This window comes from Anolis sagrei, chromosome 1 (assembly GCF_037176765.1).
Source record: "Anolis sagrei isolate rAnoSag1 chromosome 1, rAnoSag1.mat, whole genome shotgun sequence".
In the NCBI taxonomy this organism is placed as follows: Eukaryota; Metazoa; Chordata; class Lepidosauria; order Squamata; family Dactyloidae; genus Anolis; species Anolis sagrei.
The window spans coordinates 314,865,280-314,937,368 of record NC_090021.1 but is presented as its reverse complement, the minus strand read 5'-3'; the positions used below and the strand labels follow the sequence as shown (position 1 = coordinate 314,937,368).

The following is a 72,089-nucleotide window of genomic DNA, read 5'->3' as shown; positions in this document are numbered from 1 at the left end:
TCACGAGACTCATTCGTGGAACAAATTCATCACATGTGTGTTCAGTCGGTTCTTCTTATTCAACTGGAAAAGGAAAGAGATTGTTGCAAAGGAATGGAATGGAAGGATTGGGTCTCTTTTTTCCTCCTATATAACCTTCTTATTATTTTGCTGTCCAGAGACTCACCCAGGTCTCAGCTTGGGAGCTTTGATCCGTAGTCACCATCAAAGAGAAAGATTAAATCAGATCAGCATGAGCTTGGGTTAAGCAAAGGACAGCAGAAGAAAACACAAGTCAAACCAATCCATTCCTACAAGCAAATAAGTACATCTCTCCTTCAAGGTTGACCTCTACTGCTAGATACGAACACTGCCAAATGGCTCAAACTGTATATTGCAATGAGAACCAAAATGGTCTGATGGTTTGAGTGCTGGACTATAGCTCTGGAGTCCAGGGTTTAAGTCTCTGTTTGTCCATGGGAACTTGCTGGGTCACACCCATTTGGCCTCAAAAAAAGGCAGACCCCCCCTCTGAACAAATTTTGACCTCACAACCTCTGACGATGCTTGCCATAGATGCAGGCAAAATGTCAGGGGAGAATGCTTCTAGAACATAGCCATACAGCCCGAAAAACCTACAACAACCCTGTGGAGGAGTGGGTGTGTTGTTGTGATGTGTGCTGGGGAAAGCGTTTCATTTCATTGTATAGTGTACAATGACAAGAAAGCTATTCTATTCTATTCTGAAATCCTGTGACAGGTCCATTTTAAGGGCTCCATAAATCAGAAACTACTTGAAGGCACATAACAACAAATGCAATATAATCCAGCATCCAGAATGCAGTAGTGAGCAACAGATACCTCTCGTGTTTACCAACCAGATATAAAGCAAGAGTGGTGTAGACATTTGAGTGTTGGATTAGGAGTTTGGGATTCAAATCCCTGCTCAACCTAGAAACTTCCTATGTAACCTTGGGTAAGTCACATTTTTTCAATTTTGCCCCTCTGAACAAATGCCTTAAGGCACATGTGCCAAGTCCTGCAGGCCAAATCCAGCCCTCTGTGTCATATTACATGACCCTCCAGATGCATGACAACACCTGTATTCCCCATAATTAGACATCATGAATAGAGCTGATGGGAGTTGTGACACAGTAACATCTGGGAGGCTGCAGTTTGTTCTGTTTAGTCAGGTTAGTGGGGTTTGAATTAGATACAAGGCTTGAGAATATGATGTCCGACTTTAAAATGTCCTTCAGTCTTTCCCCAACCTTGGAACCACAAGTGCTATTGGGTTACCATTCCCATTATTCCCAGTCTGCCTGGCGGATAATCAAAAGTGATGGGAATTGTCATTCAATAACATATGGGGGCCCAAACTGGGGCAAAACCAAAGAGCACTGGACACTGTGTAAAATGTATATAGTTGGCCCTCTGTATCCATAGATTCTCCATCCATAGATTCATTGGCCCTTTTAAGACAACCATAAGGCTGATGTGGCTCTTGATACAAATGTGTTTGACCCTCCTGTCTTAGGGTCACTGTAAGTCAGAAATGACTTGAATGCACACAACAGAAAGAAGAACATGTTGATTTTTCGTTCAATAATTCATTAAATGTTCCCTTTCTAGGTAGGACTGATTAAGATTCAAGGTAAGTAGAACTCTGCTAAATGAGACCCAAGCTGTATCTGCTCCAGCATTTGTTTCGCATAGTAGACACAGAGGGTGCATCTGCAATGCCAGAAACACAGCTTAATGGTGTAACGTTAGAAAATGTTTATTGGGCGAGTGGGCTTATTAGCAAAAGACCCTCTCCATAAATGCACAGCAGAATAACTTATTAGCAGCAGTGTGACCCAGCACCAGGGATAAAAAGTGATAAAAAGAACAAAAACGCAAAGACCAATGTTATCTCTCCCATCAGAGGCATTTCTTCATAGAAAAATAATATGGTTGCACTGTTTACAAGGTTTCCATAACACAAATAAAGTTCTTTGTACTTTCTTCTTTGCTTCCATGCTGGGCTTCTGTCTTACGCAGATAAACAGCTTCGCTCTCACAGAGCCTCTTCTCACACTGAAGTTACACAGGAGATTCACACAGTAGCTTTTCACACAGCAGCCGTCACACTGGAACTTCACACACTGAGGCTTACTCACACTGAGGCCTCCTCATATTGAGTGCTTTCTTCCACTGAGGCCTTTTCACACTGAGGACTCTCTCAGACACCTGCTTATATTGAGCTACAGCTACAGCTTTTGCTGAGTCATTGTATCCACTTTTTTATACTCACATTAGTGAAATTAAAAATACCTACTTAATTTTTAATATTTCTAACAATGTTGACAATTTCCGCTACTTTGGCAGCCACCTCTCCACAAAAGTTAACATTGACACTGAATTACAACATCGTCTGAGCTCTGCGAGTGCAGCATTTTTCCGAATGAAGCAGAGAGTGTTTGAGGACCGGGACATCCATAGGGAGACCAAGGTGCTTGTTTATAAAGCTATTGTCCTCCCAACCTTGTTATACACCTGCAAAATGTGGACTGTTGACAGAAGTCACACTCAACTCCTGGAACAATTCCATTAGTGTTACCTCCGAAAAATCCTGAACATGTCTTGGGAAGACAGGCTGACAAAGGAAGCAGGAACCCATTTTGTTTCCTTCTGCTTCAAGGTAAGCTTTGTTTGAATTTAACAGCTTTCAGGGCTGCTTTCTTTGAGAGGCGGGGCTTCCTGAGTTTAAAAACTAACTGCTAAGAGGCGGGGCTTCCTGGTTATCCTATATAAACCAGTGTCTGAACCCAAGGGGCAGCTGGGCTTTCCACAGAAGTTGAGGAAGCAGGAACCCATTTTGTTTCCTTCTGCTTCAAGGTAAGCTTTGTTTGAATTTAACAGCTTTCAGGGCTGCTTTCTTTGAGAGGCGGGGCTTCCTGAGTTTAAAAACTAACTGCTAAGAGGCGGGGCTTCCTGGTTATCCTATATAAACCAGTGTCGCGCGCGCCGTTAGGCGCGCGCGAACTCATACACTCAGTAACCTATACTTTCACCCCTGCATACAGACAACAACATCAAACACACACCAAGAGCATTAGCAACCTCCAGATGGAACAAACACGGAAACTTCCCATCTCATGCACAAGCTGTGGCATGTTCAGCTTTTTCACACTACAATTACTCAATTACATCTGCCCCAAGTGTACACAGATCACTCGCATGGAACACAGGATACGACAACTCGAGGACCGTATTAAGACCCTTAAGGACATTCAGGAACTTGAGCTCTTCTTAGACACCACTCACCACACTGGCCTAGACGCGCAGCCCATATCACACCAACATTACGGGGAGGCTCAACAGAACAGCACCTCAGATGTGGACAACCCTCAGGCTTGGAGAAATGTCACCCTTAGAAGGACACATAGGACCCAGAAGCCTCCTCAGAATACCTCCGCTCAGCTGCAGTTACACAATAGATTCCAAATTCTCACACAACTAGCACCTGACCAAGAAACACAACATATTGGGGAAGACCAGAATGGCTTAGATACTGATCAGTGGCTCATCCTTGATCAGTGTGCGGGGGATAGCCCTGACAGGGACAACACTTCACAACATTCACACTTGCACAATCCTGCAGGTGTACCATCCCCAACCATAGACCAGGAGCAACAGGAACACATACAGGAGAACCATAGGCTCTCGGACGAATCTCAATGGATTGTCCTTGACGAATGCACCGGGGATGTCGAGGAGGAGGACAACACTTTTCACCTACACAATTCACACCAACATGATCACTTTTCTGGAGACCTACACACTACATTGCACAAAAGGGGCGCTGTCATTCCTGAAAGTAAACAGGTCTTGGTAGTAGGCGACTCCCTCCTTAGAGGAACGGAAGCTGTCATTTCCAGACCAGATGGGATGGCTCGAGAAATATGCTGCCTACCGGGGGCAAAAATACACCATATCACTCAGAGGCTCACCAGGCTCCTCAAGCCCTATCACCGTCCTCCCCTCATGTTGATTCATGTAGGAACCAATGATACTGCAAGGCATACGTTTCAAAAGATCACAAATGATTTTCAAGCTCTAGGAGCAATACTAAAAGAATGTAATGTACAGGTGGTCTTTTCATCCCTCCTCCCTGTTGTAAGACACGGACCCACAAGAGCCAGAAAAATAGTACAGGTCAATGACTGGCTTAGAAAATGGTGTCAGGAGGAACGCTTTGGCTTCCTCGACCATGGCCTGCTATTCCAGGAGGATGGCCTACTGGCAAGGGATGGGGTGCATCTCACACAAGTAGGAAAACACTTTTTTGCTCACAGACTCGCAAACCTCATTAGACGCACTTTAAACTAGGTCCACCGGGGGAGGGGGACAACAGCCTTGCGAACGCTACTTTACCCATAATGTCTGGGAATCGCCAGAAGGCTAAACGGAGGGCTGCACAAACACAACAAGGACCACGTACCAAAAGCACAATAATCCCAATTAAACAGCTCAAGGGAAGATCCCAGGGGCTCACATGTCTTTACACTAATGCACAGAGCATGGGAAATAAACAAGACGAACTCCAGCTTCTAGCACAACACCACAAATATGATATCATAGCCATCACTGAAACCTGGTGGGATGACTCCTATCGCTGGAATGTAGATATCGAGGGGTATAACCTCTTTCACAGAAACCGAACAAAGGGGAGAGGAGGCGGAGTAGCCTTATATGTCAAAAACTCTTATGCTGCAGAAGAAATTCAAGACAGCAATCTGGGAAACCAGCTTGAAATCATCTGGATAAGAATCAAGGGAACTGGGACTCAAAAAGATGTCGTTGTAGGCGTCTACTACAGACCCCCAAGCCAGGAGGAAGATCTTGATGAAGTCTTCTGCCAACAGTTGACCAAACAGGCACAGAAAAGAGATGTAGTAGTCATGGGCGATTTCAACTATCCCGATATTTGCTGGAAAACAAACTCGGCCAAGAGTACAAGGTCCAACAAATTTCTCGCTTGCCTTGCAGACAATTTCATGGTCCAGAAGGTAGAAGAGGCAACAAGGGGATTGGCTACTCTTGATCTCATCCTAACAAATGTGGAGGACCTGATCGATGCGGTCGAAGTGGTAGGATCCTTAGGGGCAAGTGACCATGTGCTCCTGCAATTTGAGGTACAAAGGAAGGCCGAAACTAAGACAAGTCAAACCCGCATTTTGGACTTTAGGAGAGCTGATTTCCAAAAAATGAAGGAAACGCTGAGCAGCATTCCGTGGACACAGATACTAAAAGACAAGGGAGCTACGGATGGATGGGAACTTCTCAAGAGTGAAATACTCAAGGCGCAATTGCAAACCGTGCCAACAAAGAGAAAAAATAGGACAAGTGCAAAGAGGCCAGAATGGATGTCCAAAGAACTTCTAACTGTGCTAAGACACAAAAGAGACATGCACAAGAAGTGGAAAAAGGGAGAAATCACCAAAGAAGAATTCAAACAAATAGCCAACACCTGTAGGGAAAAGGTCCGCAAAGCTAAAGCAAAAAACGAGCTCAGACTTGCCAGGGACATTAAAAACAATAAAAAGGGCTTCTATTCTTATGTCAGTAGAAAAAGGAAAAACAAGGAGGCGATAGGACCTCTTCGAGGAGAAGATGGGGCAATGCTGACAGGGGATAGGGAAAAGGCAGAACTACTTAATGCCTTCTTTGCCTCGGTCTTCTCACAAAAAGAGAGTCTTCAACCTCAGCAAGATGGAGTGGATGAGGGATTGGAGGACATCCAACCCCAAATTGGGAAAGAAGTCGTCCAGGAATACCTGGCCGCTCTTAATGAGTTCAAGTCCCCAGGGCCAGATCAACTACACCCAAGAGTATTGAAGGAACTAGCGGAAGTCATTTCGGAACCATTGGCAACCATCTTTGAGAGTTCTTGGAGAACGGGAGAAGTTCCAGCAGATTGGAGGAGGGCCAATGTGGTCCCAATCTTCAAGAAGGGAAAAAAGGATGACCCAAACAACTACCGTCCGGTCAGCCTCACGTCGATACCGGGCAAGATTCTGGAAAAGATTGTTAAGGAAGCGGTCTGCAAACACTTAGAAACAAATGCAGTCATCGCAAATAGTCAACATGGATTTATCAAAAACAAGTCATGCCAGACTAATCTGATCTCTTTCTTCGATAGAGCTACAAGCTGGGTAGATGCGGGGAATGCCGTGGATGTAGCGTACCTGGATTTCAGTAAGGCCTTCGACAAGGTCCCCCATGACCTTCTGGCAAGGAAACTAGTCCAATGTGGGCTAGGCAAAACTACGGTGAGGTGGATCTGTAATTGGTTAAGTGGACGAACACAGAGAGTGCTCACTAATGCTTCCTCTTCATCTTGGAAAGAAGTGACGAGCGGAGTGCCGCAGGGTTCCGTCCTGGGCCCGGTCCTGTTCAACATCTTTATTAATGACTTAGATGAAGGGCTAGAAGGCATGATCATCAAGTTTGCAGACGACACCAAATTGGGAGGGATAGCCAATAGTCCAGAGGACAGGAGCAGAATTCAAAACGATCTTGACAGATTAGAGAGATGGGCCAAAACTAACAAAATGAAGTTCAACAGTGACAAATGCAAGATACTCCACTTTGGCAGAAAAAATGAGATGCAAAGATACAGAATGGGGGACGCCTGGCTCGAGAGCAGTACGTGTGAAAAAGATCTTGGAGTCCTCGTGGACAACAAGTTAAACATGAGCCAACAATGTGATGTGGCGGCAAAAAAAGCCAATGGGATTTTGGCCTGCATCAATAGGAGCATAGTGTCTAGATCTAAGGAAGTAATGCTACCCCTCTATTCTGCTTTGGTTAGACCACATCTGGAATATTGTGTCCAATTCTGGGCACCACAATTCAAGAGAGATATTGACAAGCTGGAAAGTGTCCAGAGGAGGGCGACTAAAATGATCAAGGGTCTGGAGAACAAGCCCTATGAGGAGCGGCTTAGGGAACTGGGCATGTTTAGCCTGAAGAAGAGAAGGCTGAGAGGAGATATGATAGCCATGTATAAATATGTGAGAGGAAGCCACAGGGAGGAGGGAGCAAGCTTGTTTTCTGCTTCCTTGGAGACTAGGACACGGAACAATGGCTTCAAACTACAAGAAAGGAGATTCCATCTGAACATTAGGAAGAACTTCCTGACTGTGAGAGCCGTTCAGCAGTGGAACTCTCTGCCCCGGAGTGTGGTGGAGGCTCCTTCCTTGGAAGCTTTTAAACAGAGGCTGGATGGCCATCTGTCAGGGGTGATTTGAATGCAATATTCCTGCTTCTTGGCAGGGGGTTGGACTGGATGGCCCATGAGGTCTCTTCCAACTCTTTGATTCTATGATTCTATGATTCTATGAAATGTCAGTGTGTTGGAAGGTGCAAAGACCACCACCATTGAAGCAATGCTCCTATGTCATCAACTGTGCTGCACTGGCCACATTGTCCAAATGCCCATTCACTGTCTCCCAAAGGAGTTACTATACTCCCAACTCAAGAATGGAAAATGGAATGTTGGTGGACAGGAAAAGAGATTTAAAGATGGATTTAAGCTAACCTTAAAAACTGTAGCATAGAGACTGAGAACTGGGAAGCCCTGGCCCTTGAGTGCTCTAGCTGGAGGTCAGCTGTGACCAGCAGTGCTGTGGAATTTGAAGAGGCACAAATGGAGGGCAAAAGGGAGAAATGTACAAAGAGGACGGCGCATCAAGCCAACCCTGACCAGGACCATTTTCCACCTGGAAACCAATGTCCTCACTGCAGAAAAAAATGCGGGTCAAGAATAGGGCTCCATAGTCACCTATGTAAGACACTGCACTTGGAAGGCCATCATACTCAGACAATGAGGGATCACCTAAGTAAGTAAGTAAATACTTGTTAATTACTTTCATCGCCGGAATCACTGGGTTGTTGTGAGTTTTGCAGGCTGCCTGGCCATGTTCCAGAAGCATTCTCCCCTGATGTTTCGCCTGCATCTATGGCAGGCATCCTCAGAGGTTGAGGTATGTTGGAAACTAGGAAAATGGGGTCTATATATACATGGATATTTATTTATTTATTAACCTCCCCGCTTTAAGCGGTCCCTAATTTCTCAACTCACAGCAAAGCTGTTTTCGAACTGCTTAGGTGAACAGTAAGCTGGGCTATTTAACAGTCAGGAGCTCAACCCCGACTTGGGATTTGAATTTGCCACCTTTCGTTCGGCAGTGATTTATTGCTGCTAGTGATTAACCAGCTGTGCTACCAGCCTGGCCCTATATATCCAGTCCGGATATATAGTAAGTAAGTAAGCACTGTAGAATTACTACACTTTGACACCACTCGAACTGCCACGGATCAATGCTATGGAGTCACAGGAGTTGCAGCTTCATAAGGTCCACCTTTAGGTCGGTAGTGATTTATTGCTGATAGCGATTAACCAGCTGTGCTACCAGCCCAGCCCTATAGATCCAGTCTGGATATATAGTAAGCAAGTAAGCACTGTAGAATTAATGCACTTTGACACCACTTGATCTGCCACGGATCAATGCTACGGAGTCACAAGAGTTGTAGTTTCATAAGCTCCACCTTTCGGTCGGCAGTGATTTATTGTTGATAGCGATTAACCAACTGTGCTACCTGCCTGGCCCTATAGATCCAGTCTGGATATATAGTAAATAAGTAAGCACTGTAGAATTAATGCACTTGAACTGCCACAGATCAATGCTATGGAGTCACAAGAGTTGTAGTTTCATAAGGCCCACTTTTCAGTCAGCAGTGATTGATTGTTGATAGCGATTAACCAACTGTGCTACCAGCCTAGCCCTACATATCCAATCTGGATATATAGTAAGTAAGTAATCACTGTAGAATTAATGCACTTGAACTGCCATGGCTCAATCCTATGGAGTCACAGAAGTTGTAGTTCCATAAGGTCCACCGTTTGGTCGGCAGTGATTTATTGCTGCTAGCGATTAACCAGCTGTGCTACCAGTCTGGCCCTATATATCCAGTCTAGATATCTAGTAAGTAAGCAAGCAATGTAGAATTAATGCACTTTGACACCACTTGAACTGACACGGCTCAATGCTATGGAGTCATAAGAGTTGTAGTTTCATAAGGTCCTTAACCTTCTCTGCCAAAGAGCGCTGGCGCTTCAGCAAATTAGAAATCCATTCTATAGTATGGAGTCATGGAGGTTAAACTGCTCATAGAATCATAGAATCATAGAGTTTGAAGAAACTTCATGGGCCATCCAGTCCAACCCCCTGCCAAGAAGCAAGAAAATTGCATTTAAAGCACCCCCGACAGATGTCCAACCAGCCTCTATTTAAAAGCCTCCAAAGAAGGAGCATCCACCACACTCTAGAGCAGAGAGTTCCACTGCTGAATGGCTCTCACAGTCAGGAAGTTCTTCCTAATTAATTCATTTATTTACTACATTTATATACCGCCCCTCTCAGCCTGCAGGCGACTCAGGGCGGTTAACAAAGGCAACAGTTTAATGCTAACAACAGCACACAACATTTTAAAACATTGACATATTATATAATATCTTTAAAAAATCAAATAAAAACTTGTATCATAAATATCTCTCAATTAAAAACATTGTCCAAAATCATCATCCGGTCATTTCATATTCCTATGTCTGTTACACTGCATTGTCAAATGCTTTCTCAGACAGCAAAATCTTAACCTTCTTCCAGAATACTAAAAGGGAGGGGGCCGATTTAATGTCCCTAGGAAGTGCGTTCCATAGCCGAGGGGCCACCACTGTGAAGGCCTGTCTCTTGTCCCCGCCAGACGTGTTTGTGATCCCAGATGATCTTGAATTCCTAGCTGGTTCATAAGGAGAGATGCATTCGGACAGGTAAGTTGGGCCAGAATATAATAAATAATAATAATAATAATAATAATAATAAACATTATTTATACCCCGCTACCCCCGGTGGCGCAGTGGGTTAAAGCACTGAGCTGCTGAGCTTGTTGATCGAAAGGTCGCAGGTTCGATTCCGGGGAGTGGCGTGAGCTTCTGCTGTCAGCCCTAGCTTCTGCCAACCTAGCAGTTCGAAAACATGCAAATGTGAGTAGATCAATAGGTACCGCTCCGGCGGGAAGGTAATGGCGCTCCATGCAGTCATGCCGGCCACATGACCTTGGAGGTGTCTACAGACAAGGCTAGCTCTTCGGCTTAGAAATGGAGATGAGCACCACACCCCAGAGTCAGACATGACTGGACTTAATGTCAGGGGACTACCTTTACCTTTACTTACCATCTCCCCAGGGGACTTGGTGCGGCTTTCATGAGGCTGAGCCCATAATACAACAATACAAGCAATAACAACAACAATACAAGCAATTAAAATCAAACAAGACAGTAAAACAATAACATAAGCATTAACAACAAGACAGCACACTTTAAAATCTATGGGTAGGCCAAATGTAATTAAAATTTAAAAATAATGCTGGACATGGGCGAAAAAGTGATGGGGCGTTTGTGGAAACATACCAGCAGACCTAAAGTGCTTTGGAGGACAAAGTGGTATGGGATCATTACTCTGGGAAGGCACACTGGAACAACCACGTCTTCAAGCTCCTCCTAAAAACCGCCAGAGTTGAGACATGCCTGATGTCCTTAGGAAGTGAGTTCCAGAGTCGAGGGGCCACCATCGAAAAGGCTCTCTCTCGTCCCCACCAATCGCGTTTTGTAGGTGAGACCCTGTACCTTAAATTGGGTCCAGAAAATGAATGGCAGCCAGTGGAGCTCCTTAAACAGGAGGGTTGAATGTTCAGAAGGTATCGATCTGCCCCCACAGAGGCCCATTGAGAAACTTGCAATCGGAACATGAGCACAACAGCAATCTCCTACTCATGTTTAGAAGCAGTAGTGTTAGAAAATATTTTGATAGCTCTATGTTTCTCTGCAGAAATCTTGCCAAGGAACCCGGCCGCCTAAGTCAAGACTGAATGGGGGTTATTCATTCAACGGGCACGTCCCTTCTGAACAAGCCGTGCCAAGAAAGCCCTGTGATAGGATCTCCTTAAGTAGGGAAACAGCTCGAAGGAACACACAAGAAAAGCAACAGCCTTTCGCCATGTTGTCCATCCAAATATATCGTTTTGGAACAGGCTCGGGCCAACTTGGGCCCTCCAGGTGTTTTGGACTCCAACTCCCACAATTCCTAACAGCTGGTAGGCTGTTAGGAATTGTGGGAGTTGGAGTCCAAAACACCTGGAGGGCCCAAGTTGGCCCGAGCCTGTTCCAAAACGATATATTTGGATGGAGAATCAAAAGTGGTACCAAACTGTTTCAATTTCAGACTGTAGATGCACATATAGTTCAAAATATGGGGAATTTATTGGTGCAGAAGCAAATTTGCAAAATAATTATATGTAATTGCAATTTAAATAAATGATTGTGAGCACATATTTGCACATTTTCTCAGTGTATTGCAAGTATTTATCTCTCCAGCTCTTGGAAGAGAGAAAGATGCTGAATCTGGAAGGAAACAGCAGGCAAACCGTGGCTTGCATTCTCTATACAAAAAAATACAAGGGTGGCACCAAAGCCTCTCTTCCCGCGAATTAATCGGCGGGAAGGGACTATATCTCCTCGCGGAAGGATTCTCAGTGTGTGTTGCTTTTCCTTGCGCTTTCACTCTGAGGCCCAACCCAGCAACGCTCCCCGGGCTTCTTCGTCTTCTTTTTGTGACGCGTCTCCTGATTGGTCGAGAGGACCCTGCAATGGTTGGCAGGAGAAGAGCCGAGCGCCCTGATTGGAGGGGGCGTCCCTGCAATGCGTCAAGTCATGAGTGGAGAGGGAGAGAAAGTGCTGGAGAAGGGTGTTTTGTGTGAATGAATGGGAGGAAAGGAAGGCCCTTTTGGCCCGGTTTTTGGGCGGCTTCTCGGGCGAGGAATGCGGGGTGGGCTCGCATTTGGATAATGTGCGGGCACAGCGCCGGATTTGGAAGTTTCCAGGCAGGGAAGGAGGAGCAGCTCAGGGAGAGTCTACAATCCACAATTAATACAGTTTGACATCGCTTTAACTCCCAAGGAATCATAGGAGCTGCCCTTCTGCAAGATTCTTAGCCTTCCCTGTCAAAGGGTGCGTCTGCGCTGCCGTTTGACACCACTTTAGCTGCTCTAGCTCAATTCTATGGAAGCCTGGGAGTTGTAGTATGGGGAGGGACCAGCACTCTTCGGCATTATAAAACTACAACTCCCAGGATTCCATATCATTGAGTCGGGAACTAAGGTAGTGCCAAACTGTTAATTCTACAATGTAGATGCACCCTCACTGCTGCAGAATCTTGGGAGTTGTAGTTTAGCAAGGCCTCGCCACCCTACAATTCCCTTGATTCCATATCATATTAGAGTGGTGCCAAACTGCATTAATTCTACAATGTATATGCACCCTCGTTACTGTAGGATCTTGGGAGTTGTAGTTTACAAGGCCTCATACTACAACACCCATGATTCTATAGCATGCTCCTTGGCAGTTAGAGTGGTGCCAAACTGCATGAATTCTACAGTGTAGATGTACCCTCACTGCTGCAGAATCTTGGGAGTTGTAGTTTAGCAAGGCCTCACCACACTGCCAACTCCCATGATTCCATAACATGAATCCATGGCAATTAAAGTGGTGCCAAACTATATTCTACAGTGTAGATGCAGCTTGAGAGAGTGTGGCTCAAGGTGGCACAGTAAGTTTCCAAAATTTAGTTGGAATTCGAATCCAGGTCTTCCAGTGTTATCTCTGGCTGTTGGCACCAGAGATAATACTAAACCATACAATACATATAATACAATCCTGGGAGTTATAGTTCTGCTAGATCTGTAGCCTTCTCTGCCAAAGAGTGCTGGTGCATCACCAAACTATAACTGTAATAGTTGTGTGCCTTCAAGCGACTTCTGACCTCTGGCGACCCCGAGACAAACCTCATCAATCAATTGTATTAGACTAGAAGGCATTTCAAATCCTATGCAATCTATATATACTTGCACATGTACATCCATACAAAAAAAAATCAAATTAATGAATCTTCTGCACGAGTCTATATAGCAATATATTTTCAATTAACTAGTCTCCTTTCAGCAGCCTTAGCAAATAAGGCAGTTTTGTGTGTAATATATGAGTCATCGTTTTGATCGTAGCCAGCGTTGCTTCACGTCAGATAAGTTTCACTTATTAACCTCTAAAGCTGTCTTTAATCTTTCCTAAAGCGAGCCTATCAGAAGAAGAGGTTTGGGTTGTTGCGGGTTCTTTCGGGCTATATGGCCATGTTCTAGAGCAGCATTTCTCAATCTGGGGATCGGGACCCCTGGGGGGGGGTTGTGAGGGGGTGTCGGAGGGGTCACCAAAGACCACGAGAAAACGCAGTATTTTCTGTTGGTCATGAGGGTTCTGAGTGGTAAGTTTGGCCCAATTCTATTGTTGATGGAGTTCAGAATGCTCTTTGACTGTAGGTGAACTATAAATCCCAGCAACTACAACACCCAAATGTCAAGGTCTATTTTACCCAAACTCCACCAGTGTTCGCATTTGGGCACACTGAGTATCCGTGCCAAGTATGGTCCTGATCTATCATTGTTGGAGTCCACAGTGCTCTCTGGATGTTGGTGAACTACAACTCTACAACTCAAGGTCAAGGCCCACCAAACCCTTCCAGTATTTTCTGTTGATCATGGGAATTCTGTGTGCCAAGTTTGGTTCAATTCCATCATTGGTGGAGTTCAGAATGCTCTTTGATAGTAGATGAACTATAAATCCCGGCAACTACAACTCCCAAATGACAGAATCAACCCCCACCCCACCCCACCACCACCAGTGTTCAAACTTGGGCATATCAAGTTGTTGTTGTTGTTCATTTGTTCAGTCGTCTCCGACTCTTCGTGACCTCATGGACCAGCCCACGTCAGAGCTCCCTGTCGGCCGTCACCACCCCCATATCAATATCAAGTATTTGTGCCAAATTTGGTCCAATGAATGAAAATACATCCTGCATATCAGATGTTTACATTACGATTCATAACAGTAGCAAAATTACAGTTATGAAGTAGCAATGAAAATAATTTTATGATTGGGGATCACCCGGTGACGAAGTGGGTTAAAACCCTGTGCCGGCAGAACTCAAGAACGACAGGTCGCAGGTTTGAATCCGGGGAGAGGCGGATGAGCTCGCTCTATCAGCTCCAGCTCCTCATACGGGGACATGAGAGAAGCCTCCCACAAGGATGATAAAAACATCAAATCATCCGGGCGTCCCCTGGGCAGCATCCTTGCAGACGGCCAATTTTCTCACACCAGAAGCGACTTGCAGTTTCTCAAGTCGCTCCTGATACGACTTGAGAAATTGCAAGTCGCTTCTGGTGTGAGAGAAGTCGCTCCTGACACGACAAAAAAATAAAACAACCCACAACATGAGGAACTGGATTAAGGGGTCGCGGCATTAGGAAGGTTGAGAACCACTGTTCTAGAGGCATTCTCTCCTGACGTTTCGCCTGCATCTATGGCAAGCATCTTCAGAGGTTGTGAGACCATAGGCTTGCCATAGGTGCAGGAGAAACCTCAGGAGAGAATGCCTCTAGACCATGGCCATTTAGCCCGAAAAAACCTACAACAACCCAGTGATTCTGGCCATGAAAGCCTTCTACAAGAAAAGGTTTGTTGTTGCCTTTCTTTGAGGCCGAGAGAGTATGGCTTGGCCAAGGCCACTGGATGGGTTTTCTGTTTGAGCCATGAACCCTGATCTTTGGACCCGTGTTGCTCAATTTTATTGCAGGGCTAGAAAGAACAGGGTTTAAATAGGGAGAAACCAGTTTCTCTTTGCCTCACTATGCGATTTGGAAAGAATCATAAGTGTGTGAATGTGTCTGCTTTGCATTTAGTTTGACTTAAACTGAGTGGGGAAGCCTCCCAGGAAAACATTTCAACGCCCTCTTTGCAGGGTTAACAAACATTCTTGAATAATTTTTACCAGCTTGAGCCTTTTCCTTGCCCTTTTCGAGAGCGGTGGGAAGTGTGAGTCAGCAAATGTGGATGCCAGGCATTCACCTTCATAAGAGATTTTTAAAAATTATTGCATACAATAATATATATATTACCAATCAGACATTGATAATGCTGTTGTTGATGTTGTTGTGTGCCTTCCATTCATTTCTGACTTGTAGTGACCTAAGGCCTATCATGTGGTTTTCTTGGCAAGAGGACTCCTGCCGGGGAAAAACTCTGCAGAAGTCCTCATAAGCTGTGATCCGAGTGGTCAGGTTTTTAAAGTTTGGTTCCAAATCATGCTCAAATTAGATCCATTATATGATCTGCAATAAAATTTCTTTTTAATACCCTTTCTTAAATAAAATACTTTGCACTGAAACAATTTTAGTTTCACTCCAAGGCCAGACTTATGCATTTGATTAACTTTAAAAAGACGTATAAAATGCAAGTTGAGGATCCCTTGGGACCAAATGTGTTTTTGATTTTCTTATGTAGATAATAACATCTTGGAAACGGGACCCAAATCCAATCAGAAAATTCACTTTCGTTTCATATTTACATACACACATGGTCTGAACATATTTACTTACTTACTTACTTACTTACTTACTGCATTTCTATACCGCTTTTCTCACATGGGGGTACTCAAAGCGGTGTCCAACAAGTAATGGCAAAATTCACTGCCAAACATACATGTGAAAACCAAAGCGTAATGTTTAGACATATAACTATGAATTAAAACCATTAACCATACAGAATGGTGGGTGCCTGGCTTGTTGTAAAAAAATTCTTGGAGTCCTTGTGGATAACAAGTTAAATGTGAGCAAACAATGTCATGAAGCGACAAAAAAAGCCAATGGGATTTTGGCCTGAATAAATAGGAGTATAGTGTCTAGATCCAGGGAAGTCATGCTAACCCTCTATTCTGGCTTGCTAACCCTCTATTCAAACCACACCTGGAATACTGTGTTCATTGGGCACCACAATTTAAGGGATGTGTTGGCAAGCTGGAATGTGTCCAGAGGAAGGCGACTAAAATAATCAAGGGTCTGGAGAACAAGCCCTATGAGGAGTGGCTTAAAGAGCTGGGCAGGTTTGACAATGCAATTGGATAATGATTTTAGTAAGGAGACACTGATGATTATGTTTTTATGGCTTTGTACAGTTTTTTTATTATATGCTAAATGTTTTATTTGTATTTTATAATTGTTGAGGCATCGAATTGTTGCTGACTGAACTGCCTTGAGTCGCCTCCGGACTGAGAAAGGCAGTATACAAATGTGGCAAATAAATAAATAAATGTTTAGCCTGCAGAAGAGAAGGCTGAGAGGAGACATGATGGCCATGCACAAATATTTGAGGGGAAGTCATAGGGAGGAGGCAGCAAGCTTGTTTTCTGCTGCCCTAGAGACTAGGACGCTGAACAGTGGTTTCAAACTACATGAAAGGAGACTCCACCTGAACATGAGGAAGAACTTCCTAAGAGCCGTTCAGTAGTGAATCTATCTGCCCCGGACTGTGGTGGAGGTTTCTTCTTTGGAGGCTTTTAAACAGAGGCTAGATGGCCATCTATCGGGGGTGCTTTGAATGCGATTTTCCTGCTTCTTGGCAGGGGGTTGGACTGGAAAGCCCACCAGGTCTCTTCCGACTATGATTCTATGATTCCATATTAAAACAGAAGAAATAAGCAAACATTTAGACATTAAGACATAGGATTAAAACATCTTAGAATAAATATTAAAATCACACAATCCAAAATTGTAATCCGAAGCCATTCCAACTGTGTTATTCATTACTTGCACTGCTTTACTTTATTGACCAAAGAGTTGGTCCCGGAGCCATGTCTTTGCTTTCTTTCTGATGGCCAAGAGGGAAGGCACTGATCTAATTTCACTGGGGAGGGAGTCCCATAGCCGAGAGCCCACCACTGAGAAGTCCCTCTCTCTCGTTCCCATTATTCGTGCCTGTGAAGAAGGTGGGACCGAGAGGAAGGCCTCCCGAGAAGATCTTAACCTCCATCAACATAATATAATATACAATGTTTTTTAATAAACAGAGTTTGTGCTTGAAACAAAATGTGTATATGTTGAACAAAGGTGCCACTGTCTCAACCATACAAGTGGATAATTTAGGATTTTTAAGCATTTTGGATTTCAGAAATCCAGATAAGGGATATCTGGATTATAATAAATACACCGCATTGTAGGTAAAACATCCAAATCTCTATTCCCTTTGTTTGTATCACAGAGTTACCATTTTCAGTATTTCCTGGGGATCTGTAATCATTACCAGAGAAATAGTAAAGTATACAATATTTGGAGGGTTGGACTACAACTCTGAAGACCAAGGTTCAAATCTCTGCTCAGGCATGGAAACCCACTAGGCAATGACAAACCTCTTCTGAACAAATCTTGCCAAGAATCTTGTGATAGGCTCCCCTTCGGAAAGATAAAACTATCTGTTGAAAGATTTTTAGAGGTTAGTAAGTGAAACCTAGTTAAAGTGTAACGATGCTGGATAGTGGTTACCACCTCTGAAGAAATCTTGCCAAGAAAACCCCATGATAGGCCTTAGGTCACTGCAAGTCAGAAGTGAATTGCAGGCACACAACATTATCAATGTCTATTTGGTTAAAAAAAAATGACGCACACACACCCATCCAGTTGCAGAGTAGATATGGCTTGTGATTCATAGCAATGGAATAATCACAAATCATATATATTGCAACCCCCCCCCCCTTTATATTCTTTTTCATTTAGAACACTTATTATACAATTGCCTCTTTATATTTGTAGGTTTGACTTCTGTGAATTCATTTGCATATTTATCAATATTTTCTCTCTAGGAATCTATGGCTCTTTTAACACAACCATATGGTCAGTTCTTAAAGGTAAAGGTTTCAAAGTACTTAATTCACAATATCAATAGTTTTGCAAAAGAGGTTACTATCCTCCTTACACTGCCAAAAAGGGGATGTGTGTGAAACACAGGATTTAACTTGTTCCAAGCAACCCAGTGAACTCACAACAGAATCACAGACTCCTGGACTCACAGGTCACTCTTAGTCATAAGGTAAAAGTGAAGGTTTTCCCCTGACATTAAGTCCAGTCGTGTCCAACTCTGGGGGTTGGTGCTCATCTCCATTTCTAGGCTGAAGAGCCAGCATTGTCTGTAGACACCTCCAAGGTCATGTGGCCGGCATGACTGCATGGAGCACCATTACCTTCTTGCCGGAGCAGTTCCTATTGATCTACTCACATTTGCATGCTAGGTTGGTAGAAATCCGAATGTTACCAAAATTTTAGAAGGGGGTAGTTCATGAAGTGAGATGACATTTAGTAACATTACTATTTGTCTTCCAAGGAACCAATCCTCGGTGCTTCCATGTTCATTTCAACACTTTCCCTATTTTTTCTACTTCTGTCAGCATCCTCATTACACTGCTTTTAGGGCTTTTTGTACTTTTGAAACCCTGGGGGTTCCCTAAGGCTGTTTGTACATTCTTCTTCATGTTTAGGCTCTGAAGAGGATTGGTGGTACAATTCTGTAAAGCTTTCATCACCTAAAATAAGAGGGAGTGATAAAAGTTATGGTTCATTTTCATTGCCATCTTTATAATGAGTTGTATCACCAAAAATATTGTTGAATTAATATTTGCATGTGTTTCAAATGTGTAACATAATTAATTCTTCAGATTGACGTGTAGCTTTGCCAGTAAAAATGATATACTGAGGCAATTAATGTGATGTAAAAGCACCCATTTCAAAACATAATGATGTATTTTTATAAAATGGAACTATGCTGCTGATGTCTTATTAGAAATATGCAGGTCTGCCATCTTATGGATCCTGGCTGGTATTACCAAAACAGAGAAAATACAGGACACTTATTAAGTAGCAAGAGTATGTAGGCTGTTTACATTTCCTTATTTCGTTTTTCAGATCATAATTAATTCTTTCCACCAAAGCTTGTTTCTTACCCACCCCCTCAATTATTTATATTTTTCAAAGAAAGATCCCAATTAGAGAATTCCAACATAAATATTTCATAAGGTCTGTGTTTCTTTACAGATATTTCAGAAATAGTTCCTTTATAAGTATTCACAATATTGCTTCTGCCTTGCCAAATTATATACGATGGCATTTAGAACAATGTAATGTATTTGGTAATTACAACATTTTTGTTTTTAGAAGGAAAAATGCTTCTGAAAAAAAACTTTAAGACGACACTGTAGAATGCACAAAACTATGCTCAGCTCCATCTACAAAACATTGAACATGATTATTTTCAGGAAGACCACAGAGATGGTTGGGTGAGTAAGCAATTCCATTCTCATATTAATGACATCCACTTTTGTCCCATTTCAGAAAAATAAATCAAGAGGGGACACACACCGTTCCAGATTTATGCCAGCATAAATGTACAAGCACACCTTCACAGAAGAATACATGACATTTTCTATATTTAACAGCCATTCAGAGCTCCTTCACCTTCCTCTGATTGGCTGAGAAACGAGCTGGCCAGGATCCGCTCAGTGATTGGCCACGGGTTCCCTCTGCATCACAGGTAAGGAGGGATTCCCCATAGCTGGAAGAAAAACAGCTAATCATTGGATGGTTTAAAGGTCCAGTCTGTTGTAGGGACACCCCCATGAGGACACAAAATTGAAAAGAATGATGACATGGGTATGCAGATGATTTCTTGATTGACTTAAATGTCCAGTCCCAAAGAAGACAAAGGTGTAAGGCAGACCCGTAGCCAGGATTTCAATTCGGGGGGGGGGGGGTTGAGTTTGTTTCGGCGGGGGGCTGAGTCTGAGTGAAAGAGGGTCTACCCTAACAAACCTTTTGTATCATTACCCCAATATCCCCATGCATATGGGATATATTGAGTATGGTGATCAGATCATGAATAAACATAACAGTTTAAATAATGCACCAGTAAGGCCTTTTTGCAGACCACCATGAGAATTTCGGGGTGGGGGGCTGAAGCCCCTCAAGCCAACCCCCCCCCCCCCCCCCCGGGCTGGTGTAAGGCACAGAAGACAAAAGGTGATAATACCAGAGGCTTGACATGTGCTTTAGATAAAATGTTTGCTGAAACATGTTGAATTGATCTTTTTTGTAATGTTAATGTCTATCCCTATTTTTTCCATGTTTCTGAGGCCTCTAGTACCACATTTTTACATAAAGAGGCAATGCCCACAAACCTGTTTACTTAATTAACTAAGGTGTCCCTGTATATAATGGAGAAGATTCTGACTTCCCCTTTCCAGATTTATTTCATTTTATTAAAGAAAACAGTAGCCATGAAAGGCTTTCCCAGATCAGGATGTTTTCCCAGTCTATACTTATTTTTCTCTTTTGCTGAGGAAAGAGGATTTAGAGTACCAAGATGGTCAGATAGACCTAATCGTTTATATTTCAGGCCACTTTAGCACTGCAACACATCACAAATCTTTTTGTACTTCACATCTTTATAGTCTGAAGAGCTGTGTCAGAAGAATACATCTGTTCAGTATGAGCAAGGCTTGCAGTGTTTTCAAACAGCAACTCTTTCTATCCCTATGCCTTGTCGTAAATTACTTTGAAACAGAGCAGCTTTCAAAAGGAGAAAAGGAATAATCACAAGTCCCTCTGGGCATGTCAGAACTCTTGCCTGTACCTAATATTTTTCTTTAGATCTCTGATTTTCTTCTCTCTCTTTGCACAATCTTGTAAAATTAGTATGACCTCTCTGATCTTGTATAGACAAGTAATTGCTAGTATTTTCCAGGGATTTATATTGTGGTAGAAAAGCTAATACATAGGACGGAATGGTTGATGACCTGGATAAGAGAAATCTAAAAGCAGCATTACAAAATTAAACATATTTAACTGCTCTGTTAAAATGAAGAAAAAAAAAGGTTTTCTTATAGGACAGACACAGAAATCTTGCAACTTACTACAATAAAAAAAACTAATCTTGCACATATAAGCTTTATGTGCAACTTTACTCAGTAATGCTAAGATGGTTGTATTATCATCAATTTCTGATCATCTAAAAAGTCATTACACGTAACATCTACCATTCAATTGTTGTAGACTGTGCTTTTATATTGAACCCCAAATTTCACATTTCCCTATTTTATAGTAACATTTATTCTCGTATTATACATGTATGAAAACTGAAAATCCCATTCAACTGATGACATAATATAATGTATTTGTCTCTGCAAAAAATCAACACAGCTATTCTTCTGGAAACAACAGCAGTGTCATAATGCCTAAAGGCCTGACATCTGGTAGAACAATGGTAATAAACAAAATAAGTATTATCATCCCCTGTTCTGTACACATGTGTATATTGTCCTCAGGTCAGCTGTCAACTTACTTTGACTCGTGAATTTTGTAAGGTTTTCTTAGGCAGGAAATACTCAGAAGTGGTTTTGCCAGTTCCTTTCTCTGAAACAAAGCCTACAGTCTTAGATTCATTGGTGGTCTTCCACCCAAGAACTAATCAGGACTGATCATGCTTAACTTCCAAAATAAAATGGGATCAGGTGCCTTTAGAGTATTTATCATAGGCTATGATCTGTTTATGCAAGCAGGATGTATTGGAGGATAATGTATGTATGACGGAGGGATGGACTCTCTTAAAGGAGCATTATGTCAACAATGGTGTAATCCTGATCTAGTAAAAAAAAATGAAAAGACTACTGTTTTGGATCACAACTTCTGGAACTATTTATGGAAGTTGTCCACATTGCCTCCAATGCTAAAACAGAATGCCAGGAAATTGAGAAATGTAAGGGTTCTTATTGTAGTCAAGGATGACCCCATCCCCCTCCAATAAAAGATAGTTTATAATCAGGGAATTTATAATTTTGCCAAGGCAGAGGCGGCCCCAGGTAATTTTCAATGGTAAGCAAATGGTATTTTGGTGCCCCCCCCACCCCCAACCAATCATTGATATATATTTTCTGTTCGTTGTGGGAGTTCTATGTGCCATACTTGGTTCAATTCCATCATTGGTGGAGTTCAGAATGCTCTTTGATTGTAGGTGTACTATACATCCCAGTAACTACAACTTGCATATGTCAAGGTCTATTAACCCAAGAGCACCTCAAGAGCACCCCTGGGCAAAATAAACTATATTGCAAATGCTTACTTTGTGTAATGGGTTGAGCCACCCCTGTGCTAAGGACACCAGGCTGGAATGGTATAATAAGAGCTAAGTCTTGGCCAATTTGCAAAGGGGCTGACAACAGCAACAACAACAAGGACCCTTCCCATGTTAGATAATGTGTACATTTAATCAAAGGTTTATGTCCTATATTTCACTTATTTATAGCAGAAGGAGTCTGGTGTTCAGGACACTGGGCCTGATCAGGAACTGAATACATAAGGGACAATAAAGGTTTCGGAAGACCCATCGCGGTCATTGTGTTCACACATCAGGGATATTTAATCCCATCACAAGTCATTTCTTACCCCTATTGTTCAAGGGACCACCAGCCCCTCTTTCATCATTGGACAGAGGGAAATCTACATCAGAGGCAGGCGGCGCTCTCCCATTGGCTGGGGCGTGCCAAACTCCCTTCTCCGCATGGAGACCTCATTGATGTCATCTAGGCTTGGTCCAGCTGGGGGCAGTGGGAACTTTGAATCTGACTTGTATAAAAATGGCTATTTTGCTGTATAATATATCTCAGCTTGTCTTGGGGGCGAATTACCATAGGCTGGCATCAATTTCAGATGAAATTAAATAAATACCTCAGTGGCTTCTGCTTCAACTTGGTGAGATTTATTCTGGAATATTGGCTTTTTTCACTAGGCTCAACTCACAGAGGCTTGGACCTCACTATCCACTACCGTTTTAAATTCCTCGATAATATTATCAAGCAGGGTGCTCAGGAACATATCAAAATTCAGTTTGGGAAGCGCAGAGTGAAACCTTTAGGTTGTTTGCCACTTGCGTTCGCCATCTGCAAGCTCTTCAGTTTTTAAAAAGAACATGGTAATGTTGGTTCACATTTACTCTTTGTTATATCCTGCATATTCCTCCATGTTTGAATCTGCTTGGAAAATACCATAGTTAGAATCATAGAATCATAGAATCAAAGAGTTGGAAGAGACCTCATGGGCCATCCAGTCCAACCCCCTGCCAAGAAGCAGGAATATTGCATTCAAATCACCCCTGACGGCCATCCAGCCTCTGTTTAAAAGCTTCCAAAGAAGGAGCCTCCACCACACTCCGGGGCAGAGAGTTCCACTGCTGAACGGCTCTCACAGTCAGGAAGTTCTTCCTCATGTTCAGATGGAATCTCCTCTCTTGTAGTTTGAAGCCATTGTTCTGTGTCCTAGTCTCCAAGGAAGCAGAAAACAAGCTTGCTCCCTCCTCCCTGTGGCTTCCTCTCACATATTTATACATGGCTATCATATCCCCTCTCAGCCTTCTCTTCTTCAGGCTAAACATGCCCAGCTCCTTAAGCCGCTCCTCATAGGGCTTGTTCTCCAGACCTTTTATCATTTTAGTTGCTCTCCTCTGGACACATTCCAGCTTGTCAATATCTCTCTTGAATTGTGGTGCCCAGAACTGGACACAATATTCCAGGTGTGGTCTAACCAAAGCAGAATAGAGGGGTAGCATTACTTCCCTATGTTATGCATTATATGTATTCAGGAAGACTGTTGGTAGACTTTTAACTTAATTTGACATTTATATTCTTGACAAGTATATTTAGCTATCAAGTGCCAGTTATTTTGACAAAGCATGTGTATTCAAATGAGCTGTATTTATGTGAACTAGGATACAATTTCCTATACAGCAGGGAGGGGATTCTTTCTGGAAAGCCTTTTAAAGTACACACAGGAACAGGTTGTTGCATTATGTTTTGTAGATTTTTTAAAAGTAAAGGAGGCTTGTTTAATGTAAACATGGGGAAGAGAAGCAGCAACTGCTGCTTTCAAATACTGTAAATATCAAACAACACAATTTCTGAAGTTCTGGTTCTTGTTATCGTTCTTTCAAAAATTCAGTGGAAAGTGTTCATACTGAGACAAAATAAAATAAAAGCAAAGCAAATGAGTATGATGACTATTTTGTACAAAGGACTTGATTCTGTTTTGGATCCACAGAAATTAATTTATTGAGTTAACAATACTTTAAATACTACAAAGAATGAAACTACATTTTCTAATGTACTTGAATGGGTTTTTAAAGGGCCAATGCCAGGGTGGAAAAAAATCAATTTATTTTCCTAGCTGTGACGTTGTGACTGAATGGTTTGTGCATTATATCTGTGGATGAGCTGGTGTTGCAGTGAGATTTCTGGGTCTTGTGCTCCAAAAAAGTAACCTTTCTAATCTGTTCCTGTGCAAAACAATAGGCTGTAGCATTCTATGTTGTTACATGGACCCCATTTCTCTGAAAAGCTAAAAGCTTGTTGGGCTGGACTATCGTTTGAAAAAAAAATTGTGAACGAATTCCTATGCACACTGCATTTGTAGTGCAAAAACAAACAAAAAATGAAAGGATAATATTTATAATGAAGAACAATTTTAACCAACATAAACTAACCAGTATTTCAATGGGAAGTGTGGGCCTTCTTTTGGATTATGAGATTGTCAAATTAATTAGAATGGTTGTTGTGTGCCTTCAAGTCATTTCAGATTTAAGGTAGCCCTAAGTCTAAAGTTTAGGACGGGGAGCAGATAATAGGATTTCCCTACTCTGGGCAATCTTCCAAATCACTCCAGAAAGAAGCTAGTGGTTAATTGTTCAGTTCCAGTGCTAACGTATTATCTGTATTTTATATTTATGTTCACCACCACAGGCCCGTAGCAAGGATTTTGATTCGGGGGGGGGGGGGTGAGTTTGATTTGGGGTGGGCTCAGGATCTACCCTAGCAAACCTTTTGTATCGTTACCCCAATACCCCCATGCATATGGGATATATTGAGAATGGTGATCAGATCATGATATGAATAAACACAACAGTTTAAATAATGTACCAGTAAGGCCTTCTCACAGACCACCCTGAGAATTGGGGGTGGGGGGCTGAAGCCCCTCAAGCCCACTCCACCCACCACCCACCCCGGCTACGGGCCTGCACCACCATATCTTATCAGTTGGCTTGAATAAACTTCTTGCACTGAAAGGGTTAGAATAATTGATCCTTGTGGTCCTTTCTACATCTATGATGTCCCTGTTTACAATAGTATGTATCCTTTGTGTGAGCCTTTGTAAGGGATTTGGCCTGGAAAGAGAAAATGCATACATATTTCGAATGTGTTTCATCAGTGATGGGTTATATGACAGTTTAAGAAGAGCGGACTCACTCAGGTCCTGAAGAGAGATGTTTCCTAGCTGTTATTGTTATCTGTTTTATTTCCTCAGAGCTGGGACTCAAAGCAGCCTATACTTTAAAAACAACACAATTAAAAAGGTACAAAGGATAAATATTAAAATGGAATTAAACTTGTACAGATATTAAAATTGCACAATAAGTGATTGTTTTCTTTGGTTAATTGTGACTCCTTTGAAATATTTCACTAGGCCACATGTATTAGATAGATTATCTATTTTGGTTACTAGGACTGTAGTTTAGTGGGCATATACTGTCTGTATATGCAGCACAGCAGAGAACAAAAACACTTGCTCATATTGGGCTGCCTGCACCTGCCAAGTAAACTATTATTGGCAAGGTGAAAACATACTCTATCTATTTGTATGTCTCTGTAATACACAAAGCTAGAAGTAGTTTGAGATACAGATCTATCAATATTTCTGTTTGTAAGTATAAAATCTGAGTACCTTATTAAGTTAAAATATTGTGATGTAATGAAGCTCATAATGATTTCTAAATGTGTTAAGGTCACAATAACCCTTCTGTAGATTAACAAGACCATTCAATAGTTTACAACTGCAGTGTACTCCAGTTCAGTGCACTGCAGAGGTTGTTTTACTGCATATGTATTGACTTGCCCCAAACCTCTGTCATATTGATCGCTTAGGAACTGCAGAGAGCTTTCTGCTGAGATATAACATCTAATTCTACCAACTGTCAAGTGTAACAATAAATCACGTTTATAATTTCAATAGCAATAAAAGATACTTTGGCAATATAATTTACTGTGGCTGACTTCTTCAAGGTGTCAAAATACATCATCTTGTTTATAGCTGAATTATCAGAACTTGGTGAGGCCAAAGGAAAAGGAAATGTTAATCTCCAGCTTGCATTACATGCCGAGATATTCCCATAGTGAAGGGGGGGGGGGGATAAATGGGAAGGGGTATTGGTATTAATGGTTGTCACTGAATAATGCTGCAGATCAAAAAATGCTTAAAGATTTTTATTATTTTAACATTATGTATAGCTATTCACACAGCCACACAATTGCATGAATGAAAGAGCAGTATAATTATGTACCAATGCTCAAAATAACATTTTAAAAATTGATTCAGATTGGAATTTCTTATTTATAAGTCCTAGTTAAACAAGCATCCCCCTTAAGCATTTATAGTTGAGCCCTATATGTTTCATGGATTGAGAAGTTGCCTCCCTTCAACTGGCTTGTAGACATCTATGTAGGTTAACTTATGGCAATCCAATGAATTTCATAGAACTTTCTTAGGCAAGGACTACCCAGAAATGGTGTTGCCACTCTCTTTCTCTAAAATATAGCCTATAACACCTGGTATTTGTTGGTGGTCTCCCATCCAAATACTAACAAGGGATAATCCTTCTTAGCTCCCAAGATTAGACTTGAATGGGTGCATTTAGGCTATTTAGGTCTATGTAAGTGGTAATTAGAGAAAATAATTGAAAAGGATATTTCCATCTACAAAACATTGAAACGTCTACATTGTCAGAGAATGACAAGATGAATCTTAGATTGGTTAATACATACTTCTAGAACCTTACGAAAAAAACTCTAAAAATGACTCAAATGTTCCTGTTAGATTTATGATACTGTGGTTAAAGAATCCTAAAATTTGGACCATCATTACTAGCTGATCAAGAATGTATGGAATGAAGGTGTTCTCATACCAAGTAAGCAAATAAGGCTGTTATCATGATTCTGAGAGGCCTGGAGTACATCTTCGATTGCCTTGAGAAGTTCATTGTCAAACCAAACCCCAGCAGCCCTGAAACTAGCAAGCATGCAAAGAATGTCCCTGCAATGGTGCTGGACCTCAAAGGCCCACTGCCTGCCTCTTTAAAGAGACAGGATGGGGGTTTCATTGTACTCTGCATTTTTACACTATGGGCAGCAAGGTTATTCTATCATGCAGGAACTCTGCAGTTTGGATACTGCAGTACAAGTGAATTCCAAAAGCTCCCTTCTAGTCTGAGGCAAATTTAAGATAGGTTCAGGACACTCCTCATGGTGGATAGAACTGAGGGCTCTGCATTGAGCTCAGTCTGAAACTGTCTGACTTCAAGTCCTAGAATAATCTGGGCCATGATCCATAGCTGGAGGATTCTGAAGTTGCAGCCTAAAAGTAATCTTCCCAAGCTCTTTAACACAAAATAATAATAATAATAATAATAATAATAATAATAATAATAATAATAATATGGATCTGCACGCATCATTCGAAAATACATCACACAATCCTAGACGCTTGGGAAGTGTTCGACTTGTGATTTTGTGATACGAAATCCAGCATATAGATCTCATTTGCTGTGATATACTGTGCTTTTGTGTCAGTAAAATAGTAATAATAAATAATAATAATAACTGGAAAAGATGACACGACATGAGGATTTAAAGATCGAACTGCAAAGACTCTGACACAAACCAGTAAAAGTGGTCCCAGTGGTCATCGGCACATGGGGTGCAGTGCCTAAAGATATTGACCTGCACTTAAACACAATCGGCGCTGACAAAATCACCATCTGCCAGCTGCAGAAAGCCACCTTACTGGAATCTGCACGCATTATTGGCCGATACATCACACAGTCCTAGACGCTTGGGAAGTGTCCGATGTGTGATCCAATACAACAGCCAGCAGAGTGTCTGCTGTGGACTCATCTTGTTGTGTTTATAATAATAATAATAATAATAATAATAATAATAATAATAAAATTTATTTATTATTTATTTATTGCAGTTACTTATACCCCGCCCTTCTCACCCCCGAGGGGGGACTCAGGGCGGCTTACAAACAAAGGCACAAATTCGATGCCTGTCATATATAAAACAGTATATATAAAACAGTATAAACATTTAGCAGCATTAAAACATATCACTACATAATATAATAAAACAATTTCATGCACAGTGAAATTCAGAGTTCCGAAATGTCCATTCATTCCAACAATTCCTGCTCATCAATGGGTCCTTATTTTAGCTGCCAGAATGTCCAAAAGCTTGGTCCCAGATCCAGGTCTTCAGTTTTTTTCTGAACGACAGAAGGGAGGTCGCTGATCTGATCTCCCCGGGGAGTGAGTTCCATAGGTGAGGGGCCACCACCGAGAAGGCCCTGCTCCTCGTCCCCGCCAGCCTCGCTTGAGATAGAGGCGGGGTCGAGAGCAGGGCCTCCCCAGATGATCTTAAACTCCGAGGTGGGACGTAGAGGGAGATCCGTTCGGACAAATACACTGGGCCGGAACCGTATAGGGTTTTGTAGGTTAAAACCAGCACTTTGAATTGTGCTCGGAATTGGATCGGCAGCCAGTGGAGCTGGCATAACAGGGGGGTGGTATGCTCCCTGTATGACGCCCCGGTGAGCAATCTGGCTGCTTCTCGCTGGACTAATTGTAGTTTCCGAGCAGTCTTCAAAGGCAACCCCACGTAGAGTGCGTTGCAGTAATCCAACCGGGATGTGACAAGAGCGTGGACCACCGTGGCCAGATCTGACTTCCCAAGGTACGGGCGCAGCTGGCGCACAAGTTTTAATTGTGCGAAAGCTCTCCCGGCCACCGCTGAGACCTGGGGTTCCAGGCTCAGCGATGAGTCCAGGATCACTCCCAAGCTGCGAACCTGCGTCTTCAGGGGGAGTGTAACCCCGTCTAACACAGGCTGTAACCCTATACCCTGTTCGGCCTTACGACTGACCAGTAGGACCTCTGTCTTGTCTGGATTCAATTTCAATTTGTTAGCTCTCATCCAGTCCGATACAGCAGCTAAACACCGGTTCAAGGTCTGGACAGCCTCCTTGGTGACAGGTGGAAAGGAGTGACAGATTTGGACATCATCTGCGTAGAGATAACATCTCATTCCGAAACTCCGAATGATCTCTCCCAACGGCTTCATGTAGATGTTAAATAACATCGGGGACAGAATTGAACCCTGTGGGACTCCACACAACAACGGTTGTGGGGTCGAACAGGTGTCACCCAGTAACACCTTCTGGGTCCGTCCCTCAAGGAAGGATCGGAGCCACTGCAAAGCAGTGCCCCCGAGCCCCATGTCCATGAGGCGACCCAGAAGGATACCATGATCGACGGTATCGAAAGCCGCTGAGAGGTCCAGCAGAACTAACAGGGACACACTCCCCCTGTCCAGTTCCCTGCGAAGATCATCTACCAAGGCGACCAAGGCTGTCTCAGTTCCATGTCCCGGCCTAAAGCCAGACTGTGCCGGATCCAGATAATCAGTGTCTACCAGAAACCCCTGGAGTTGTGTTGCCACCACACGTTCCATGATTTTGCCCAAGTAGGGGAGATTGGAGACTGGCCGATAGTTGTCAAATTGAGTGGGATCCAGTGATGGTTTCTTCAACAGCGGTTTTATAATAGCTTGCTTTAAGCTCGCTGGAAATTTTCCTTCCTGTAAGGAGGCATTAACCATCACCTTCACCCACTCCGCCAAACCCCCTCTGGCTTCCTTGATCAGCCAGGAAGGGCAGGGGTCTAGGATGCATGTGGTGGGTCGCACCTCTCCAAGGATCCTGTCCACATCCTCAAGCTGAACCAATTGAAAAGAATCCAATAAAACTGGACAAGCAGATGCTCTCGTTACATCCCCAGAGACTGCCGTTAACATGACGTCAAAGCCTGACCGGATCCGCTCAATTTTATCCGCGAAAGATCGAGCAAATGCTTCACAGCGAGCCACCGAGTTATCCGAAGCCTCGCTTTTTGGCGGATTTAACAGGCCCCTGACAACTCGGAAAAGCTCAGCTGGACGATAAAACACACAGTCCTAAACGCTTGGGAAGTGTTCGACTTGTGATTTTGTGATATGAAATCCAGCATATATATCTTGTTTGCGGTGTCATACTGTGTCAAGAAAATAATAATATTAATATATTTGTGTACATGTGCAAATAATAATAATAATAATAATAATAATTATTATTATTATTATTATTATTATTTCTTACCCGCCTCCCCTCATGGCTTGAGGTGGGTTACAACATTGCTAAAACACATAATCAAACATAATATTTTTTAAACACTCTGTAAAATACATATATTAAACCTATTTCCATAAAAATAAATATTAAAATACACAAAACAAAAGTTAGATAAAGAATTTAAGTTACATTTGTCATTAAAACTGTCTGAGTAGGTCTTCACTTGTGTCTTAAATTCTGACAGATGACAATTACAGTGCTACAATTCCTCTTTAACTGCCATAGCAACTTCCTGTCGAATTCTGAGATATGTAGTGCTTGTATTTTACCAGTTGTACATCGGCTCAGAGGCCCAGGTGAATTGCAAGGCAGTAGACAAAAGCCATAAATAAATAAAAATCAAGTCTTGGCAGGGGTGCTATGCTCTGTGGTCAGCACCCATGAGCCTGTAAAAGAATAGATGTGTAAAACAGGAGCAGTAAAGGATGATAAAGCCTGAGAGTCAGGTGCATTTACCAGCTTCTAAAGGCTGCAGTTGCCTTTCAAAGGATGAATTCTGTATTTGTAGACAAACATGTTTGCTCAGTAAGCAGGTGAATTGTGTCTCTCTATTGCTTGAAAGAACATAAGAATAATCCATCAGAACAAAAGATGGTGGGAATATTTTTCAGAATGTATATGTTGCTTTGTAATTTTGACAAAAAGATGTAAACCTCCTGAATTAAAAAAAGATACTCACCTCCAAGTTGAGGACTTTAATATTCACTTTTTAAAGTGTCTAGGTTTGAATTCTTGTATGTTAATTGTACAATATTGCCAAAATACGTGTTTTAAAAGTGGGTTTAAAAATCCCAGGACCTGATGGCAGGTCCACACACAGCCCTGTCAGCCCTGGGATATGGGCCCCTGCCGTCCCCACAGTCTTCTTTTGAAGTGGATCAAGATGGAGGGTGCATGAAAAACATCTAGTGGAAGTTAAACATATTCTTCCATTATGTGCTGGACCATACATGCACAAATGCAAATATCTTAATATAAATATAATCAGATTCGCATGTGTACACATGAGGTCTAGCATATAATGGAGGGATTTAAAAAAAAACCCACTTCCATGGGATCTTTCTCTCCGCACAATTGCGAATTTAACCTCTGTTTAACATTATAAAGTGTAAAATAAAAAGTTTAAGAGAGTTGTAATTGCTTTCCATTTGTACTTCCTTTGAACCACTTGTGTGTCCATTTGTCAGCCTGATCAGCTGTTTTGGGCTTTTTAAAGTGCATGTGCGCTGGAGCAGTCTACACAGGGGAGAAAGAGAAGGAAAGCACACGTTTTGCATGATTGTAGGGATATACAGTGATGGGAATATGCACATTTTCCAGCCAGAATGAGGTTGTAAGCACACCTTTTAAACATGTTCTGTTTACCTCTTAACCCAATCATCCTGTACTGTGACTAACTGTTGTTTAGTCACATCCCCTTTTAACTCGGTTACTTCTGCGTTTTACAGCATGTGTAGTAGTAGGGCACTGAGTTAGGATTTTTTTCCAATCAACAGACAGCTCTTCTTTAACACCCATATAAAAGCCAGAACAAAGTCTTCTTCCTTCCTTCCTTCCTTCCTTCCTTCCTTCCTTCCTTCCTTCCTGCCTTCCTTCCTTCCTGCCTTCCTTCCTTCCTTCCTTCCTTCCTTCCTTCCTTTGATTTATATCCCACTTTTCCCCCAAAATGATTCTTTTCATGCTGTGGATATGACATTTGTTCAACGGAGCTGGACAGGTATTTAATTCATTTGTTATTATTATTATTCCTAGCTTTCACCTCCCCTCCCAATAAACATGATGAAAAAAAAATTAAAGACTGTATATGGGTAAAAATGCAACTAATAGACCTGTCTAACCTTTGTGAGAAATTCTAACAAAGATAAATTGGAGTAGCTTTAAGCACATATCATCTCTGTATTTACTGGGAGTAAATACAAATTAGTTTTTAGAAATGTTTTATATATCTTGAATACAGAACTTCAAAGGAATAATTTAAAACATAATTTCATTGTTACAGTTTGCATGCATCAATTTGAAATAAAATCCATGCAGTCAATAAATCAATCTGTGGACCCATATCAAATCTAAATTTCAATAAGCTAATACAATAGAGCATGGGAAAACCTTTATAATGTAGGCATTCTAATGGAAGTTGTTAAGAACTCTTTCTAGGCTCAAAGTAACACCATCTTGAATGCAATCCCTTTTCTGTATTACGTGTTACTGTCATAAAAAGAGCTGCTCCATTTCATCAAAGTAAATCTAATGTACTGCAGAATAAAGCTTTAATGTGATTGAAAATGTAAACGATAGCATCCAGAGCAATAAATAAATCTCTGGGATTGTTGGTTCCTAGTACTTTAAAGGAATGTGTTGAGTACTTTGAAGGCTAATGTAAAATCATATTAGCAGAGCGTCAATGGGGTAGAAATGAAAGGTGAATTATTTCATTCTTTCAGCTGCCTGCAAGAACTATATCATTGTGACAATGATATGACAAGTACTTAAATATCCTCGTTTTACTAAAACTAAATGTGTATTTTTTACAAAAAGTGATACAAATGCCCACAAGAAAACAAAAAATGTGTGTGTGTGTGGGTTAAAGCACTGAGCTGCTAAACTTGTTGACTGAAAGGTTGCAGGTTCAAATCCGGGGAGGTTCAAATTCTGAAAGGTTGCAGGTTCAAATTCTGCTGTCAGCCTCAGCTTCTGCCAACCTAGCAGTTTGAAAACATGCAAATGTGAGTAGATCAATAGGTACCGCTCCGGTGGGAAGGTAACGGCGCTCCATGCAGTCATGTTGGCCACATGACCTTGGAGGTGTCTACGGACAATGCTGGCTCTTCGGCTTAGAAATGGAGATGAGCACCACACCCTAGAGTCGGACACGACTGGACTTAATGTCAGGGGAAAACCTTTACCTTTACCTATACCTATACCTATACCTATACACACACACACACACCAGAACAGAATATCTATTAGTGAAAAAGACCAATCATCAGCCTACGGAAAGTGCAGTTTTGACTGTAGTCTACCGGTAAATGTAGAATTACTGCATTTCTTACAATATTTTATCTGTACTTACGTGCTCTCCTCTCTATTATGTGTATGCCCCTGAAGCTGTCCTTAAAGTAAGGATGACAAAAGTGCCACCCATGGGACCTCCAAAGACATTTTTGTGACCCTTTGGACCTCACTGGAGTCAAATAAAATGTTTACTATTTTTGTAACAATTTTGTCCCAATATGTCCTCTGGAGGTATTTGAAGATTGTTGACATATTTTGGGGCTACTCACTTCCTAATGTAAAAAAGTCTCTCTAGGCCTAAAATAACCAGTGAAAATTCCCCTCTGTTTCTCTGGAGGTTATGTGAGGCAAAATGTTGATGTTTATATGAGTATGTGTGTGCGCTCAATATCATATTCCTAGCATCTCAAGATATCTCCAATTTCTCTTGTTTTGAAGGTCTCAATTTTTGTTCATATTGTTTACATAATAATGCAACCGAGTTATACTATACATATATGAAAACCCAAGGTGACCCTTGAAGAAAAGAAGTCACAGCTTCACTGTTTAGAAAAACTCCATTCTGAGTTCCTGGAGAGCAATGAAAGCTTTGCTATTTCACTTGGTCTTTGGCTCCTAAAATTAGAGATGGTTAATTGTTTGAAAGGAGCCCCCGGTGGCGCAGTGGGTTAAAGCACTGAGCTGCTGAGCTTGTTGATCGAAAGGTCGCAGGTTCGATTCCGGGGAGCGGCGTGAGCTTCCGCTGTCAGCCCTAGCTTCTGCCAACCTAGCAGTTCGAAAACATGCAAATGTGAGTAGATCAATAGGTACCGCTCCGGCGGGAAGGTAACGGCGCTCCATGCAGTCATGCCGGCCACATGACCTTGGAGGTGTCTATGGACAACGCTGGCTCTTCGGCTTAGAAATGGAGATGAGCACCACACCCCAGAGTCAGACATGACTGGACTTAATGTCAGGAGACTACCTTTACCTTTACCTAATTGTTTGAAGTTTCAGATCTACTTTGAAAGAAGCATTTCATTTGTTTCAAAATCTCCCCCTACCCTCCTTAATATTTAAGTGGCCCGTAACTCAGGTATGGGCAAACCCAAGTCCAGGGGCTGGATGTGGCCCTTGGGCTCTTTTCTTGGGCCCTCCTCTCTCTCGCCATCATATCCTTCCATCCTTCCCTCTTTTCTTCCTTCCTTCCTTCCTTCCTTCCTTCCTTCCTTCCTTCCTTCCCCCCTCCCTCTTCCTTCCTTCTTTCCTTCCTTCTCTCTTTCCTCCCTCTCTTCCCTCTCTCAATTTCCTTCCATCCTTTTATCCTTCCTTCCTTCTTTCTTTCCTTCCTCCCTCCCTCCTTCGCTTCCTTCCTTCCATCCTTCTCTTCCTCCCTCCCTTCCTTCTCTTTTTCCTTCCTCCTTCCCTTCCTTCCATCCTTTCATCCTTCCTTCTTTCCCTTTTGTCTTTCCTTCCTCCTCTCTTTTGTTCCTTCTTACCTCCCTCCCTTACCTCTTTCCATCCTTCCCTTCCTCCATTTCATCCTTCCTTCTTTCTCCCTTTCCATCCTCCTTCCCTTCCTTCCTTCCATCACCAGGCAGCCAGTCCTCTTAGTAGGGAGTGCTAGCACGTGGCCCCCAAGTTAGAAAGTTCAGCCATGCCTGCTGTAACTCCTCCAGATTCCTCAGTCTGACCTTTTCCTGGTCAAAAAGAGAAGCTGAATTGACTCTCTTGGAAGCATGAGGAGTGGCAGTTCTTTAAATACTTTGGAAATGCCAATGACTCACTTCTAACCACTTTTGTTTTTGTCTCCTTTGTTTTCTGTCATTAGTGGCAATCTATACAAGTAAGGTAGACACTAAATTAGAGGGGGTGCAGGGCAAAGTGTTTTCTCATCTGCCACTGGGCCGTGGCAGACTTCCTTGATTGACATACCAGCAATCAAAGAACCTGCCACTGCTTAAAACAGCCTATCATTTTTTTTTAATCTGGAGAAACCTTTGAGAGATCTTTCAGGTGTCACTGAATCTTTGCCAAAAAAAAAAAAAGTCTGTTTTCCCCCAATTTAAGTATCTTGTAGAATCTTTAGCAACCATTCATGGAGCCCTAGGGAAATCAGATGGAAAAAACTCTGGCTTAAGACTGTTAAGTAAGAAAGTAATAACACCGTAAGGAGGGTTAAGAGGCCCTGAGAGATGGCTGGTGGATGCACAAAACAGCCAAGCACTCACCCTGCTTTTGAGAATGCTTGAAATCTGTAAAAACAGATCTGAATGGTACAGGAAAAAAAAGATATACAATATATGCGTTTTTCTAGGAGACAGGCTGACTATATCAAGTAAAACAAACTAGACAGTAGATTGGGGGAAATGGGAAATGTGGATACACTAATGTTTGGCTCCGAAGTATGCTTTAGTATGTAAGAAGTAAATTGGAAGTAAGCAATGAAAAGGAAATTACAGGCAGGCCTGTAGGAAGGATGGTTGTACAATTTGCTCAATTAAGTTTTGTTTATGTCTGAGCACTTGTTCCTGAGTAATTATGTGGTCACAAACTGAAAAGAAGCAGAAATCCAGAGGAGAGGAAAAGGAAACAACTAAAGCAAGGAAATCACTGTTGCTTGCACTCAATTTGTAGTGTGATTTGAAAGCCTGGAGCTATGACCGTGTAACTGCTTTACACATGTCCTACAGAAGAACACCACCCAGGAAGCAAATGATTTTGTGTATATCCCTCCAGCTTTCTTGATGTGGGTGGAACTGATGACCGAGTTAACCAAGAACATTTAGCTACATGGAACAAGTATGGTAGAACCAAAATGAATGCTGGCTTAAGAGCCTGTTGTCGCTCAGTGAAAACTAGGATCTTCCATTGTCATAGAAGCTTGACTGACTACTCGATCCAGAACTTTAGCCATATGCAACATTTGCTCCACAAAGGTCCAACTATTGTCAGTGTGAGAAGCCAGATCATGGCCACCCACTAAATTGGGTGGAGACCTCTTGGCAGGAGAATGTGAAGCTGGTTAAGAGGAATGTGAGGTTTCATCTCGACCGGAGGACTCTGAACCCTCACATGAAGTCTCCAGAACAACTATTGACAGAGACCAAGCCTGTCTGAGTGCAGTGAGTGAGGCAAAGGCTAATTAGTCTTTGACTTCCCATTGAGATGGTGATTTCTGACAAGGTGGAGACTGCTGATGCAACAGATATAAACAGAATTGCAATGATAAGATGGAGGACAGAAAAGGTCTTTGCTACACTTGTGGTGTCTAGATACAGAATCCCCCTGGTGTTGTCTATGTGCAGAGTAAAGAAATGTTGCTTTTCCAGGAATATTTGCAAAGAGGTGTTTGAAATGTTTATTTTGAAAAACATTGAAAACGATTACTAATAGACAGGCTCTGCACTATGATTTCTAACAGAAAACCTTGCTATTTTTAGAGAAGCTTTAGTATTTAGTGAGGTGATTTTTTTAGATCAGATGTAAAAATGTTAACAAACTTGTATGGCCTGGCTAGAAATAATAGAAATGCCTTTTACAAATGAATTCTGTTTTTAGAGATGATAGAATGCTGCTCTTCACAAACAATTATGGACCCCCAAAGCATACACTGATCTTGCTATACCTTTCAAGTACAAATGTTGCTTTTTGCAGGTGCAAGGATGTACGCTTTACTTTATGAATAGACATGCTTCCTAACTTTCCTAACTTTGATAAAATTCCTATTAGATTATTTGGAATAGCAGCTAAAGAGATTCAGTCACAAACCACAAGCACTGTAGTTCAAACAGAATGGGAAACCAACCAAGGCTTCAGTTTTCGAGCCATCATTTGATCTGGCATGCTCCCTGAAAACGTACAGAGCCTTGAAAGTCTATCAATAAGCTGCAGACTGAAATCAGGAGGGAAATGCTTTCCTTTTAAATACAGGCAACTAATTAAATCTAAAAGAAAGTTTGTGTGGTTCCAGTAACTGCTGCTACAGAAATGAAGGGCTACATATTGGGTAGGGGAAGTAGTTCATCTAAAGCAGTGGTTCTCAAACTTTCCTCATTCAGATGTTTTGGACTTCAGCTCCCACAATTCCTAACAGCTGGTAAACTGGCTGGGATTTCTGGGAGCAGAAGACCAAAACACCTGGAGGAGCACAGTTTGAGAAACACTGATCTAAAGAATATTCTGCCACATTACGGTAAAGGTTTTTCCCCTGACATTAAGTCTAGTCCAACTCTGGGGGTTGGTGCTCCTCTCTATTTTTAAGCCAAAGAACCGGCATTGTCCGTAGATGCCTCCATGGTCATGTGGCCAGCATGACTGCATGGAGTGCTGTTACCTTCCTGCTGAAGGACCTCATGGGCCATCCAGTCCAACCCCCTGCCAAGAAGCAGGAATATTGCATTCAAATCACCCCTGACAGATGGCCATCCAGCCTCCGTTTAAAAGCTTCCACCACGCTCCGGGGCAGAGAGTTCCACTGCTGAACGGCTCTCACAGTCAGGGAGTTCTTCCTCATGTTCAGATGGAATCTCCTCTCTTGTAGTTTGAAGCCATTGTTCCATGTCCTAGTCTCCAGGGAAGCAGAAAAGAAGCTTGCTCCCTCCTCCCTGTGGCTTCCTCTCACATATTTATACATGGCTATCATATCTCCTCTCAGCCTTCTCTTCTTTAGACTAAACATGCCCACATTTGGATGTTTTTGAACTGCTAGGTTGGCATAAGCTGGGACTAGCCCACGTCAGAGCTCTCTGTTGACAGTGGCCACCCCCAGCTCCTTCAAGGTCAAGCTAGTCACTTCGAGGATAACATCCATCCTTCTTGCCCTTGCTTGGCCCCTCTTCCTTTTTCCTTCCATTTCTCCCAGCATCATTATCTTCTTCAAACTTTCCCGTCTTCTCATTATGTGGCCAAAGTATTTCATCTTTGCTTCTACTATCCTGGAGTGTGGTGGAGGCTCCAATGAGCAGACAGGATTTATTTCCTGGAGTATGGACTTGTTGGATCTTTTTGCGGTCCAAGGCACTCTCAGAATCTTCCTCCAGCAACACAGTGCAAAAGCATCTATCTTCCTTGGCTCAGCCTTCCTTATGGCCCAGCTCTCATATCCATAGGTTGCTACCGGGAATTCCATTGCTTTAACTATGTGGATCTCCATTGCCAGTGTGATGTCTCTACTCTTAACTATTTCATCGAGATTGGTCATTACTCCCCTCCCAAGAAGTAAATGTCTTCTGACTTCCTGGCTGCAGTCTGTGTCTGCAGTCGTATTCGTGCCAAGAAATACAAAGTCTGTCAATGTCTCCACGTTTTCTCCCTCTATTTGCCAGTTGTCAGTCAATCTGGATGCCAGAAACTTGGGTTTTTTAATGTTTCACTGCAACTCAGCTTTTGTGCTTTCTTTTTTCACCTTGCTTAAAAGGCTTCTCAGCTACTCCTCGCTTTCAGCCATCAAAGTGGTATCATCTGCATATCTAAGGTAGTTAATGTTTAGTCCAGCCATTTTAACTCCAGCCAGTCTTGGATTCGTCAAGCCCCGCACGTTGCATGATGTGTTCTGCATACAAGTTGAATAGGTCGGATGAGAGTATTCTTCTTGTTTTCTTCTTCCCTGGAGACTAGGACGCAGAACAATGGCTTCAAACTACAAGAGAGGAGATTCCATCTGAACATGACGAAGAACTTCCTGAGTGTGAGAGCCGTTCAGCAGTGGAACTCTCTGCCCTGGAGTGTGGTGGAGGCTCCTTCTTTGGAAGCTTTTAAACAGAGGCTGGATGGCCATCAGTCAGGGGTGATTTGAATGCAATATTCCTGCTTCTTGGCAGGGGGTTGGACTGGATGGCCCATGAGGTCTCTTCCAACCCTTTGATTCTATGACTTGGTATCCTCAATACCACCAAGAAATTGCCCTAATTTATTATGATCCACACAGTCAAAGGCTTTAGAGTAGTCAATAAAACAATCTGCCACATGAAACAGCTTTCAAACTCTGTTGTTGTTCATTCGTTCAGTCGTCTCCAACTCTTCGTGACCTCATGGACCAGTCCACGCCAGAGCTCCCTGTTGGCCGTCACCACCCCCAGCTCCTTCAAGGTCAGTCCAGTCACTTCAAGGATGCCATCCATCCATCTTGCCCTTGGTCGGCCCCTCTTCCTTTTGCCTTCCACTTTCCCCAGCATAATTGTCTTCTCTAGGCTTTGCTGTCTCCTCATGATGTGGCCAAAGTACTTCAACTTTGTCTCTAGTATCCTTCCCTCCAATGAGCAGTCAGGCTTTATTTCCTGGAGGATGGACTGGTTGGATCTTCTCGCAGTCCAAGGCACTCTCAGAACTTTCAAACTCTACCTTCCTTCTTTCCTTCCTGCCTCCCTTTGAAGCCACTCTCACTCAGTCTAGATCTCTCAATGACACAGCAGGTGCTATTCCCGCTTTTCCCTCTAGGGGGCGGGTGGCATTTTGGGAGTAGAGCCCTGCGGGACTCCATTTCCCAGCATGCTTCGGAGGAGAGGCGCTGCCGCCATCTTGGCTCCATTAGACGCGCTTTCTGTATCGTAGGGGGGCGCTGAGGAAGTGGCGGCTCTTCGGGGCCAGTGATTGGCCGCCATGGCCCTTTTCCCTGCGTTTGCGGGCGCTGCTAAGCCCGGGGAGGCTCCAACGGGCGAGAGCGGGGGCTCCAAGAGAGGTAATGAATGGCCGCCTCCTCCCCTCAAAATATATCCCAATGGTCTCGTCCTTTGCGCTGGTTCTGAGGCCTTCAACCTCCTCCCTGCTTTGGGTGCCTCTAGACAGGCCTGGGCCAACTTGGGCCCTCCAGGTGTCTTGGACTTCAACTCCCACAATTCCTAACAGCCGGTAGGCTGTTAGGAATTGTGGGAGTTGAAGTCCAAAACACCTGGAGGGCCCAAGTTGGCCCAGGCCTGCTTTATATGAACCTCTTTCCCACTTTAGTTGCTATGGAGACCTAGGAATTGTAGTCTGGGGAGGCCCCAACCCTCTTTGGCAGAGGAGGCTATGTAAAACTACTAATCCCAGAATCCCATAGCATTTTGAGACATGAATAGTGGCAAACTATATTGATTTTACAGTGATTATGATATAATCATAGAGTTGGGCTATCCAGTCCAACTCCCTGCCAAGAAGCAGGAAAATCGCATTCAAAGCACTCCCAACAGATGGCCACTCAGCCTCTGTTTAAAAGCCTTCAAAGGAGAAGCCTCCACCACACTCTGGGGCAGAGAGTTCCACTGCTGAAGAGCTCTCACAGTCAGGAAGTTCTTCCTAATGTTCAGGTGGAATTTCCTTTCCTGTAGTTTGAAGCCATTGCTCCGTGTCCTAGTCTCCAGGGCAGCAAAAAACAAGCTTGCTCCCTCCTCCTTATGACTTCTCCTCACATATTTATACATGGCTATCATGTCTCCTCTCAGCCTTCTCTTCAAGCTAAACATGCCCAGCTCTTTAAGCCACTCCTCATAGGGCTTGTTCTCCAGACCCTTAATCATTTTAGTCGCCCTCCTCTGGACACATTCCACCTTGTGTTTCTCCCTTCAATTGTGATGCTCAGAATTGGACACAGTATTCCAGGTGTGGTCTGACCAAGGTAGAATAGATGGGTAGCATGAGTTTCCTGGATCTAGACACTATACTCCCTATTTATGTAGGCCAAAATCCTACATACATGGGGACCAAGCCCAGCATAAACAAGGAATTCAAAGTTACATAATTAAAAACATGGAAATAAACAGTATAGTGAAAACAATTAAAAACAGAAAAGTTAAAAGAAATCATGAAACGTATAAATTAATATCAATCCCCGGGCATGTTCAGGCAAACATTCAGTGCCATAAACTTCAGTGTGCATTCAATGCCATAAAATAACAACAGTAGACTAAACAATTCCAGATTAATAAAATAGAACATTCAGCAGTAATAATAATGATAATACATTTTGTATATCCAGCCTCTCTCCACAAGGACTTGGGGCGGCTCACAACGAAAGCAAATCACAATACATAAGTAGAAAACAAAAAAAAGACACATGTAACAAATAAGCATAAACATTTTTTAATAAAAAGATATCACAATAAATAAATACACAGGTTAAAAATTGTATGTAAAAATTGTTAAAAACATATTGCACTGCAGAGGCAAAACTTTCCTCTGTTACATCGCTCTACTTGCTGCCAGTTTGCTAACGGGCCCAATTCAAAGTCCTGGCTTTGGCCTATAAAGCCCTAAACCAGTGGTTCTCAACTGTGCGTCCCCAGGTGTTTTGGCCTACAACTCCCAGAAATCCCAGCCAGTTTACCAGCTGTTAGGATTTCTGGGATTTGAAAACCAAAACATCTGGGGACACACAGGTTGAGAACCACTGCCCTAAACGGTTCGGGTCCAGCTTACCTGTCCAAACGTATCTTCTCTTTATGAGCCAACTAGAGCTTTAAGTCCTTTTGGGGAGGCCCTGCTCTCAGTCTCACCCCTTTACCGGCATGACTGGTGGGAACAGGAGACAGGGCCTTCTCAGTGGTGGCCCCTTGGCTATGGGACTACCCAGTGACATCAGATTGGCCCCAATCCCTCCTGGTCTTTAGGAAAAGGTTAAAGACCTGGCTTTGCACACAGGTGTTTGGGGGGTTAGGAAATGCAGAATTTGACCTCAATCTAGCAGTTTGAATCATTAATAATGACTATAGGAAAACCAAGAAGTATGGAAATCATGACTCGGCACTTTCTATGTTTTTTAATCTGTTTTATTGTATTTATATATTTTAACTGTTTATATGTTTTAACTGTTATAATTTAATGTGGTGTGTTTATGGTTGTGTATATGATGCGGCATTGAATTTTGCCATAGTTTGTAAGCCTTCAAGGTGAGAAGGACAGGGTATAAATATGGTAAATAAAATAAAATAAATAAAACCAGTTAAAAACTAATAGGTATTGACAAGGCTAAAGTTTTTAGTTCTTTTCTCATGTTCCTACCAGCCATGCTTGTGAGGGTGGTGGGATCATGAGAAGCCCTCTGCCCCTCCCTGCCCCAAGGCCCTTAAGGCTTTAGTTGGTTCATGTAGGAGATGCGCTCAAATCACAAGAGGACAATAATAACAGATTGCAGAATGTTAAAACAGGGATTAAAACAATAATTGAATTCAATTCCTTAATTCAGAAAACTATTGAACAGTGGTACTCTCTGCCTTGGAGTCTGGTGGAAATTCCTGCTTCTTCTTTTGGTTTGAGGTGGGGCACAATAGAGTCAAATACATCTATAAAAGCACATATTAAAGAATAATTAAAATACAAACCGTAAAATAATTTAAAAAAACAACAACTATGTCCCGCCCTATCTCCTGGAGGGGACAACAAATATCAGCAAACATTCAATGTCGTAAAAACGAGACCAGGACAAAATAACCAAACCCATCCAGGCCCAAAAAAATAACCACATCTGCATCAGAAGTAATAATACATTATCAAAAATTAAACAATAACATAGCAAATACATGATTTCACAACTTACATAGGGAGGAATCAGAACAGGATTCTAAACAGAACAAAATAAGGTTTAAAATAGTATTTTTTGCACCCAGCATACATTAAAATGTATCAACATACATGAAACAAAACAATAAAGATGTACCTCTCCTTATGAACCTGGCAGCCTAGTGGACTCTTGGCTGATTGGGCTGAAGCAAATGATTAAAAGAGACATTGTTTTTTTCCCTGGGTTTCTATTTGCTGAACCCTGAAGTGCAGAATCATTTCTGGCTCATTCCCAACTGTGGCGTTCATGGACCCCCGCTAATAGTGTTTGACTAGTAACGTTCAGCACATACAATGGGGAATTTCTGTCTATTTTGCTGATGTTGACAGGAAGAGGAGTGTCTCAGGCACCTGGAAAAAAAAAACCCAGATGTGTCCTGGTATCCAGCTCACGCAGCACTGAATTTAACAGAGGAATTCTTTACTGGAAGCTTCTTTTCATTCCTGAGCATAGTGTGGGAATAGTATATGCACAAATAAGGCCTGAGCAAAATTTTGCAGCTGCAGTGCCTCTCCATATTGTTAATGTGTCTGGTATTTTATAGAAGAATGCTGGTATAGAAGTGTCTGGTGTTCTGCAACACAGCTTCTTACACAGTGGGTCCTGATCCCAAATGGTTTAGCTCAGTGTTGGGGGTCACGAAAAAATTGGCAACAGTAAAGAATGCCACCCATTTATACAAATCTGTTAGTAGCAACAGGCAGTGTTTACAGTGGACTCTGCAGAAAATGTGTCAGCTGTACTCTGCAGAAAGCAACATCAGCCTGTTGAGCAAGCCTTGCAAATGGTGATCTGTTACCAGTAAATGTTTGGTTTTATGCCTATTATATATACTTATATACTGGGATCATGTAAAAATGTTCCTCAGTGGAAAGGGGTCATGAGTGGAAAAAGTTTAAGAAGCTCTGGTCTATTTTAAAGCAGAACACAGTTATACGTCAGTTAATGAACTAGATTTGTTTGTTCCTGGGCATTAGTTCTTTAACAGAAGGTTTGGTACCAGAGGCAGGAATAATGTGGAAAGAATAGGGTTAGGGTCCTAAAGCTCTCAAAAAAAGAGAAGTACCAACATTATATGTAAATGTGCCCTTTTCATCTCATTTTTTTAAAAAAAGTTTTAATTGATTTGATTCGATTTCCATAGTCTCCTTGGCTTCTGTACTTGCTTTCCCTATAATTGTATGCTCTACTGCCATCAAAATGATAAACATCATGTAAAAAACTCTTTTTTTGTATTTAAAAACTACATTAAGTTATTATTTTTGAAGTCCTGAATCACAGTGTTTTGTAAACTGGGTTGTCTGTTGGCATTAAAAGTACCCCTTTTTTTTCTTGTATATCTGCAGAATTCAACTGGCTAACCAACCCAAGTTTCTCCAGTGAAGATGCACTAAGATTGCATCAACATGTTTTAGAAGTAACAGATCCTGATGCGGAGAAATTATCAGTCCAAAGGTAATGTATTTTTGATATCTTTTATTATAGCCTATTGAAATGTACTCGGAGACAAACATACTGCCAGTTTTACAAATATTTATTTATTTATTTATTTAGCGTGTCAGTATCAACCAGACAATTGTATTACATTTTAAACAAACTTTTAACTAACAGACAAAACAGAGTTTGCAAGCTTGGTAGTTGATTAAATGTCCTTTGACCAGTAGCTGGCCACTTGGAGTACCTCTGGTGTTGCTGCAAGGAGGTCCTCCATTGTGCACGCGGCATTGTGCATTCTCTCCTGACATTTTGCCTGCACCTATGGCAGGCATCCTCAGAGGTTGTGAGGTCTGTTGGAAACTAGGAAAATTGGGTTTATGCATCTGTGGAATGTCCAGGGTGGGAGAAAGAACTCTTGTCTGTTGGAGATAGGTGTGAATGTAGCAATTGACTGCCTTGATTAGCATGTAATGGCCTAGCAGTTTTCAAGGTCTGGCTTCTTATAAATGTAAGAATAGTAGTATTTTTGCATTTATAGGAGTAAGCCCCATTGAACTCAGTGAATTTTCAATAGCTATGCATAGGCTTGTGCTTTATGTCTACTTGTTAATATCTGCTAACCTTTTATGAAACCCTGGAGCTAATTTGCCAAGATGCTTGGTCTTGCCTTCAAGAAACAGTCACCATCTTCAGAAGTGCATTCATCTGAATACTAGGACATCAGTGTGATCTCAGACCCAGTAGATAATCTCATGACTAGAGTTGGGGGTGGAAGGATGTGCCACTGTAAAAATGGAAATATCTGTGTACTATATTTGGGAATGTATATTTCATGTGATTAGCTTTATGTCCATCATACATCATATGCAAACTAGCTCACCATGGGCGATCTTGATTTGCCCCTGCAAAATGTAAATTTTGGCTGTTTTTCAAAACTGATATTTTGAGGGTTAGAGAGCTCAAATTAGCAAAGAAAGATTATATATCTTGTTCTAGAGAAAATTTCCTTCCAGGAACAGCTAGTTTCTAGTTTTGACTAAATGTAGGTGGTTGAGTGAGGTGGAGTCCAGGGCTTACAAAACCAACAATAAGGACAATAGGTGGCCTATAGGCTGTGCACTTGTTTTCCACGATTTTGCATCACAGTTATGGACTAAAAAGACCTTTTTGCACTTTAGTTGTATCAGAACTCATTATAACCCATTTTGTATTTTGGAGAAGCGGAGCTTATTAAAATGCTCTGTAATAATTAACTATTTATTCAATTCCCTTCCATCTTTTAAGTTTATGAATGAACTTCATCCATCTTCTGAAAGTTATTTTCAAGCAATTTCTGCCACATCTTTCTGCTTTCCCTCAGCTTTAGGAGTTGGATTGTGAATATTTTCGATTACATTGCTTTTGTTCTTTGCTTATGTCTGTTTATAAGCAGAACAACGTCCAGTTTAGAGCCACCAGCAGAAAGTGAAGCTTGTGAAAGTTCTGAAAAAACAGCTAAGAAAAGGAAGAAAAAGAAAAAACGAGAACACAAAAAAGTAAAAAAGAGAAAAAGAAGCAGGGATCAGAGAACCAGTGATTCAGAATCGGACATTGAGGATGTGAAAGATAAAAATAATGAAAAAAGAGGAGCAGAATTGAAGTACGTAAGTACATTTTATTCCTGAAGTTATTGTCCCATGTCTTGCTGATCACCAAGACAATCCAGACATAACAACAAGGTTGTAACATTTAACAAAGAAGTAAACCTGTTAAATACAATTCACTTATTTCTAAATAAACATGTATCTGTACTCCCAAGTCAATAAGAAGCATTTATTGATAATTAGAGATGTAGTAAATACTTGACAGAGATGTAGTGAATACTTTCTCCCCCATTTACCATGTTTTTACCCAAGAAGCCTGGAGGGAGGAAGAAGTTGCAGCAATACCATTTTTCAGTTGTCTTTGATCAGGGTATTTCTGAGACCGAAAGAGGAGAAAAAGAAGCAATAAGGTGATGGAGTTAGATGGGAGGGACAGAAGCAGGGATAGAAGTAAGAAGTAAAAGTAAAACATGTGTCCAATTTATACAAATGCATTGATATACCATATATACTCGTGTATAAGTTGACTCGTGTCTTAAGTCGGACAGGCTTGGGGGAACAAAGTATGATATGATCCTGTGAATGTCGATTTTTAGCTCCTGCTGCTTCCCTGCCCTGCCATTCAAAAAGGTTAGAAGCAGCACTATGATGAAAGGAGTAGAGGGAATTGGTACTTCCTTTAGTTTCTCCCTGGATGGACCAAGCTCTTTACTTTAGCCACGCTACTCAGAGAAGGAAATAGTTCTTTTCTTTTTTTAAACAAGAATTAAGACACAATAGTCACTGAGCCAAAAGGGGCCCCTGGTGATGCAGCAGATTAAACCAATGAGCTGCTGAACTTCCTGGCAGAAAGGTTGGGGATTTGAATCCGAGGAGTGGGGTGAGCTCCCACTGTTAGAGCTTCTGCCAACCTAGCAGTTCAAAGACATGCAGATGTGAGCAGAACAATAGGTACTCCTTTGGCAGGAAGGTAACAGCGCTCCATTCAGTCATGTCAGCCACATGACCTTGGAAATGTCCACACAAATTACTTTTGCCTTTGGTGCTATCTTTCTTACTCAGTTCAAAATGCGGGTCCCTTCTTTCCCCCTTGAAGGGTATCTCACCCACCCCAATTTAGAATCATTACATATTATAGAACAATCTTGCTCATCATGATGCCCATTGAAAATAAAATAATTGTGTGCTTTTTTATTAATGTTTCGTATTTCAGATCTATAACTTGACTGGAATGAGTAACTCTTTTAGCTGGCAAGCCAGAAACAAGCTAGTGTGTATTAGTTGCCCTCTGGCTACCTTGGCAAATGTCTTCTCAAACTATTGGGAATAATCAGTTGAGTCAGGTCAGGAGGAGGGATGCTTTCAAAAGATAATGTAGTAATAATTTGTCTTAACCTTTTAATTTATAAATGAAGGTGTGACCTAATGGTAATTTCACTTGTCTGTCACGACTTTGATTATTCATTAAGGCGCTGTGCCCTTCATCTCTCCCCACAACCCACACTTTCCATGGTTTGAAAAAAGTTCAAGCGGAATCATTCTGGTTGACTTCCAAAAGGATTTGGCTTCTTGTCAACTTTTCTACATGCTTGAGATCTCTGTTTAAATGTTATGCCTCACTTAGGCGTTACTTTCTTTAAAATAAGCTATGGGATTCCTTGGGAATGGTATATTGGCATGTCTTCTGAATCTTTGAGTACCTTTCTGTGATGAATTGAGTAATATATTAATAGCATAAGATAGTTGTTGTATTAAAAGATGTTTTCCTTAAAAAAAAATACCCCTTTGTGCCATCTCCTTTTTTCTGCTGTGAATTTACGGTGTTCTTCAGGATTCTTGTCCATCCCTCTTTCATATCTTTGGCTCCATAAACTTAATGTACTCTAATAACCCTGTATAAACAATAAATTCACAATAATAACACAGAGGACTTTAAAATAGTAAGTAACACTACACATGGTGACAATTGACATAATTGCAAAGGAAATGTATCATTGCAATGCTTACTCTAAAAGAAGAACAATCAGATGAATAGAGCAATCCCAATTCACAAAAATATCCACATTTGTGGACTTAACTTTTGTGTAGTTGATTATTTATAGATTTGATTAATATGTTCCCTCTAGGAATCTCTAGGTCCTCCAGTGCCTTTCTATAGTCAAGTTGATTATGGAGTTGAGTGGAAGATCTAGAGATTTCTATAGAGTGTTTTTTAATTTGTAGGTTTTTTTGCAGGAGATATGCCACTAACCCAGGCATGGGCAAACCAGTAGGCTGTTAGAAATTGTGGGAGTTGAAGTCCAAAACACCTGGAGGGCCAAAGTTTGCCCATGCCGGCACTGTACCTGTCTATTTTGTCTGCTGACTTCAGAGCAATGCTTCCAGAGCTATTGCTGACCTTCGAAATGACTGGACAATGCGATTGAGTAACGATTTTAGTAATGAGATGCTGAGGATTTATACTTTTATCGGTTTTATTATATTTTATCTAATGTTACTTATGCTAAATGTTTTAATTGTTTTTATGTTATTGCAGGCATCGAATTTTGCCTTTTGTAAACTTCCCTGAGTTGCCCTTGGGCTGAGAAAGCCAGTATATAAATATAGTTAAAATAATAATGATAATAATGATGATAATAATAATAATAATAATAATAATAATAATAATAATTGGCGCTGACAAAATTACCATCTGCCAGCTGCAGAAGGCCACCTTACTGGGATCTGCATGCATTATTCGCCAATACATCACACAGTCCGAGACACTTGGGAAGTGTCCGACGTGTGATTCAATTCAACAGCCAGCAGAGTGTCTGCTGTGGACTCATCTTGTTGTGTTTCAAATAATAATAATAATAATAATAATAATAATAATAATATCTGGTAGCAGAACTGCTCAGATATCTAAAATTTGCTGTCAGAAGAACCCCAGGACAAATACTGAACTTAGTTTCCTATTCCCACCTCCATCCATGTTTATTCCTTTTTCTCTTTGGCAGCCTGGGGGACAAAACTGCAAGTGTGCTCTGCAGCTCTATTTGGCTGGATGATATTCAGGGTTTGGGTACAGAATTATTCAGAACAGATAAGAAACCAGATCCTGCCAATTGGCAATACAAGTCACTGTACCGAGGGAACATTGCAAGGTAATGTAACTTACAGGTATGAAATTTGATTGCAGTAATGGTCTGGTAAAGTTCTTTGTGGTAACTGATTGAATCCTGAGCTGGAGCATGAATTATTTGTTTGTAGCTTCCTGTGCCCAATTCCTATAGTGCTCAGTCTTCCTCTGCTTTCTTTGCTTGCCATTAGCTGGATGCAGGCGCACAACCATTATCTTATCCATTTAATCCATGCACATATGTAAATCCAGGCATATGCTGCCTACAATAGATGGAGTCTTTTGCTTCCAACAGGACAAACTGTGCTCTGCATTCTAAGACCAAGTGAAAAAACAACTACAGTCTTGCTATTGCATATATTTAACACTATGAAACAGTAGCTCTGTGATTCAGATGTTCAAAAAGGAGATATAGATATTTACTATTCTGTACTTGATTGACTACAACTTCATTCCTCTTATTAATCTGTTTATAGAGGAGAAAATAGATTGTTATTTTGCTTTTGGAATTGCCCACAAAACAGAAAGAACCAAAATAAACTGCTGATTGTTTGAGATTTTAATAGAGTTTTGACTGTTACAGAAAATGTGTTTTTTAAATTAAAAAAAACAAATTGCACAGTTTCCTTGTACATTGTGTGATCCCCTGAGAATTTTATAGTTTATCCTGTGTGAGCTTCAGTGATGCTGAGAATCCAGCTGGCATGTGGAAAGACATTTGCTCCCAAATGTCTGAATTGCACCCAGTGAGCAGAATTCACTCCTCACCACCTGCGTCCCATTTTAAGTCCTGAAATTTCTGCAGTTGCAAAGCCAGCAGTCTGCACCTGATGATTCTAGTGATGCAGGGTTCATTGAGTTCACAGAGCTTAATTTGGCCTTCAGCCCCGTCCAAGTACTCATCAGTAAGTCACATACAATTCACAGTGAAATAATACAATTGCTGTGTTTTGCTTGGAGGTTTGCTTTGTACACTTGCACAGCATTGCTGTTTCCATGTTTGCTCTGCTTTTGTTGTTGTTGGCTGCCTTTCAGTCAACTTCTACCTATGGCGAGAGACCTCCAGGTTACCCTATCCCAGTGGTTCTCAACCTGTGGGTTCCCGAGATGGTTTGGCCTACAACTCCCAGACATTCCTGCCAGTTTACCAGCTGTTAAGATTTCTGGGAGTTGAAGGTCAAAACATCTGAGGATCTACAGGTTGAGAACCACTGCAACCTATCCTCAGCAGTCATGCTTAAGTCTTGCAGATTCAGGGCTATGTCTTCTCTGATTAAATCTATCCATCTGGAGCTGCCCTTTCAACCAAAAATGACAACTAGAAACAGCATTGCCACTTAGCCCTCAGGCATTTACCCATCTTTTCCAGCAAAGAAACAATATTGATCAATCCCCTTCATCAGATAGCATGGGAAGCATTGGGTTGAGAGACAAATGACTGGCAAATACTAGTTATCTACCTCAGTGCTGGCTTCTGAGACTATGTGCCCTTAGGATGAAGTACTGTTGAACTTGGTGAGATGTGCTTTGTGAATTCACATTGTAGAATTGTACTGAAAGAGAAATAAACATTCTCACTAGATTGCTCTAAATCATTTGTGGAGAAATACAAAATGGTATCACTGAGTTGGTAAGCCTGATGTTACTGAAAAATATATGTGTTTTTCCTCTTTTTCCCCTACCTTGGAAACTCAGTTTTAACTATTATTTTTAAAGATACAAGAGGAGAAGTAACCTCTGCCTTGGCATTGATCTGAAGAGACAACATATAATTTGGGAGAGCTCAGCAACAGAGAAAAAGTCCTCTTGTAAGAGGACAGAGCGTTACTTCACGAAAGGTGGCCTCAAGCTCCTGAAGGTGGATGGCATTCCTATCACTAGTCAAAGTCAAAACTCTACTCCTGGTTCAGCTACTTGGATACCAGTTTTGCAAAGGGACACAGATGATATTCCTACTACAAGCTATGTGAATCCTCTTGGGATCTATGATCCGCTGACCACTTTATGGCTACAAGGAAAAGGCCCGCCTGAGGATGACTCACTAAAGCAGCAGGAAAATCAAGAAAAGTCTGAGAGTGGAACTTCTCACATAATGACAAAACTGGAAGAGCACAACAGGATGGTTAGAGAAAATCCCAGAGATGTCAAAGCATGGATGGATTTCGTTTCGTTTCAGGTATATGCAGACTGGAGGTTTGGAGGGTTCTGGGACGTGACAAGGAAACATGCCCCAAAATGGTGATCTGAATAACATCAGTTGGGATAAAAGTAATCTGTCCAGTCAGTACATATTCTCCTTTGTTCGTTAATTCATTCATTCATTCATTAGAGGCTGATGAAGTATAGTGGTTTGAGCATTGAAATTTCACTCTAGAGAACAGTTCTGCCATGAAAGCCCAGTAGGTGACTTTGGGCAAGTCACACTCTTCCAGCCTCAGAGGAAGGAAAAGGACCCCACCCACCCGAACAAATCTTACTGAGAAACTCCTGTAAAATGATTGGTTGTTGCTATTTATTTGTTGAGTCACTTCTGACCCTTCGTGACCTCATGAACCAGCCCACGCCAGAGCTCCTTGTCAGCTGTCACCACCCTCAGCTTCTTCAAGGCCAATCCAGACACTTCAATGATAACATCCATCTTGGCCTTGGTCCGCCCCTCTTCCTTTTTCCTTCCTTTTCCCCCAGCATCATTATCTTCTCCAAGCTTTCCTATCTTCTCGTTATGTGGCCAAAGTACTTCATTTTTGCCTCTAATATCCTTCCCTCCAGTGATTAAAAGCATGCAACAAAAACATTTGTTTGTTAGCTCTTGACCTATCTGGACCCTAAGGCAATACTCGATAAAATCGTAGAATCATAGAGTTGGAAGAGACCAGAAAGGTCATCTAGTCTAACCCCCTGCCTGAAAGCACTCTTGACAGATGGCTATTCAGCCTCTGCTTAAAAACCTCCAGAGAAAGGGACCCCACCACACTCCAAGGAGGAAGCATATTCCACTGCCAAAAGTTTGTAAAACATTAAAATAGATAATTGAAAATTAATTAAATAACTAAAAAGCAGTTTAATAGTAGAGTCTAAAAACAGACAATCAGTTCAAAAAACAACACCATGGCAGGCCATCCCTAATACTACGTGCCAAAGTATATATGAAGCAAGTCTTCATTCCCCACAGGAGACTCAGAAGGGATGGAGCAGATTGACAGTCCTTAAGAGGGAGTTGCACAGTCTTATTTGTCTAGCACAGTGGTTCTCAACCTGGGGTCCCCAGATGTTTTTGGCCTACAACTCCCAGAAATCCCACCCAGTTTATCAGCTGTTAGGATTTCTGAGAGTTGAAGGCCAAAAACATCTGGGGACCCTAGGTTGAGAACCACTGGTATCATGTGGTGCGATATGTAAAAGTGCTCATAATCTCAGATTTGGGGCAAGTTTATATAGAAGGAAGTGGTCTTTCAGACATCCTGACTCTACATTTTGTTTAAGGTTTTCTAGGTCAAGACAACATCTGGTATTTAAAGACATAGCCACATTAATCTGTTTGAGTATTTTAAAAAGGTATAAGGGAACCCTGTAGTACAGTAGTTCTCAACCTGTGGTCCCCAGATGTTTTTGGCCTTCAACTCCCAGAAATCCTAACAGCTGGTAAACTGGCAGGGATTTCTGGGAGTTGCAGTTGTCAACCCCAGGTTGAGAACCACTGCTGTAGTAGCTTTGAGACTAACTGAGAAGCATAAGTTTCTAGTATAATGTTTTTGTGGATATTTCGTGAAGACTCGATTTAAAGCCATTTATTGTAGAAATGTCTTTTTCTCAGTCAGTTGCACTACAGGATTCCTTTACACCAGTATCTTTTCAACATCTGGAAAGATATATAATCTCCACCCCTGATTTGAACAATCGTATGTATCACACAAAATTGTCATATACTTAATGTAAAATACTATACAACATTCTTTTTTTTAAAAAAACATTGTTTGTTTTTGCTTTTTGTCTTTTCAGATTTATTCATTTTCAAATATGATCTTTTCTAAAAGTTAGTTGATGGAGCCACCTGTGAAAATTTTAATTGATTTTAATTGATATTTTCATGCTATGTTTTTAATGGGATTGGTTTTAATGTTTTTTGTTTATTTACCAATGTATTTACTGATGTTTTAATATATGGCATGGAAGTGTTGCCTTCGGGGTTGAGAGGGGTGGGATATAAATGTGGTAAACGAATAAATAAATAAAATTTCAAGAGACCATAAACTCCAGGGCATCTCTTTTAAAGTGGATTTCTCTTCTTTTAAAGGATGAACTCATGAGAGGTCCCAGCTGTTTTACAATGAGTGAAGGAGAACGGGAGACAAGAAAGAAGTCACTCAAACTAGTCCTGGAGAAGAAGCTTGCAATTCTGGAGAGAGCCATTGAAAACAACCCAAACAGTGTTGACCTGAAACTGGCCAGGTTGAAGCTTTGCATGGAATTTTGGGAGCCTACAGCTGTGATAAAAGAATGGCAGAAATTGGTTTTCTTGCACCCGAACGACCCACTGCTGTGGCAGAAATATCTCTTGTTCTGCCAGAGTCAGTTCAGCACCTTTGTGGTTTCAAAGGTTCATAGTTTGTACGGCAAATGCCTGAGCACTTTGTCGGCGGTCCAAGATGGCAGTATGGTGTCACACCCAGCATTGCCAGGCACAGAGGAAGCCATGCTAGGTAAGAGCACCATCTTTCATTTTGTTTGCCTGTCTACCTTTCTGAAAGACATTCCTTGATTTCCTTCTTTTATTATCAGTGCACAGAGAAATGTATTTAACAACTACCCTATATACTCATCTAGAAGTTTACTTCAGAAAATCAACCCCTCAAAAACTGGGTCAACTTCTCCACAGTACTCAGTGTGAATACTGTATCTTAACTCTTATCAAAAAGGGAACCATCCCCTTTTTTGAGTAGAGTGACAAAAGTCAAGAGCTTAGTCTGTCTTAAGAGAACTTAAAAGAAGCACTGACCCTTTCTGCTCTCTGCATAGTGACACTTCTGACCTTTTCATATTCTTGGGTGCAGAAATGGCAGCAGCAGCGGCCAGAGTCGACTGACCCCAGAGGCAGCATTGCTGCTTCTCCCTCTCTGGAATGACCCTCAACTTATTCATGGTCAGGAATGACCTTCAACTTACTTTGGTCCAAAAACCTGCCTTCAACTTATACATGAGATTGACTGATACATACAGTAGTTAAAGTTAGATCCCAACTTTATTTGACTCAGGGAAACATACATGATTCTCCTATGGCTTCACAATAATTTGTGAATATAGCATACTTTGACCTGAAATAATTGACCCAGGATGCCTCAGTGAGCTTTATGGCCTTGAATCTGAATTTCTAATCTCAATTCTGTTATCTGAGGCCCCTTCTACACTGCCCTATATCCCAGGATCTGATCCCAGATTATCTACTTATCCCAGATTATCTGGCAGTGGAGACTCATATAATTCAGTTCAAAGCAGATAACCTGGGATCAGATCCTGGGATATAAGGATAGTGTAGAAGGGGCCATAATCTCTACGCTCCACTGGAATCTGTTTGTTAGAGGCAAAAGGGAGTGCTACATCAAGCCTCCTCAATTTCATGTTTTGTCTGTTTGTAATGTGCCGTTTATTTCCAGAAGTGTATGTCTTCTTTGGTTTGAAGTTTTTCTTAGCTCTATAGACTTGAGGCAGTGGGAGGGGCTGCAGACCATGTGACTGGTTCAGTGACTGTTTAGAATGCAGTTTAAATGGAAGACAGTTGGGGAATAATAGTTGAGGCTTGAGTCAGTTTGAGTACAGAAGTCAGTATTGGAAGTTAGAAGATAGTTGAGACTTGAGTCAGTTTGAGTACAGAAGTCAGTGTTAGGGTCCTTCCACACAGTCCTATATTCCAGAATATTAATGCAGAAAATCCCACAATATCTGCTTTGAACTGGGTTATCTAAGTCCACATTCAGAGAATGTTGGATTTTCTGCCTTTATATTCTGGGATAGAGGACTGTGTGGAAGGGCCCTTAGAAGTTAGAAGTCAGTTGAGGCTTGAGTTCCTTTGGAAGTAGACTGTTATTAAAAAGAGCTGTACAGAGCAATATAGTTTGAGGAAATTGATGAAGACTATAATCTAAAGATACAAACTGAGACGTTTTAAAGTTTTACCTGACAAGAATTGTACCTGTATGTTTAAATACACGAAGTTGTGAGTAAAACTAACATGTTATTTTAAAGAAGTCTACTTGTGTCTTTGTCTGTTGAGAGTAGAATAGAAACAAGGTATTTACGTGCCCAGTGATTATCCATTACCCAACAAACTAAAGGAACTCTTTTGAAACTCTGCTACCCCATAGGTTATGACCCTAACAGGTCATAATTCCCAATAGGTTGTGATCCTAACAGGTCATAATCCAAATCCCAAAGGAGAGAATGCTTCTGGAAAATGGCCATACATCCTGGAAAACTCACGGCAGCCCATATCCCAATACATACTGCAGATAGTTCATTTATTAATTTTGTTGACAGAAGATCTGGTGGTGATCGCTTAGATGGTGGAGAATAAACACATACATTCAGAAATGATCTTATCCAAGGCTGGTCATCTTTGTTATTTCTGAGGCATTGTACCAGTGGATATCAGTTTTTGCAGAGGATGCTTGGAGTCTTGCAGAGGAATATGGATGAGAAAGTGGATGCTGGATTGTTGGACCAGATCAAAGGCCTGTCAAGTCCATCAAATCAATCCCACAGTGGCAAAGAGATACCTACAAGCTGAACATGGGCACAATAGGAGTTGCTTTCTCCTGTTCCTCTACCTCTGATATCCTTATCCTTTACAAATAGGTCAAACCCCTTTTACTTCTTGACTGATTTTCTTGAACATATCTTCAAATGCAGGTTTATCTCAGTTAACAAAGTATCTATGTTTCTTGGCATTCTTTCTCTCATTTTTTCTCAGTGTGATTTGTCTTTGCTTTCTTCCTGCCAAGATCTTATGCCAAGATGTGGTGATAGCAATCATACCACATTCTCTGCACTGGGAGTGATTAGATTCTTGTTTCACACCCAGTGAAGAGGGTCAGGATGGAGTGCCCACTCACATAAGAGGCTGCCATTTCCTTTCTCAGTGTGAATCAGTGCTCTTGGCTCGCCTCTTTCTATGAAGGAAAGCATGTCAGACTTGAGTCATAATCACAAAATATAGAACTGGGGCTGTTAGATGTGTACCATAATCATACATCCCTCTCTGCATTCTGCGCGTAATAACTTTTAAGCGTGAAAAGTTAAGGAAATTAGTGCTTGGGGCCTGTGGTTATCATGTGCTTGGACATCAATAAACCCAAAAAATGTTTTGATGTAAAATAATCACATGTAGGTTTCCAGACAGGCAGGCAAATCAAATTAGAAAGGAAAGATTCCTTACTTCTCCAGAATTGAAATATGAATCTCTTTTGCATTTGAGTGAGATGTGCCTCCCAACAATTGAAGCTGTGCAAGTGCTTTCTCAAAAGGGTCTACGTTGTCCCTTGCTTTTATTTCGATATGTGAAAGCTATGGAAAAAATTAGAAACACGCTATAAGAATTTTAAACAGAAAAAAGATGATACTTTCTTTAAAAATGATGAATAAAATGTCACCAAAAAGTATTAATATATTTTTAATATAATTGTTGTTTCTGGTGTCTTTCTTCAGTTCTTTTTATGGGAATGGGAGAGCACTAAACAGTTGTCAGTAGTTGAATACTTCTTTCTAAAAGCTGCTTGTGCATCAGTAATTGTGTTGTTTGATTCCAGAAAGGAAGAGACTCTCTTGCACAAATATTGTACGTAGAGTTTTCCCATGATTGAGAGCAAACCGCTGGTAGGACCTTTTTTGTAAATTGGTGACACAATGGCTTGTTTCCAGCTAGCTACCATTTTGTCAGTGAGGTATATTTTTGTAAACAGGGTTGCTAGTATGGGTGCCCACCAGTGTTGATTGGTTTTGATGAGTTCAGTGGGAACATGGCCAATGCCTGGGTTTTTCCGTTCTTAAGCTGGTGAATTAGGTCGATTATGGTGTCAACAGAAAGTGGATCCCACACAGGCAAGGCGTGAAAATTAGCATCCTGGTCCAGTTCTGGGTCTGGTATCCTGGTATCCGTAAAGAGATATCTAAAATGATCTTCCCATACCTGGGCTGGGATTACACAGCTTGGGGCTGTATGCGGGGATTGCAGAGCTCCTGATACAAGTTGCCAGAAGTTTTTATCATTATTATCCAACGAGGCATTGATTAATAGCACCCAGATGTTGTGATCATGTTGCTGTTTCTTCCTTAGAAGAGTCTAGTAGTCCCTTTTTAATTGGAACAAGGAGGGGTGGGTATTTTGAGTCTGTAGCCAATATAGGTTTCTCTTAAGGCTTTTTTCATCATCTGGAATTTCTTGTCGAACCAGATGGGCCCAGTAGGCCAGGGGTTTATATGTTGGAGGTGGCCAAGCTTGGGGACAAAAGTTAGGTCTTCTTGTAGTAGAATGATTAGCTTGTCATAAGCTCTCAGAGTAGATTCCACTGGTCAATCTGAGAGAATTACTGATCTTATACTTGATGCTGGCTTTGATTTAAGTCTGGCAATTTTTATTTTATTCATTTATATCCAGCATTTCTCCTGATAATTGGACTCAAGTCAGCTAACAGCGTATTTAAAACAATGCAAATTTTAAAATATACAAAAGTATGAATAAAAGCCATCTTACCCTGTTATGCCCCACCTTGACCCTTAAAGTGAAGCAGGTAATAAATAAATGTATTATTTATTTATTTATTTATTATTACTATTATTATCATTTCCGCCGCCACCCATGGACCAAAAGGTCAAACAGCTTCCCTCCTCTTTCAGTAATTCTCCAGATTTGTATTTATCTGTTTCAAGAAAGGATCTCTGTTTGACAGGTTGAAGGAGCATTTTTATTCTCCTGGGATCCCCGGGGGTTGTTAAATTTCCAAAAACATCTGCCGTCCCAAACCCTGTGAGTGACTTAAAGTCCACCTTTAAGTGTTTTATTTTTAAAAAGCTTTGTGTTACAGAGGATGTGGGGGTGAACCACTGTTTCTGGAGGTTTTTTTTTTTTGAAAGGTGATAGCAGTGACTCCTCTTCTTTTTCTTTTTGGCAATAAATAGAGCTGCTGCGGGGAAATGGGAATTACAAGCACTGTGTTGACAGATTGTGCTTTGCCTGCTCCTCTCCTTTTTCCACCGGGATTTTTAGATCCTTGCACACTTCCTTGGGCTTTGACCTGCTAGTAGCAGAGCAAAACGAGAGGTGAGCTTGAAAGAGGATGTCAGAATAACCTTTATATCATAAGAAGGGTGTAAAAAGCCCTGTGTGCTTCAGTGGTGTCTCTAAAAATCCTTCCTTCAAGGTCATGCACTCTAGTGTCCTTTTCAGTCTGATTTTTCGCACGTTCAATCTCAAGTTTCTTTAAAAGGTTTCTTACTTTCTGGTGCTACCACTCTTTTTTTCTTCCCCAGCACAGCTGGAAATGAGCATATGCCAGTGTTGCTGGAAAGGCATCTAACCTGGGCATTTTCTGGATAATTGATAGGTTTAATCCTCCTGACTGCCTTACCGCTTTCTTCCATAGTTCAGATACTGCCCTACTTCTAGCAGCCATAAATGGAGTTGGTGGTAGGAAGGATGAAATGTTAGCAGAATAGTAACTGCACTTGGCTAGTATTTGGACACTCTCAGAGTGTGGGATAAATTATTTTCTTTCACACCAGAAATCTCTCGTGCTGGATGCGTGAGTTTTGTTACAAAAAAAGTAATAGTTCCAGGAACAAAGATTATCCATCCTGTCCTATCCCCCCATATTTTTCTTTTGTGATTCACCGCTTAATGCAACCATACTCAGCTTTGTGGTGTTTTGTGAGCACTGGAGCGAATTAATTTTGACATGGGTATAAAAATAAATCCTCATGTTGGAAATCTCACCATTGGCTTGAGGATTTCTGAATGCCCATTTTTTAAACCATATCTTTACATTGGGCTAGATTTGACCTGATAGTGCTCCATTTACTTATTAAGAAATATATACAATTGTCAGTTGTTTATAACTATATCAGATTTCTAGCCTCTTAGAAGATACATAGAATAAACAGGCTGCAGATGAGAGTCCTTGATCAGGGCTAGAGGTTGACTGTGAGCTGTAATATACTGAAGGCTCCCACCCTCTAGTGTTCAATTCTTGCATTTCTTGACACTGATAATTCTGTCAAAGCAGGAAACTTTAGACATTGGGGGGCCCTGAAGGCCACTCTAGTCCCCTTCATCAAAGCAGGATGTTCACTCTAGTGTAGTATTCCTAGCCAGTTTTATGGAATGCGGCATGCCATAGCTGTAGTTCAGTGACAGATTTGATTCAGCCCTAGAAATAGTATTTTCTGAAGTACAGTTCCCAAGAAGGCCATTAGCCATTCTGAGAATAATTCTGAGAATTATATTTGAAAAAGTATTTTTTCTGGTTGCTCCACAAATCATGCCCCATGATGACTGATTTCTTAACCTGTTAGCTCATTCTGATCTTTAATATTTGTGTCTTTTCCCTAGTTTTGAATGAGTCTGTGAAATAGCTTGAAGCTTCCCATGTCATTTATAATTGTACCAATAAAAATGACAACAATGGATTTAAGTCATCAATCTCTCGCACCCTCTATATGATTATTTTCTTTTTCTTTCTTCTCAGCTATCTTTCTCCAGCAGTGCCATTTTCTTAGGCAAGCTGGCCATTCAGAGAAAGCAGTAGCTTTGTTCCAGGCCCTAATTGACTTCACATTTTTTAAGCCAGATAGTGTCAAGGAGTTGCTGACAAGGGGACAGGTAAGGAAATCATTCTGTGACATTTCCTTTTCATATCTTAGTTCTTCTCATTTTTTAACCTTCCTCTCTCTCAACAACTTCATGAAACAAAATGGAAAAGTACAAATGTAAATCTCAGTTTTCATGAATAAAACAAATTATGCAAATTGCATAAAGAATACATCATTGGTGTGTATTGATACGTGGAACCCCCAGTGTCTCAGCGGGTTAAACCACTGAGCTAAACTTGCTGATCAAAAGATCAGCGGTTCAGATTTGGGGAGCAGAGTGAACTCCTGCTGATAGACCCAGCTTCTGCTAACCAATGCTTTCAAGTATTGTTATTTCAGGTTTGTTCAAGAGCCTTATTTCAATTAAGAAAACCAAGAGATGAAATTGGGTAATCTCCCTTACCAGCCACTCTCCTCCAGAATGCATGCCGCCTTGTATTAACCACATCTGAATGTTGTATCAGCACCCAATGTTTTTACCACATGTCAGTGATTTTCCATGTTTTTATCGAAACCAACTACAGTGGGCCAGTGAAACACAAGGAGCATGAGTAGCAGTGGCAGCCTGGCTTCTGCCCCAGTCATCACATGGTGTAATAGAGGAAGATAACTGTTGGGGCATTTCTTGGATGATGTACAAGGCACATAGCACTTGCTAGCTTTCTTTCAGCTCTGATGCCAGGAGCAGGCAAAGTTTCCTTAAGTTTGGCCTTATAGCCTTTGGTTCCTCTGTTGATCTGTGCTTTCAGGTCAGTTCTGGCTTATAGTGACCTTCATCCAAACAGAAAACAGGGGTTTTCTTGGCAAGATTGTCCAGAGGGAGGTTGTTGTTGGTTTCCTCTGAGGTCGAGAGATTGCTATTTGCCCAAGGCCACTCAGTGGGTTTCCATGGCAAGATGGGAATTTCAGAATTGTAGTTCAGCACTCAAACCACTATAGCACATTGCCTCTTTTGGTTCTTCTAGCAACCTGAGCTGCTCATTTTCTAGCCAAGGAGAGAAGGGTGGTGAGTTGTCTTTGCTGAAAGCAAATTGTCCGTCCCAGCCACATACATGGACAGAGAGTGTACAGCACAGGGCAGTAACACAAGAGCCTTTCTTATCTCATTGTGGAGCAATAAAGCTCAAAAAATGTTTCCTGCCTTTCTGGCATGCGGTTCGTAAGACGTAAGCCAAAACAATACAACCTCACCCACCCAATCCAAAAACAGTGTTTGTGTTCCCACCATTAGTGTGAACAAGAAAATTGTGGCTGATTTAGCAACAACCATTTTCCTGTGAGGGCACTTGAATCATTCACAGGGCAAAGTGTCCTCCGACAACCAGACTCAGCATCATTTGTTTGCTTCAGCCTTTGTTTCTTCTACATCCTGTGACGACTTATCTCAGGATGGATGGCAGGCACATTCCTCTGAAGATCATTTACTGTTTTTCAGCTTCCTGCAGTTTCCATTTCACTGCTTGGAAATATAAACACTTACGCGTTCAAAGGGCCTTAGAGCTTGCTGTTCCAAGTCAACTATTGGTTTCTCAAGGCTCTTACTTTGCCACAGCCATTAGTTGCCTGTGGCTCAGGGCATGTTTCTCCAGAGTGAAATGCCCATAGACTGAAAAGTCCAGTGGTGGAGCCTTGAAATGATAGGGCACAGGCCATTTGTGTGACCCATAAATGAGCTGTGCTCCATCATTTCAAAGTTCCACCACTGAGCCTTATTCTAACCTTGTAAATGTAGACAGTGAACGCTTTGCTTAGCAATAAATAGCATTATAATTGAATTCAGCTTGTAGCAATAATCTTTTTGTGCATATTAGGACTGCTTTGTTATTTATAGGTTTGGATTCTGACAAGGCTAAATTTAAAATATATCAGTAGTAAGTATATTTTCATCTCCAAGTTAGAGCAACGAACGGGAGACCGAAAAAGGAAATGTCACAGGGATGTGTGTCTTTAACTGTAGTCATCCCTTCCCAATTCATTGTTGGTTCACCATGCTAAAGGCTAGATTCAATATAATGTTTCACAAAGATGGAAAGACTGAAAATTGTGCTTTATCTTTTTTCTTTTTCTTTTTTTTTGCTGCTGTAGACTAATCAGTTTTACAGATGTTTTTTCCTCTTTCAGTTTTTAGCCTTCAATTAAACACACTTGTGTTTTCCTTTTGCAGCAAACATTGTTTCACTTAATGGCTGTTTGTGTTTCAGAATAAAATGCTATTTTCATGTTCAGAGTTTGTTAACAGTAGTGCAGTGTCAAACCATCCTCACATCATATGTCTCCATATCACCATGAGTTCATTAGCCTGGATTCGAGGAAAGTCTCACTCCTCAATCAGTATTATATTAATGATCATGGGGCTTCCATCTTTTCCTCCATCGTGGAGGAGATTGCAAGCATGTGCTTCATGTTTTTCCCTAGCAATATTTTTTCATTATAACTGAAAAACTTAAAAGAGCCATGGAAATACGTATGGGCTGCAACTCCCAGACCATCCAGCAGAGCCAGTGGTGAGGGGTGTTGGGAGCTGCAATCTATCAATATCTGAGAGTCCACAAATTGTCCACCCCTGGCTTAGGCTTTTTTCTCCCTTTGAGGTATATTACTGTTAATATTAGTCCTTTGAACTAGAATCTTATTGAAGCATTTTTATAGATTTAATTTTGAAACATTAAAATATGGCTGCACTTTTGTAGACAGTATGCTTTTCAGTTGATGAATATTAATAAGTCAGTTAAGCTTTGGAAATCTGTTTGAAATATACCTCAAGCATCTGTCTTTCTTATAGTATTCCAGTTGCACCTTCATGTATAGTTCTGATAGATCTTCATTTTCATTTATTCTCAACTCTAGGTGGAGTTCTTTGAACCATTTTGGGACAGTGGTGAGGCTCGTATTGGAGAAAAGGGAGCAAAAGGTTGGAGGGCCTGGATGCATCAGCAAGAAAAGGGTGGCTGGATTGTTCTCAACCCACCTGGTAAATCTCTCCAGTATAAAACTTGGAGTCAAAGGAACATGTATATAAATATGTTTTATTCTTCATGTTAGTTTGGGCTCCTCTGGAAATTGTGCAGGATATTTTGCACACCTGTCACCATAACCAGTAACATCCAGCACAGTCCAAAAGGTCAAAGATATTAAGTTGGCAGTGTTCTTACTCTGTAGAATAAAAACTTAACAAGAGCAGTATCTCAAGTAAGAACAAAGAATTTATCCTCGTGTAAGAACAATATAGTCTGATCATAAGATTCATGTTGAAAATAAATTATGAACTGGAGAATTTATGCTAAAATTATTATATGATATTCACATTTGATGTAAATTATTCAGTTAATTTCTGTATTTTTTCTGGTTTTTGTAGTCTTTCATTTTACATTCCATTTCTAAAACAACTTAAGTTATATTTTGGCTATGATCCAGAAGCTTATTATCCTCTCTGATGGTGATTTAATATTATAACTTTTGATCTGAAAGCTGGTGTATGAGTTAGTTTAGTTTTACCAACCCAGGCTCTGACTCTAGGTTTTAAAAAGCTGTTGATATGCTTTTTTGGGGGGCAGATGAAGATGAGGAAGATGCAGAGGAGGAGGAAGAAATACAGAACAAATCTTTACCCAAGTGGCAAAATTGGCTTCATATTGAACGTTCTCGTGAAGCAAGGCACTGGTTGCCATGGCGGCCTGACAAAACCAAGAAAGAAACAGTAGACGATTGTGAAGATCCAGAGAGACAGGTCAGTGTGTTGACATAAGACCAAGTCCGGCATCCAGGGTTGCTTTCTGAAGCTATTAGGTGACCTGCCTTAAATGTGTGCAGGTATCTGAAGAATATTTACCCACATTTCCCAACAAGATGTGAAAGGAGTAATCTAGTAAGAAATGTGTCTTCAGTAAGAAGGGAATATTAGTTTGTGTTTACATTTCCGTATAGACTTAGGTCATTTTTCTGCTCAATCATTATATTCGTTCTTAGAGAAGAAGGTCTAACTGTCAGATTGCTGTGCTCTTTTCTACACTTCTTTTCTTCTATAATGTTTAAAAGCAATGCTTTTGGGTTTGGAACATTAAAAAATTATAGAACAAGAGGGTCTGCCACCAGGGGCAAGCCAAGAATAGGCAACTTGGAAGTCCCTGAACAGACTCAGAAGTGGAGTGGGCAGATCAAAAGACAACCTGGCAAAATGGCGCTACTTCAAGAATCCTCCACCTTGTGCGACTGTGGAGCAGAACAGACCCCTCCGCATCTGTATGTTTGTCCGTAATGTCCTGCCTCGTATACAGAGGAAGAATGTTTTGAGGCTTTTTTTGTTGCCTGTTTTTGGTCAAAAGATACTTAGCCGCTTGTGCTCCTTCTATTTTTATCAGTTTTTATACTAATTTATGCAGTGTTTTTAATATGAAATAAAATAAATAAATTGTTCTATAATGGCATCTTACGTTTGGTTTTTTGCAGGTCCTCTTTGATGACCTTGGTCCATCTTTGATAAAGATTTCCAACCCAGATCTCCACTTTCAACTACTTTGCTCATTTTTGCAATTCTTAGGAGTCCCTTGTAGCAATAGCCTCCTTCCTTCTTTCCTCTACTTAGCGCTGGATGAAAACAGCATATTTGACAAAGGACAGAACAGCCAAGGACCTCTGACTTCATTTGACTTGCCACTTTTGGGGGTCAGTTGCATTGGTCAGATGGACTCAGTGGCTCAAGGCAGAAACCACGTGGGCCACCCTAAGGAAGGGGAGGAGTTCATACAGAATTTCTTTCATATGATGCTGCCTCTATTTTCAGGGAAGAAGAGATCTGACCTGTCTGTTTTTTGGCTTCAGTATGAATTTTGTAAGGTAATAACTTTTTTATTTAAACATTCATATTTTGTATTCTACAAATAGCAACCATGTATATGAGTAGGAGGGGCCCCCGGTGGTTCGAATCCAGAGAGTGGCGTGAGCTTCTACTGTCAGTCCCAGCTTCTGCCAACCTAGCAGTTTGAAAATATGCAGATGTGAGTAGATCAATAGGTACCGCTCCGGCGGGAAGGTAACGGCGCTCCATGCAGTCATGCCGGCCTCATGACCTTGGAGGTGTCTACGGACAATGCCGGCTCTTCGGTTTAGAAATGGAGATGAGCACCACACCATAGAGTCGGACACGACTGGACTTAATGTCAGGGGAAAACCTTTACTTTTTTACTTATATGAGTAGGACATCTCACTGTTTCCATTTTTACTTCCAAATACATAGGGTAGATGCTTAGCTTGCGGAGGGTCCCCTAAAAAACATTACTCCCATATCATCTCAAATAAATAATTAAGCCATGGATTTGCATGCACATTCATGTATGCCTTATTGCAACTCATGTGGTCAGGCAAATTATAACTTACAACACTCTCACAGGCACATAAGATGGGAAAGATGGTTTCCATGGGGTAACCATTGCTTATTTATTTGTTTAAAATAATAATAATAATAATAATAATAATAATAATAATAATACTTTATTTATATTCTGCCCTATGTCCCCTGGGTGACTCAGGGCAGATTCCAACAAACAAAAAGGCAATCATTCAGTGCCTCTATAAGAGTAGATACAAATATAAAAACCCAAGATGACCCTATATAAAGAGCAACTTAAGTTTGACAACTATAATTTAAATAAAACATAATCAATTGAAAATTATAACTAACATAGGACTTAAATGTAAAACATCTGAATTAATATATCAAAACAACATAAAGGTTCACAAATGTGTGCATAGATTGTATGGCCAAAGTTGTTAAATGAGCTAATGTGATCTAACAAGGTCCCAACTGCATTTATACTATCGAATGAGCAGTCTGGTAGTAGTTTCTCTTCATCTAATCCTTCTCCTCTCCATATGCTTGTGAGCAGAGATAGATTTTCAGGTGTTTTTGGAAGGAGAGAAGGGAAGGGGTGAGCTTTATTTTTTTAGGGAAGGAGTTCTAGTGGTGGGGTGATCAAAGAGAAGGCCCTCCTTCTCTTTCCCGCCAGCCATGCTTGAGATGGGTGTGTGACTGAGAATGGGGCCTCCTCTGATGACTGCAGGGCCCGAGTTGGTTTGTAGGTGGACATGCGGACAGTCAGATAGCCTCGACCCGGGTCATTTAGGGCTTTAAGGTAATAACCAGCACTTTGTATTCAGCCTGGAAGCAGACCGGCAGCCAGTGGAGCTGCCACAACATGGGAGTAGATCTCTCCCTTTACAGGGCTCCAGTTAGTAATCTGAGTACCGGTCTCTGAACCAGTTGAAGCTTCCAAACTGTCTTCAAAGGTGGCATTGCAGTAGTCTGGGCGGGTTGTGACTAAGGCGTGGACTACTATGTCCAAGTCTGGTGTCTCAAGCCATGGGCATAGCTGGGATGCAAGTTTTGGTTGTGCGAAGGTGCTCGTGGCCACCACAGACACCTGGGGTTCCAGGGACAGCAATGAGTCCAGGATCACACCCAGACTGCAGGTCTCTGTCTTCAGGGGGAGTGGGACCCTATCCAACCCAGGCTGTAATCCAGCACCACGATCTGCCCTTCTCAACCCCGAAGGGGACTCAAAGTGGCTTTACACTTAGGCAACTATTCAATGCCTTAAAACAACATACAATTAAAATAAACATTTACATTTAGATAAAATGAATACACATTAGAACAATTAAAAACATAACATCCATTATTAAAACCATCCCAGCCACAATCGTAATACGGGGCCACTGCAATAGTCATTTCACATATTCCATATCCTTCTATTGCACTGTTGGCCACTGCTATATTGTTGTGCACACAACTGGCAACATTAAGGAACCTGGCTGAAATGCTTCTGTTACATTACATTAATTTATTTATTATATCCATGTGCAGGTCATCTGGTGTTTGAAAACCAGAAACAAAAAGAAACTAAAATTGCAAGGCAAGAAAAGTAAGAAATTAGCCAAGAATCTCCTGAAAGCACCCGACAACAGAAACAACATTTCTCTTTGGCAACTGTATGCCCACTTGGAGTGGCTCCTTGGCAATACAGAAGAGGCCAGAAAGGTTTTTGATATGGCCCTGAGCATGGCAGGAGAGGCTGGAGTCAGGACTCTCCAGGTGTGTAAGCTTGGTCTGCTTTACGCTGAACTGGAAACAGAGTTGCTTGGCGCTCCTGAAGGAAGCCTTGAGTGCCGTGCAGTCCATATATTAACCAGTCTGGTGGAAAAGAGCCCTTATGTACCTTACACTGGGCAGGTACTATCCGTGAACATTTTGAAAGCTCGGAAGACATACCAGCACTTGCTCCAGGAGTACCTAAGCGAAGGCTCAGTCTCTGAACAAGAGCAGACCAGCTTTTCCAGTCACTTGGCTGGCGTGGTTGGCTGTTACTCCCTTTTCCAGTATTTAACTCTTGGGATTGATGCTGCTGTGTCGATATACAGAGAGGTGCATGAAAAGCTCAAGGGCAAGAAGCCTAGTGAAGGGCTCAGTAGTCAAAATTTCACTCCGGCTCTTGAATCCGTCACATTGATGCATGTGAGTTTGCTCAGATACCACATGAAAACGACCGTCTATCCTTTGCATCCCTTGCGTGAAGCTCTGTTGGAGGCTTTGAAGATGTATCCTAGCAACCAGCATCTCTGGAGGGCATACGTTCAGATCCAGAGCAAATCTCACAATGCCAGTAAAGCGCGGCGGTTTTTTGACAGCATCACGCGGACGACGAAGTCACTGGAGCCCTGGCTGTTTGCCATCCAAGTCGAGCAGATGAGAAAAAAGCTTGTTGACAGCGTCCAGAGGTAGCATCACCCTGTCAGATTATGACTGTAAATCAGGATGGGCAAATTGTGGGCCACAGGCAACCCCTGAACATCATGACTTAGGTTCCTAAGCCCCCCTCTAAAATGTAGTTTTATATGCTTGGGACACACTCAAGAGAGATGGAGGTAGCCTTATTTCCTTAGAAGGGGTTTTACAATTGAGACGGTACTTCAGGAAACATGCTGCCTTGTTTATACATCCAGCTTAGCCATAGTTGTAGGGCAGCATTACCCAACCTGAAGTTGGAACCCCGTGGGGGAGGGGTCTGAGGGGGTTTCAGAGGGGTTGCCAAAGACCATCAGAAAACATATATTTCTGATGGTCTTAGGAACCTCTTTGGCAGAGAAGGCTGAAGATCTCTCTGCCTTTCCTTCTCTTCCTTTTTGGAAACAGACGGGAAATCCTCCCACCAAAAGTCCTCATCCGCTGTGATTGGCTGGTCTCTCAGCCAGCCTCTCAGCCGGGGGGGGGGGGGGTTGAGAAAAACTGTTGTCGGGAATATAAGAGGACCCCCACTGCAGATCTCAAATTCTAGGCTGGGTCATAAAGATGGAGGCAGACGTTCACCTTGCTGTTGTGATGATCCTAAGGTGAATCTTTCACAAGGTTTTCTTGGTAAGATTGTTTCAGAACATGTTTGCTTTTCTGTGAGGCTGAGAGAATGTGACTGGCCCATGAATACCTACTGGATTTCCATGTCTAAGTGGGGATTGCCACCCTATGACTCAAACCATTACATTGCACTGGTTCTCCATTTCACTTTGGTGTTTAAAAATCAGTATCTTGAATGGTGATGGGTAACAAATTGGAGGCCAGTGCAGTTGATTCAAAAACAGTGACATGAGATTTCTAAAGTAAACATCAAAGAGCTGTTCAGCTGTTGCATTTAGCACTAGCTGTATCTTCTCAGCACTTTTTAAGGGCTGTTTAGTGTAGAGTGCATTACTGTAGACTAATTCAGGGGCAATTAAGGTTTGGATCAGTGTGGCTGAGTCAGTTTTAGAGGGGTGCAGCTGGGTGCCCCTCAAAATCTTGGGAAGACCCAATAAAATAGCTGGGTGGCTTTAACTCGGGCATGGGCAAACTTTGGTCCTCCAAGTGTTTTGGACTCCAACCCCCCACAATTCCTAACAGCTTCGGGCTCCTTCCTTTCCCCCTCAGCCGCAAAATGGAAAGGGCCTGAGGCTGTTAGGAATTGTGGGAGTTGGAGTCCAAAACACCTGGAGGGCCAAAGTTTGCCCATGCCTGCTTTAACTGGACGCTCTTTGCCAGACTTCCCTATCTCAAGAGGTTGTTGAAAAAACAAAAATGTTTAAAAGAACAAAATAAAAAGGTGAAGGATGAACAGTATAACCTTGTTATTCAGATGGATTTTAAATAAATAAAAACTTGTCAGGAATTCCTTCGGCTGCCCTTGTTTTTTAATCCCTGTAGTCTACAGGGCTGTAGTATTTTTTGGAAGGAAAGATGATGTGCACCCGTTTCCTTTGCATTAACAATGTTGTTTACTTCCTTATGATTTTTTTTTCCTTTCAGGGGGGCCAATGGAGATGTCCATGCAACTATCCCTGAAACTGGTCTAACCAACCGAATCAAAGCTTTGTTTGAACATGCAATTGAGACTGAAAATGGGGCCCACTGCCCATTACTTTGGAGGCTCTATATAGACTTTATGGTGAGAGAAAACTAGGGAGTCAGAATGGACCTTCCCCTTCCTGTGGGCAAATTCTGAATGGTGTGATTGTAGTTGAAAGAGCTCAGAAAAATAGAATTTTTAATTTATCCCAGCACCTGCCAACCTAGCAGTTTGAAAACATGCAAATGTGAGTAGATCAATAGGTACTGCTTCTGCAGGAAGGTAACGACATTCCATAAAGTCATATTGGCCTCCCCAGCATATACATTGTCTTGAAGGCATTGTATATAAACATTCTACATAAGTAAAATAATACAAATAGTATATTGCAAAGCATGGCCTCTTTTCTGCATATACGTTGTCTTGAAGGCAGAGTATGTAAACATTTCAGATAATTAAAATAATATGAATCACAGTATAAAGACCTGAAAAGTGGGTTAATATATACACTCAGATTATGCAATAAAACTATACAGCTCTTTTGAACATTTCTAGAGATTTATTTTCCAGTTCTAAGAGAAACATGTTTTATATAACTCATTGTTTTTAACCTTTTAAAAAATAACTTGTATTCCTAAAAGTCATTTTGTGTCATTCTGTTTCAGGTTTCTTTGGGTGATAAAGAAAAAAGTAAAGGACTGTTTTATCGAGCGCTTCAAAACTGTCCCTGGACAAAGGTAGGCTTCAGCTCGTTCTGTTTTAAAAAATAAATAAACCACCCAGAAGAGAGTGTGCCAAAACATAGTTCTTTGGATATATAGATGTTTCAGTTACTCTTTGGATAATTACCAGTGGAGAAGTGTTCAGTTAGTCAACTTCCTGTATTGGCAGATGGTTGAAATACATGATCATTGAAGTCTCTTGCAGTGCTGTGATTTCATTTAATGTGTAGTGAGCAGCTGTGCCCTTCCAGATATTTTTGGACTGCAAATGTCATAAACACCACTGATTTGGTTTGATTTTATGAAAATTGTCGGCCCACAATTAGAGAAAAAAAATACACTGAAGGATATTTATATGTAGAAACTCACTGGACTTCTTTTCAATTGAGATAACAATTGAAAAGAAGATACTGGGGTTGCTGTGAGCTTTCTGGGCTGTATGGCCATGTTCCAGAAGCATTCTCTCCTGATGTTTCGTCCACATCTATGGCAGGCATCCTCAGAGGTTGTGAGGTATATTGGAAACTAGGAAAATGGAGTTTATATATCTGTGGAAGGTCAAGGGTGGGAGAAAGAACTCTTGTCTGTTTGAGGCAAGTGTGAATGTTGCAATTGGCTGCCCTGATTAGCATTGAATGGCCTTGCAGCTTCAAAGCCTGGTTGCTTCCTGCCTAAGGGAATCCTTTATTGGGAGGTGTTAGCTGGCCAGACAGGAAACAATCAAGTAGACCTAATAGAGGCCCTTCATAGGGTTGCAGTAAGTTGAAACCCATTACAGCAAATAACAGAATTCTTTGCTGCAGATAAACCTTCTAGCTTGCTCACAACTGCCAGAGTGTTCTCAAACATGCTTTTGAGCAATAATTTGTACATTAACTTTTCTTGATTTTAAATGTAAATCTGGATTTTTGTTGTAATTGGGTGATCTAAAAGACTGAAGGATGGGAATGCTGGCCAGTAACTCATGCGTCCTGTTTGGGACTATGACAGAAAATCATAATGTCTGTGAAAGGTACCTCAACCTATCCACCTCACATGTGCCTCCATTCATTTCAACAGGAGGTGAGGGCACTGTGAGGTGTTTCTAGTTGCCTGACAGTTTTGAGGTCCTCAGGAGCACCCCTAAATTTGTTGAAGTACTTAATATTAAACAGCCCTCTCTGATGTTTAGGCTCAGAGGAGTCTCCCACAGCTGTGAGGGCTGTTCATATACCTTATTATTAAATTAAGGTTAGCGTTGACCTTTAACTGTGTGTTGTTTTCATCTTGTTTTCCTAGGTACTATATATGGATGCAATAGAGTATTTTCCAGATGAGCTCCAAGAGACACTTGATCTGATGGCTGAGAAAGAGTTGAGAGTACGGCTCCCAATAGAAGAACTGGAGTTGCTGCTTGAAGACTGAAGAATACCCTGAAGATGCAAAATTGGACATTTGGCCCAGTCCTCAGTATATCTGGTTTAGGATATTCTACATGTTTGATGGACAAGAAATTGTGCTTTTTTTGGTCTTCATCAAAGTATATATAATCATAGAAATAAGTCCTAATTTCACAGTTTAAAATATACATATTCTAGCAAGGAACTTTGCAGAAGGATTGTTAACCTGTATTTCACAACTAAGGGATGTTGTAATCTGTACATTTGTTTATAAATATTGCTAAATATTTTTAAATCTCTGGATTATGAATTTTTTTAATTGTTAATATTTTGTGAAGCCTTTTGATGCCACTTTAAAATGTAGTACTATGACCAATCATAACAGAACAACAATCCCAAACCCTCCCATAATGAATATGAATAACTGTTTGAATGAAGAGCTGTGAACAGTGCCTGCAGGTTACGATGGATACTAAACAGTTTTTTAAAATACCCACCTTTTTCATGCTCTCTACAAAAGCATGAGCAGTGTAGTCAATAATAGAGAAAAAATGATGTTTTCAGTACAGTCATGTACAACTTTTTTGTTTCATGGTAAACAAAACATTGCTACTGGGAATCAGTCACACAAGAAAACTATTAGAGCTTACTGCGTGGCTGCAGAATGGAGAGGGTCTATTGTAGTTTTTTTCTAGCTTATTTCTAGAAAAGATGTATAGACCAAATTCTTCATATGGTGTTTATATTTTACAACTCCCATGTC

At 41.4% G+C, this 72,089-nt stretch overlaps 1 protein-coding gene across 2 annotated transcripts; it reads left to right on the top strand.

Annotated features, from left to right (window-relative positions):
- Positions 1-39,848: 39,848 nt before the first annotated feature.
- Positions 39,849-71,478, top strand: NRDE2 (NRDE-2, necessary for RNA interference, domain containing). Of its 2 annotated transcripts, none has more exons than XM_067462960.1 (14): positions 39,849-40,003; positions 44,206-44,314; positions 45,741-45,935; positions 48,879-49,025; positions 50,717-51,176; positions 53,295-53,700; positions 59,734-59,867; positions 62,705-62,828; positions 63,412-63,584; positions 64,304-64,690; positions 66,717-67,627; positions 69,186-69,324; positions 69,891-69,962; positions 71,226-71,478. In XM_067462960.1, the coding sequence occupies exons 1-14, from the start codon at positions 39,925-39,927 to the stop codon at positions 71,349-71,351; spliced, it is 3,462 nt and encodes a 1,153-aa protein (XP_067319061.1). In that variant the 5' UTR covers positions 39,849-39,924; the 3' UTR covers positions 71,352-71,478. The 2 variants fall into 2 exon arrangements, with proteins under 2 accessions (XP_067319061.1, XP_060612797.2); XM_060756814.2 differs by having other exon boundaries at positions 45,729-45,935.
- The last annotated feature ends 611 nt before the right edge of the window (positions 71,479-72,089 follow it).

Coding starts and splice junctions, on each gene's coding strand:
- NRDE2 (XM_060756814.2), top strand. CDS start 39,925: ATGGCCCTTTTCCCTGCGTTTGCGGGCGCTGCTAAGCCCGGGGAGGCT. Junction 44,315..45,728: donor GAGAAATTATCAGTCCAAAG/GTAATGTATTTT, acceptor GTTTATAAGCAG/AACAACGTCCAGTTTAGAGC. Junction 63,585..64,303: donor GTGAAGATCCAGAGAGACAG/GTCAGTGTGTTG, acceptor GGTTTTTTGCAG/GTCCTCTTTGATGACCTTGG.